Consider the following 72089-nt stretch of genomic DNA (forward strand, 5'->3'; position numbering starts at 1 on the left):
GCATACTCGTCCCAATTTTTCAGCAATCCATTGATACAGGAATTGTGCCTGACGCTTGGAAAATCGCAAGCATTATACCTATATTTAAATCTGGAGATTCTTCTGTCCTTTCAAATTACAGGCCCATCTCATTAACGAGTATACCTTGCAAAATTCTGGAACACATCATATCATCAGCAATAATGAAGTACCTCAGTCAGCAGAACTTTTTTTTTGGAAACCAGCACGGATTCTTGAGTGGCCGTTCCTGCGAGTCACAGTTATTTGAACTCGTGGCCGACCTGCACGACGCTATACACCTTTTAATGAGAATTGATGCCGTATTCATCGACTTTGCCAAAGCGTTCGACGAAGTTGCTCACAATCGTCTTATATTTAAACTTGGAAATCTAAACATAAACAACAACGTGTTGAACTGGATAGTTAACTTTTTAACTAACAGACAGCAGTTCATGTCTGCGAATGAATTTTGCTCCGCACTAACCCATGTAAAGTCTGGTGTGCCTCAAGGTTCGGTGCTCGGGCCGATCCTCTTCCTTATTTACATTAATGACATAAGCAGCAACCTCACTTCTACAATTAGACTATTTGCGGACGACTGTGTTATTTACAGAAAGATTACTGACCCTCATGATACTAATGCTTTGCAATCAGATCTTGACAAAATCGCTAAGTGGTGCGAACAATGGCATATGGAAATAAACGTTTCAAAAACTAAACTTGTAACATTTACGACGGCTAGAGTCACGGAACCCATCTTTTATTCTATCGGTAACGTGGCCATTGAAAAAGTTCCTGCAATCAAATACCTAGGTGTCCACATTACTTCTGATTTGACATGGCACAAACACATTGAATATATAACCACCAAAGCATCCAAAACCCTCGGTTTCATTAGGCGTAACTTGTACTTTGCAAATCAGGCAACCAAACTCTTAGCTTACACAACTTTAGTCAGATCTCAACTAGAATATGCCAGTTTCATCTGGAACCCGCATCAAGCTTATCTTGCCGATAAACTGGAATCGCTTCAGAATAAGGCTTCTAGGTTTATCACAAGGACATACGCTCGCTACTCCAGCATCACAGATATTAAGTCATCTCTAAATTTAAGCTCACTTGAAAAGCGAAGACTTGTCACCCTGCTATGTCACTTTCACAAGCTTTATCACAATCCTTCAACCTTCACAGAATCTCATATCAAAGCAGCACATCGCATTTTCCCCCGATTAGACTACTGCCTCAAAGTACAACCCAAGATAGCTTACACCAAACTTATGCGTCATTCACCATTGTTCCTTGCCATTTATCATTGGAATAAACTACCTGCAGAAATCGTTTCCGAAAATAATTACGACGCATTTGTAAACAAACTGAAGTGCTTATTCTGTGCTGGTCCTTAATAGATTATCAGAAGTGTATTTTTTTTTCATTGTCTTGAGCATTGTGGTCTACATGTGTGCAATTTCTCAAACACTTGCTTTTTTATGTTCCCTGTTTTCCTGAGCGCATGTTTGTTTATGCTTTTCTATTTGTTCATTGTCTTACGCAATATGATCACATTATTGTACTTTTTAACCCCCTATGTAATGCCTGTAAAGGGCCTTTAGGGTATGTGAATAAAAAAAATATCCATTGCCAGAATCGTGCGAATTCTTCGGGAGCGGCCTCCGATGAGAACCATAGAAGATAGGTACGCAAGGCCATCCTCTGCGCCTAGATGAGCACGGAACCCGATTTGGCCAGGATGATACCATGAGTACCGCTCGAGCCACCATGTAATACGTGTCGCGAGCATACGCTCTATCAGCTTGCCTAACGTTGAGGTTAGTGCTATTGGGCGCATATGAGCGATAGTATCTTGGGGTTTTCCGGGTTTGGAAAAAGCCCGCTAGGGGGCCAAGCAGTGCTGACGCACTTCGCATGGGCTCCTGCATTTTTAGGCAATTTTCCGGACACCTGCTTTTATTCATCGACACTGTGGCATCGACGGAAGCGGCACGGGAAGCGGTACCGGAGGATATCGAGTTTATGAGCGGTACGTGGAATTCTCGTCATTTTTTGCCGTTCGAAGGTTTCACGCCACGCCAACGGAGCTAACCCTACAAGGGCAAGCGGCCAGCCGAACGCGCGTGACCCGTGACCCGCGGAGCGTATCCCGTGGCTCGTGAGCACTCGTGAGCCGCCGCTCGCTCTCTTCGAGAGCGACTCGGCGCTGCTGCTGTGTACCAATGACTGACGCATCCGACGCAGCAAGTGCACGAGAACTGAGCCAGGAAAACAACAGCATTGAAATGCAGGTGGAGACGATAGAAGGGCAGCAACAACTGGAAGCGGGGTGGACGTATGACGTGAACAGCGGAAAGGCGATAAACATCCACGAAAAATGGCACACATGGGAGAGGAGAAGCAAGAAGACGCAGGTGCATACGAAACCCACAGCCGAGGAAGCAGACCAACTACGAACGCAGCAAGCCGGAGCAACAACACCTATTGCGGGAAACATGCCACATAATAGAAAACCGAGACTTCCGCCTGTGCCAGTGGACGACACGAAGATAATCTACAGACCTAAGGCGGGATTACAACTCTCCAAATGGACATTGGTGGCAGTGACACATGCCATCGGCCGAGCTAGCAAGTTGTCCCAGAAAGACTTCTACGACAACATCCGGATTCAAGTGCAACATGCCGAGAATATAATCATCGCAAGTACACCAAACAAAGACATAGCGTACGACATGCTCCTCAAGATCACCAGCATCCAGCTTGGAGGGTCCATTTACGAAGTCAAAGCACATGTCAGGACCCCAGAGGGCATCAGCAAAGGCGTAATCTACAACATCCCGCCAGGCACGAGCGAACTACTACAAGGGCTACGAGTATCCGCAAGATACACGGTTCTCGCAGCACGCATGCTGGGAAGATCGTCAACAGCACTCATCTACTTCGACGGACCGCACGTCCCATACAACATCATATATAAATGCTGTGACTACCGCTGCAAACCATACAGGAAATCTGTGCAGTACTGCAGAACCTGCGGAGAACTAGGGCACCGGCAGGATATCTGCCCGAAACCACTTATAAACTTCTGCTACATGTGCGGGATGGAAAATCAACCGGAAGAACATAACTGCCCACCCAGCTGTAAAATCTGTCAACAACCCCATGAGACAGCAGGGAAGGGGTGCCGACATAAATTGAAGCCAAATCCACCACCGTACAAGATCAGACTGCAATGGGAAAACAAGATCCAAGAGCAGCAACGCAGATGGAACTCAAATTCAGACTCAGACTTTCCGGCACTATCCGAATCGAGCAGTACCTCACTACGGAGTCCACGCAGATCCAGAAGTGACTCCAAATCATCAAGTGGTCAAGCAAACGATGGACCCCGGTCAAGATCACGATCTGGATCCCGTACACGCAACCCACAAAAGCGAGTCACGTATGCAGACGCTGCAGGAGGAAACACACGAGCACAAGAACCCACGGAAACCGAACGAGACCTGCGAGCACAACTCCAAAATCAGCAAGTCCTCATTGACAAGCTCATACAAAGGTGCAAAGAACAAAACACCGCCAATCAAGCCTCGAAACCTCAAGGAATGCCAAACATCCCACCGCCCTTTACGGAAGAAAGAATCAAGGAAATCGTAACAATGGAGGTAAGGAAGCAGATACAGGAGGCCATGGTCACTTTTGCCAAGGAGATAACACAACAGCTCCTGGAACACATCACCACTCAGCTGGCCCCTATCCATGCTACCCTCCAAGACCTCAGCAACTTCATGTCCTATGCCAAGCAGAACCACGTAACGAAAGCCACAGTAGAAAAGCTACTCAACAACACCGACACGGCTCGCAAGAAAGCACGTAAAGACCTCCACAATGCAGCCAGACCGGAATCCATGGCCCGGGGCGAAGAGAACGATATCGAACAAGATGGCGAGTAATACTAAGAAGAGATTACCACAAATCCCAATGAAGCTGTGGCAATGGAACTGTCGCTCTATTCGAACCAAAAGAACAAACCTCCAAGAACTGACCAAAGTGGAACAACCATATATCATCGCTATCCAAGAAACTTATTACACCAATCTGCGCATACAGGGATATGATACACACACCGGATCTCAGAGAACAGCCATCCTGACGAAGAAAAATCTCACCACGCAGGATCACGCAATTCAGGGAACAACCGTGGAACACACCCTAGTGGAAATGCTACCTGAGAAGAAGACACACCAAAGACTAATCGTACTATGCTTATATAGCCCACCCAGGGATCCGTTATCCGACTTTGTAAACATCATTACGCAAGCCAGAAAAATTTGGAGGACGCTTAAGCTTCGCCTTCAAGAGTGGGACGCGACAGCGTTCCCGTCGACCCGCCAAGGGGTATAAGACAATGCGCTACGGCACAGCGATCACTTACGATGCGCCCCGCATCGGACTTAGCGCCCACCTATCACGCGGTGAGCGTCGAGCAACGCAGCGTTCGGCGCGGCAACGAAACGTGCGCCTGAGCGAACGGAACGAGCCAAAGAACTCGGTGTCTCGGAGGGGAAATGATCTACGCCAGCCAAACGTCGTGATCGGCACGGGCAGAGAGATAGATAGTAAGCTAAACCGGGAGCACGGCGAAGCGTCGTCACGGGAGAGGGAGTCCCGCGACGCGCCTGGCAGCGGTCCCAATGCGCGCGCGGCGCGCCTCCTGTCGGGGCAGCGCCGTACATTGAGAGGAGGGGGTCTTCTGTGTTTGCCGCAAGATGGCTCTGCGTGTGCGGAAAGCGCAGAAGAAATGCAGCGGAAACGCACTTCGCAACTCGTGTAATTGTGACTTCTGTACGTTACATGTTCATAATTACCGATATACACCGCAGTATAACTTTCCACGGCTCGTTTCGAAGGCAACACCGCATTCACTAGAGGCGCGTTTGCACCGCTTGGAAGCATCGAACTCGTGGCTGAGTGGTAGCGTCTCCGCCTCACACTCCGGAGACCCTGGTTCGATTCCCACCGGGCCAATCTTGGAAGTTGCTTTTTATTTATGAAGCGCCTGCCGTGATTTATCGCTCACGGTCAACGCCGCAAACGCCGACACCCGACGCCGACGACACCGGCTTTTCTGCGACACGAGCTCCTTAACGCTATCGCGTTAAAACTATCTAAAGGACATAAACTCGTAATAATGGGGGATTTTAATGCCCCCCACACAGCATGGGGTTACCAGCACACAACCAAGAAAGGAGCGCGAGTGCACGATTCGGCGAAACAAAATCACCTCACCCTCTGGAATGATCCTAAACTACCGACTCGAATAGGCAACAGTGTGTCCAGGGATACAAATCCCGACCTCACCTTTACAGTAGGAATATCCAAGGCGGAATGGACCCGACTGGAAGAAAATCTCGGCAGCGACCACCACATCCTTCAGCTTGAAATCCTGCACCATAAGAAGCCGAGTAGAACAGGAACGGCAAAGCTGACGGATTGGAAGGCCTTCCGAGAACATGACATAGAAGAAAACATCGAAAACATTGAAGAGTGGCTCACCGAAGTGGTCAAGACGGCGGAGAAGCACACTAAAGTCATCCAACTCACGATGGACACGCCGGCCGTAGACTTTCACCTCCTACATCTTTGGGATGCCAGGAGAGGACTACTGAGGCGGTGGAAAAAGCGGAAACTTAACCGCAAACTGTAGAGACGGATCGCTCACATAACAAAGCAAGCGGAAGAATACGGAGATCAACTCAACAGGCAGAATTGGCATAAACTGTGCGACCAACTTCAAGGCACACTAAGCACGAAGAAGACCTGGCATATACTGCGAGCCCTTCTAGCTACCACCAGAACCAAGACCCAGCAAAGACATGACCTCAAGAAAATCATTAACTCCCATCCAGGAACAGACAAACAAATCCTGGAAGAAATCAAGCGTAAACTTGTCGGAGACAATGCCCCCAAGGTTACCGATCCCCGACCGTACAAAGGCGAACCAAATCTCACCCTCGACAGCCCTTTCACGCTTCCTGAACTCCATGCCGCCCTCGCCAAATTGACCCGTAACACATCGCCAGGAAATGACAAGGTGACCAACAAGATCCTACGAAACCTCCCAGACAAGGCCCTAAATGGACTCCTCGACTACATGAATAACTGCTGGGAAAAAGGTGCGCTCCCAGCAGAATGGAAGCACGCAAATGTAATTATGATCCCAAAACACAACAAGCCACTACAAATCAGCAACCTAAGGCCCATCTCCCTTACTTCCTGCGCTGGAAAGCTGCTCGAACACATGGTTCACGATCGCCTCACCACATACCTCGAAGACTCAGGACTCATGCCCGACACAATGTTTTGCTTCCGACAGCTCCTCTCAGCACAAGATATACTACTACAGCTCAAGGAAGACCTCTTGGACCACCTAGAACGCCACAAAAAGTTCTCTATTTTGACAATAGACGTAAAAGGAGCCTTCGATAATGTGAAGCATGAAGCAATCCTCCAAAATCTCCAAGATACAAACTGCGGAATCCGGACCTACCAATACGTACACGACTTTCTCAAAGATCGCACGGCTACGGTGGGTATAGGCAACATCCGAAGCGACAAGTTCTAAATGCCCAACAAAGGAACTCCACAAGGGTCAGTCATTTCACCTTTGCTGTTCAATCTCGCATTGATTAAGCTCCCACAACAACTCGATGGCATCGAAGATTTAAGCCATGCAATATATGCCGACGATATAACGTTATGGACAAAAGCGTCCACAACCGGCCAACAGCAAACTACCCTCCAAGAGGCAATCGATCAGATAGAACAGTACCTCTCAAAATGCGGTCTCCAGTGCGCCCCCGAAAAATCGGAGCTACTTATACTCAAGGCAAGGACCCGGGGAAGACCACCAGGCTACGTCCCTCTAGATCCCAACGTCAGTCTCAATGGAATCGATATCCCTCAAGTTGGCTCCCTCCGCGTCCTTGGCCTCACAATACATAAAGACGGTTCTGGGGCAGCTACACTTCCGAAGCTTCAAAAGACCCTAACACAAGTAACCCATCTCATTCGGCGTATAACCACCCAAAGAAGAGGACTTAAAGAGCAAGAAACCGTCCAATTAATCCAAGCACTCCTTATAAGCCGGATCACATATGGCACCCCGTATCTACTCCTCAAGAAAGCTGAAATTGAAACACTCAACATCATCATCAGAAAAGCAATCAAGAGCGCACTAGGACTCCCCAGTACGACCTCAACCATGACACTCCTCAAACTTGGCCTCCATAACACCTGGGAAGAAATGAGCGAAGCGCACAGAGCCAGCCAGCTGGAACGCCTTAAGCTGACTCAAACAGGCAGAGCAGTACTTCGCAAGCTCGCATACAGCGAAAACTTCATAGCAGACTCAGACGCGAAAGCCCGATTGCCGCCACTTCTTCGTGACTCTATCTCAGTCGCTCCAATACCTCGCAACATGCATGCAACATACCACAAAGACAGAAGACAAGCAAGAGTGAGAGCGCTGAGCAAGAAATACTCAAAGAACCCGAACACGAGATATACAGATGCGGCAAAATACCCAGGTAGAAGAGCATACGCAATTACCGTGACCAACAATCAAGGGAAGGAGCTAATCGCTGCCACCATACCGGCCAGAAATCCAGAAACGGCGGAGGAAGTGGCCATCGTCCTCGGCATCGCCACATGCAAAGATACAGCAATCATCTTGAGCGACTCGCAAACGGCATGTAGAAACCTACGAAAAGGCCGAATTTCTGCCGCAGCAGTGAAGATTCTAAAAGAAATAACAAGACGGCAAGAACTACCCGACACCTACGTCGCATGGACCCCAGGCCACGAACACCTGGCAGGAAACGAAGCAGCACATGCTGCTGCCCGAGAGCATACCAGCCGGGATTTCCTGCCGCACGGTCTCCGGAAAGCGACGAGGGTGGAGGACATTCCCATCAACTACGCCGTAATATTGCAACATTACCGACTGGAAAGAAGACAATATCCTCCACCTCACCCAAAATTAAGCAAGGAAGAAGCCACCGCCCTCCGCAGACTACAAACAAATACGTATGTACATGGAATTATCATGCACCGAATGCACCCCACCAAATTCTCATACCTATGCCGGTATTGTGACGTTCCAGACACGGTCCCACACATGGTGTTGGTGTGCCCGCACCGCGAGAAAAACAGTGAAGATGATGCCTCAGAACCGCTACAAGCGATCGAAGAAACGTGGGAGGCAATGTTAAAGGCACAGAGCCTGGAAGATCAGCGAAGTCTGGTGGACCGGGCCCGGGCTGCAGCATTAGCCAACGGCTTTCTGGACTGAGAGAGCCGCCCACCTAGGGCGAAAAAAGGACACTTTCTCGCTGTTTCTTACAATAAACGTTCATTCCTCCTCCTCCTTCCGGGTTTGGGAATAGGGACGATTTCTGCATGCCGCCAAGAATTGGGAATGACTCCTGTAGCCCAAGCTTCGTTTATGGCCCCCAACAGCACTTCGAACCTTGCCTTCCGTGTTTTTATAAAGTTCATACGGTATGCCATCCGGTCCTGGTGCCTTGCATGGCTTCGACAGGTCGATTGCCGCTAAAAATTCCGCCATAGTGAAAGGAGCTTGTATACCCTCGATGTCAGAGAGCGTAGGTGGCGTGCCTGCGTCCGCGGGAAGGCAGTTTTGAACAACGAAGGGAGGCGGTGCTGTGTCCAAAGCCGGAAAAAGGTGTGGGCGACAGTTTCTGCGAATACTGCTGGTGTCTGGCCCGATGCTAACAGGGCGCAGGCTGCGGGCTCTGGAGGGCGCCGACCATGTTCCATTACTCGGAAGGTGCGCCAAATGGAGGCATTGGACGACGAAGGTCCGAGAGAAGAGCACCAGTCCATCTAGCGGCCACGTTCTAAGCGGTGTTCATGGCGCCGAGCTACTGCAGTAAGGCGTTGGGCCTCTAAGCGAAGGCTATTTGACGCAGGGTCACGTTCTGATGCAAGTTCTGCTTGGCGGCGTGACGCCCAGAGACGCAGAAGTTGCAAATCAGGAGCGGTTCGCGATTCATCAACCCACGACGTACATGTCGCCTCAACCAATGCCGCCTTAAGACAATAGACGAGCGCACGCCATGTTTCGCCCGAGACGCCAGCGCTCGTTTCTCCCCTGGCGGCACGGTTTCCAATCCCCCGGGGGTTTGCTTCCGCCGGTTCCCTTCGCTCGCGCTGAGCCAGAGGAGGCCAGGCTGAGCGCGCGCTGCACGCGAGAAGGCTTTCTCGCGCGAGAAGGTGTAGGTTTCGGTCGCCGCTTCCCTTCGCGGTCGCGCCCGCGTTCAGTTCGCGCTGCGCGCGTAACGTCTCTTGTTTGCGACGGCGCCTCTTCGGATGACCGGAAATTATTATTGTGTTGTTAACTGTCACGACAGCAATGTAAACATGAAAAGGTTGATGCCACCAGTGAAATTCTGCCGATTCACAAGAAAATGGTACGAAAGAAGCAGACGACAGACATGGATTACTGCGGTGCGCCGAGCGAAGTAAACATCTGGCAAACGAAGCGAGATCGTTTATTGATCACTCCTGAGTGTATGACGGTTTCTATATCTAACCCACGTGAAATTAATAATTACTCGGTACATAATCCTTTTATTCATACAAAAACTTTAAGTTCAGCGAGTGCTTGTCCTGTCTTCTTTCTCGTGTTTCGTTTGTGCAAAAATGACTTTAGCTCGTAGGTGCCGTATGTATGTGCCGCATCGTATGTGCTGACGATTTTTCCGGCGGCACATACGATGTCGTTTCCAATTACCTGCTCAGCGTCCCTTACATGGTTAAGCAGACGCTGCCCTTTCGCCGCATTGTAGCCATATAAAAATAATCGTCAAGCGTACCGATCTTCTTAAAGGCAAATATAGCGTGTGCAGTTTGTTTCACACTAAGGGGAAAACTCGGAATGTATTGCATCGCGATGCGGCAAGCAATGGAGTCGTGCTGCGGCAGCAGCTCGAGCAGGCGCACACGCTTGAGGGGCGGTGTCGTGATCTGCGTCGTCTGCTACGGCGGCGCGCGCTGGCCGCATTTTCGGGAAGCGTGGTACTGTCAGGGGCAGTGCACCGATTTCATCGGTACTGCGGGAACTGAGCTGATATTCTTTACTAAACGTTGTGCGTCGCCACACTCTGATCCTTCATTGGCGCTAATGGAGTTCCACAAACTTCTTTTGACAACATGGTTCATTTGTTCTTTCGAAGGGCCGGAGTACTGAGCGTGTGCACGTATATTTCTTGACTGTGTGTGCTACCGTAATGAGCAGCGACAAAACGCACCAAGATGTGCGCGCAACGTGCTCAGTCTTTGTTTGACTCGAAAGGAAAACAAAGCACTCAACAATGGGAGTCGAACACGGTGAAACAAACGGACACGATTAAATGAACGTTTTAGGTTCAGACAATGAGCTGGAAGTGATTTTTCTCGATAATCATTCGCTACACCAGACAGACCCTGCCCGCCGGTGGGGAATTGGACACGTCACGCTCGGAACTTCAGTTAGTATCTCGTCATGTCCACAGCGGCAGCGATGACAGCGCTCATCCTGGAAGGCAGTGAAGTGTAGAATGACTTGATCAGAGATGTGTTCATTCGCTGCACGTCTCAGTCACTGACGATGGTGGATCGAAGCCTATCCTCGGGCGACTGATAGAGGGGATGTTGCGCCAGCGATACTTTCAACGAGCCCCAGACATTTGAAATGATGTTGGCGCCCGGGGATTGAGGCGGCCGCTCCAAGAGAGTGACTGCGCGCTCTTCTAGCAGTTCTTGCACAGCACGAGCAGTGTGGATCGGCGTCCTATCGCGTTAGAATATATAGTCGCCTTCCAGAAACGGGCCGTCAAGAATGTATGGAATCAGTACGTCGTCTATGACTGCCATGCAGCGATGAACTTACATTCGAGGCGTATCAGTGGGCGTCGCGCAACGCTTAGCAAAGAATACCGGCTCCTTTCACGCAGTAACGATGTGATCAGCGCCCTGCACCTGACAGTAGAACGTTTCTCGACAATGCGGCCAGCGTGCGCCGCCGTAGCAGACGACGCCGTTCAAGATCCCGCCCCTCGAGCATCTGCGCGAGCTGCTGCGCTTCGAGTTTTCCCCTAAATGTGAGAGAGACTGTACACCGCCCTTCGAAGGAAATGTCCACGCGCACACACCGCGCGCGGCGCGAAACGTGCCCAAACACGCGCAGTGCAGGAGGCAATCAAGGCGGCGCGAACGAGAGATGGGAGAGGGGTACCACCGGCTAATAGAATTTTGCTCCGCATGCGGCGCTCTCAACGCCGGCGCAGCAGCGCCGCTCTCGGTGCCGTTCTTGTCTATGGGACGGGTCCACCATGAAGTTGGATACATTGCTTTCTGATACCACCCTGTATCGATCCCAGTCCACCACTCGACATAGTCGGCGGAGGCGGCTTGTTCCGCCCGAAGATAAGCCAAGGTGAATCGGATGATGGTCGCTACCCCAGCAGTCGGGTTCACATGACCACGAGACGGTCGTCCTTCCTAGCCACCAAGATAAGTCCGGTGAGTGTGGCGGCGCGCAAGGGTGGTCTCGCCGACGAGTAGGCACTGACACATTATTAAGGAGAGTGAATTGGGCGTCCATAAATGTGTCCAGCACACATGTACCACGCGCACTGGAAATAGCGTATCCCCATGTGGTGTGGGGCGCGTTAAAATCTCCTGCGACCATAATGGGGCAACCAGGATGTTTCTGTCGTAGGTGCGCCAGCCAGCCGAGACACAACCGAGCCGCACGACCGCTCTAAGGGCGGGCATAGTATGAAACGATGATAACGTCCGTGCGTTGGAGACGAACCAATACGGCCACGACTTCTTGCCATAGAGTACACCACCATGAAAGATCAACACGAGTCTGATGAAGAGTGCATCTTACATACGCTGCAACCTTTCCTGGAGGGACATCGGGCGTAGCACTCCTACGATCCAACATTGAAGGCGATGAGTATGCCATAAATCCTGGAATGGGTGGCAGGCCGTTGGATTCTTGAAGCAGTAGAGCCCAAGCACGCAGCTTCCCATATCTGAGACGCTGACGCAGCTCTCCGACCTTCCCCGCGATGCCGCGACAGTTCCACTGTAAGATGCCTTCTGGCACTCTTGAAGACGTAGCAGCCATCATAGATTAAGATTGGCCAGTAGAACCGAGGTGAGATGCTGGAGCTGTTGCGCAACGAAGCGCAGGAGTTCTTGGGGTGAAAGAGGCTTCGACACAGATGCCGGGTTAGCCATATGAGCAGGAATAGACGACGACACGCGACGGCCGCGCTCCGTCATGACGACGCCGGAGCACTGTACGGTGTTCCTTGAGACGTTGGATCTCCCTTTCAAGGTTGGCGAGGCGAGCGTCGATCTCGAACTCTTCGTCTGCCAAAGGAAGCGGCGTGTCTTCTATCCATTGAGATGCCCGTTGCGGTCCTGAAGTGGACGACCTAACAGCTGCGCTATAGGTACGAGTGGCAGCATCACTTGTCTCTGTACTTGCTTTTGTCACCTGGCTAGCGTCCTCTTCCAGTGAGGCCAGAACGGCGTAACGGTTGTACACAGGGACTTGTTTCATTGATGAATCTCGAGGGGTCCTTGCTGGCTGTCGAGAATGGCGTTGTCGAGCCTTCTTAGTGGCCTTCAACTTCGTAGGACACGTCGTGGAAGTGATGTCATGATCGTTTGTTTGGCATAGGCCGCATCTAAACGATGCCGACGGTTCAGGCTCCATGGTGTCGTCCTTAGGTGGGTAGGGGCAGGATGATTTCATGTGTCCCTGTCTAAAGCAAGAGTAGCAGTACACAACGGAAGGCTTGAACGGGCGCGGGCGCAGTACGCAGCCGTAATACAGGATACGTTCAGGTGGGGAATTAGGACCTTGAAGCGTGATTAGGCACGTACGACCGCTGCCTAGGTAGCGAGCAGCCACGACCTTGTGTGTGGGCACGATAGTTCCTGCAGGAGCCTCTCGGGTTCTTCGTCAAGGTCAACGCCATTCACCACGTAGCGTCTTAAATCTGTACCACTGGCAAGGTACGCCTGGACTGGAAGGACACACTCTTCTGATACTTGTATTTGTTGCAGTTCTTCGAGTTTATAAACTAGTGCCATAGCAGACACCCATACAAAAAATTTCCTGCCTACTACTCAATTTAATGTACTCTTTCAGGATTTTACGTCTATACCAACTGTACGATCCCCTTCTTCCATGTACACTTGCCCGCGCCCGCTTCTGCACGCGTCACCCTCCTGTTTGCTATACCGATCTCGCCCCCCCCTTCCCCCTGCCCCCCCTTTTTTAGTCTTTTTTTTGAAACCCCCTCGACAACACATTCCGAAGTCAATATGCCTTTTTCGGCGCCTCAACCCAGAGTATCGCCTTCTGGATGCCGCCGTAACGACACCTACGTTAAGCGCGTGGGGCAGTGCCCCTTGAAAGACCATGCCGCTGCCTTTCAGTCACCCCACACATTGCACCGCAGACTCCTCGTCGCTACCTTAACTATTTCAAAATTACTCGACCTATTGCTTGACCGGCCGTTCTAATGCCTCAAAAACATGCCGCCAACGTCTCCCCCTGAACACCTCCTAACCTTTCGCATCCCCAACACGCTCCCAAGCCCCCGTATTTCTTAAAGATTTCATTTTAACTTTCTTTTTCTTTCACCCCCCCCCCCCCTTTGTTGTGTCTTGGTACGGCCCTGGCTCCCCCTCCTTTTTTTCCCTTTTTTCCCTTTTGTCTGCTTCTATTTCTTTTCTTTCCTCCCCGCGTGCCCACTCTCACGCTCTTGTCCCTTCGTCTTGAGAATGAGGCTCACAGACGTCGAACGACAGCGCCTGTTCCCTCTTGTAATCTCTCTCTTGAAAACCAGCCGCCAGCGACAACACCCGCACGTGACGTCACTGCACTAACCCTTTAAAACTAACACGCCGAGGATGACGAGGCCGCCTTTGACGAAGATAGGTCCACCTATCGAAACGTTGGCCAGCCTGTCTGAGGTACTTCAACCCTGTTTAAAAAATTTTATACCACAGAGACCGCATTAGTGTGTTTGTGTAGAGCAAAACCTTGAAATGGGGAAGTCTCGAGGCAGGCGTCCAGGGCCGCTTGAATGATACGGTTGTGCAGAGTGGACATGTCATATCTAGCACGAGGCTTGATAACCACTTTGTACCACGACGTCGTTGGCGACTCCGGAGACGTGCCTGTCGGTCGTGCAGGCAGGCCTTGTGATGAGCGAGGTCTTTTCGGGGCTGCTGGAGCTACATTTTCATCCGATGGAAGGCCAGTAGCTTCCTTCGTCCTCTTGGCTGAGGTGTGCGCCACGACAGCAGGGCTGTTCTGCTCCATGTTGGTGGTATCCATGCTCAGGGTGCCGCCTTCACCCGTTACACTTGTCCCCACGGAGGAGACGTCCCTGGCTTGGATGGCAGTTGCATCGGTAATGTTCCGCTCCCTCGACGCAGCAGACAGCAGCTTGGATGCTCCGCGCCGGCGCGGCGAGTGCCGCGGGGGCACTCGCACTCGCGAAGCCGCACAAGAACTCGAGCTCGACGGTGCAGCAGGAGGGTGTAGATGACGACGTAAGAGGGCAAAATGCATGTCTAGAACGACCGAACTGCGTGCTCCGGGCCGCTCGGAGCTACGTGCGCGACATCTAGCGATAACGCCTGGTTCGAGACGGGCGGAGTGTCGGCATGCGCGGCCAAGCTGATAGCACTGCCTGTCTTTTCGGGGCTCGCAGGCTGCTGCGGCTTTACCTTCTGCTTCTGTCGTCAGAAGCGCTGATGTGCGCTGCCAGTCTGCGAAAGCGCATACGCGGCGGAGCGCACGCCACTGGCTTCTCTTTCTTTTTTTACTTTCTTTTTGTGCACTATCAAAGCTCTGGCAGGGAGCATTTCACCACAGCATTCACGCGCCGGTGTACTGCATCGTCACCGTAGCCGCGAGCCTTATATCAGTGATCGAGGTTTGGCCGTTTTCGTTCTTCGGCAATTGCAGGAAGGCAAATTAGTATTAAAGGTGCCGCGAAGTAAGTGTAAGCGGCGGGTTTGTCTTTATTTCACTGTTCTTCTTTGGTCATTAAAGAAAACAGATTGCTGGCTTCTCATTTCACGTTCTTTTATTTTTTCCACAAGCTTACTGTTTATTAGGGGATGGAGAGGACAAACTAATACCGAATAGGGGCTCCCCCAGATTTTTTTAGGATCTCAATCCTCTTCGGCAGTGACGCGTAGAGGGAGTCGACGAGAGCGCGGTCATTGCGGAGGTGTCCCCACTCATTTTCAATGGCTTCCCATAGCCCGTCCGGATTGCAATTGGAGAGTCCCGATTTCTTGGATAGGCTTTTCATCAGTCCCCACACGTTTTCTATAATGTTAAGGTCAGGGCTTCTTGCAGGCCATGGAAGGGTCATAACGCCAAGCCTTTCAAAAAGGTCTCGGACAGTCTTGGCTGAGTGCACAGAAGCTCCATCTTGTTGAAAGTGATAGAGCCCATCCGGAAACGGCCCATCAAGCACATAAGGCAAGAGGACCGTTTAGGCCAAGATATAGTCCGGCGTTCTCGGCGCGCCAGGCCGCGGCAGGCGAAGTCGGATACGCTGCGCTAGCGACGCCAGTGGTGCAAGAAATTTGCTTCCTCTAGAGTTCGGCGTGCGCGCGCAGCTCGAGGCTGGCGCCATCTGTGCGTCCGGGAGCGCAACTTCGCCGCGGCGAACAGCTGTTTACATGGCGCATGCGCCTCGTACGGGTAGCGCGCGCGCTTCTCGTTCCGCGCGGTTTGTGCGCTAAAATGAAAACTTTCGCGGGATGGCGTTAACTTGTCCTGACAGCCAGAAAAAAAAAGACAAAAGGTTTTACGTGCGAAAACCACTTTCTTTCTGACCTGGGCTTCTTTAACGTGTACCTATATCTAAGCACACGGGTGTTTTTCGCATTTCGCCCCCATCGAAATGCGGCCGCAGTGCCTGACAGCCAGGACATCGCACTCATATTGCTAGTACTTCGGCTACGTCAAAAACGGAAGCGGACCATGTATGTACATGCGAAAGCTATTCGACAAGCGCCCTCAACTCGGCGACTACCACCAGCTAGTACAGGAGCTGCGAAATGCAGCTTACCTGTGGCGAGACCACACTGCTTTCGCATAGCTTCCCACGCGTTGTTCTTGCGCTCTGTGTCGCGGTGGTCCATGCGTTTCACATCGTATACACATGGAAGGTTGCAAATCGCTTCAAGCAGGCGTCCTCACTCGCGCTGTCATCCCACAGGGATGTTCAAAAAACCACAGCCGCACTGTCAGTACGCGCACCGCAGGCCGCCATTCTGCCTTCTGCTTGCTGCCGCTGCAGCGCGCAGTGCATTCTGGTCTAGCGGCATCCGCGTGAAATAGAACACGCTCTATGTCCGTGCCGGCGGCGTTGTGCTCGCCAAGCGCGCCTAAGCACGCCGGCTACGCCGGGACGCCGGACTGTAGAGCGCGCGCTTTTCACCGACGTCGCTTAACCGCGCCGCGCGTGGCCGCGCGCGCGCGTTACGCCGGACTATATCTTGCCCTTTTCTGCCACCTCCGCGTAGACTTCTGCCGTCATACGCCCAGGAATGCGGTACAGGGGTCCTAGTCCATCGTAGCTGATGGCTCCCCACACGCTGACTGAAACACGGCCGCTGCTGCGCACATTCCAAATGTATTTTTCTTCGTCCCTGCATGGTGGTAGGGAAATCCGGTTTTATTAGAGGAATCAAATTGCCATCAGAGCTAATGATACCTGATGTGGTAGCAGTGAAGGACTGGAAACGACGAGAGTGCAACGCATTAAAGAGATTGAAGCCCATTATGGTTCAAAATATGGAGCGTCAAAATGTCCGTTCGCGAGCTCATTAAGCTGGCTTTCCAGCATTGTAGATTTTTAATATGACGTCGCAGCGCACAGTATAATACCCGAAATCAATCACACATCTTTTATATGATAAAATACACACGCTGTTTTAAAATTCGCCACATCTTAGCTTAAGGATACAATTTTGTGGGTTTGCCATGCAGAAAAGGTAACCTAACGAACATTTAAAAGTGTGATTTTGATTTTCTATACTTCAAAAAACGTAAACGTAAGAACTGAGCTCGCATTATGCATTCACGACCTTTAATTTTGCGATTTATTGTTTCGCCCTGAAGCCGAAAATAAAATATACTAATTTAAGTTCTTTATGCGTCTTTCATCTCTATTGCCTACATAATGCCCACCGTGCTGTACAGTTTAACAACTCACACTGCACTCACCTACCTTTCACTGGTTTTAAAATATAAATTTGACAGCCTAAAAAAAAACTCCGGGTATATTCTCAGACGTGCGAGCACATTGAAACAGACTACAGTCCTACCGTGCTTTCTCCGGCCGCCACACCCGCTTCTGCTGGTCCCAGCGCGTGCAAAAAGTGGCTTCGTCGCTGAAGACGACTGCTCTCCAATTGTCTGGGGTCCAGTCTTCCACCACAGACGCGAATTCCAGGCGCGTGTCCCGATCCGCTTGTCTCAGTTGTGTTTTCTGCGGAGCTATTCTACTTTTCACACCTGCTGCATGAAGCCTGCTCCTCATTGTCTGATTGGATGCGTTCAAAGCGAACATGTCACGAAGCTCCCTGGCGCTGAGGAATGGATCATCTGCTGCTCCTGCGACAACAAGCCTGTCTACTTCTTCCGTCGTCGCTCTTGGTGGCCGGCCGCGCGCAGCATCCTTAAGTCGGCCTTCTTTGTGGAATGTCTGCAGTACTCTGTTGACTGTGGCTAAAGGGCGCCCAGTAGCTTGAGCTATAGCTCTTTGGCTCATTGTCCGGCCCATCTCTGTGATGGCTTTCCTTTGGTCTACTGTGAGTCGCGGCGCCATCGTCGATGCCTTTACGCATCTCGTCTGTTCACTTGTAGGGATGAAAACTTTATTCAGGTTATCGCATATCTGATCTTGTGTATACGCCACACTTAAGGTCGAAGTATGCTTTCAGTAATGGCATGCCGATTTTGGCATTTGCCGGCAAATGCAGCCTGCCAAACCTCGATCACTGATATAAGGCTCGCGGCTAGGGTGACGATGCAGTACACCGGCGCGTGAATGCTGTGGTGAAATGCTCCCTGCCAGAGCTTTGATAGTGCACAAAAAGAAAGTAAAAAAAGAAAGAGAAGCCAGTGGCGTGCGCTCCGCCGCGTATGCGCTTTCGCAGACTGGCAGCGCACATCAGCGCTTCTGACGACAGAAGCAGAAGGTAAAGCCGCAGCAGCCTGCGAGCCCCGAAAAGACAGGCAGTGCTATCAGCTTGGCCGCGCATGCCGACACTCCGCCCGTCTCGAACCAGGCGTTATCGCTAGATGTCGCGCACGTAGCTCCGAGCGGCCCGGAGCACGCAGTTCGGTCGTTCTAGACATGCATTTTGCCCTCTGTACCTTGTAGATAGGCGCCAGTAGTAATTACGAACCGCCAAAGCGGTCCATAAACAACAAAGTTCCAGTAGCGGGGAAAAGAAACCAGCAAACGGGGCGAAAATCCGGAGCTACGGAAAAACACGTCCGTGCTGAACGAGCCGGGGGCCCTTTTTAAACCACAAGCACTATGTTTCAGCTAATATTGAAAACAACTGTATTCTTTTTTATAGGGGGGTGGGGGCGCGGCTTTTGTAGCGTCTAACCACAGTTCTAAAGTTATCAGTTAGCTCAAGATGCACCTGCATGTGTTTCTAAATTTCCAGTATGTTGTCACAGATTCAATAGCGAAAGAGCGTTATCATATCAGATTGCGCGCGTGAAGCGAATACTGGCGTACATTCTCCATCACATTTGACGACCCGAAATTGCGCTGCAATGTACGAGCATTCCAATCTGACGAACCGACGCCTTGATCCGTAGATCGGAATCAGAGGAAGCACTTTGCGCGCATCCATCGTTATGTTTCAGTGTTATTCTCTTTTCCAGCGCCCCCGCAGGGGCGTCTGCGTCAGCAGGCGTTTGGTGTGTTGCGACACCACGGACCCGAGCACACGAGGGTTGGACCCTCCCGCGCGTAGTCGTGCGCGGCTTAGCCGTGTCCGGGGAAAGGGGGATCCTGGAGGTTGAGCCGATGCCGGGTGATCGGACCTTTAAGGCCCCCCGGCGGAGGCAACACACCTCTTTGGCCTCTGCTTCACGTAGACGGCACCCCCGGACTGACCCACCCGGGGGAAATCGGCAGTCGCCTTTTCCTGTCCCCCTCTTCAATCTTTTTCTTTCCTATCGTCTTTCTTTTACTGTCCTATCATCTCTTCTCTTCCGTCACTTCCTAATTTTTCTAGGCGGCTAGGGTTAACCTTGTGTATGTGCCCTCCCTTGGGTATGTTATATTAGGTTATAGCAGCAATGCACGGCTGGCGTCTGCAGCCTTACACAAGTGCTACAACGTCCCCCTGTTGGGCTCCATGGTGGGTGGCCACCATTGCCGCCGAAAATGTCCGAAATATTATGGGAACACCTGCTTTTCCACGTCTGCTTGATCGTCACCCTCAAAAGAGGGGACGCACCAATGAAATTCTAAGCCTATTCAAACCAAAAGAAATTTTCCCCCGATTCCAAGTCGTTCACAGCGAAAAAACAGAAAAACCAGCTAGAACCGTATCTCCTTTCCTTGTTGCTAAAGGCTTGACTGATGCACTTGGCCCAGGCTATAAGGTCACCAAAATGTCGAGCGGGGATCTCCTCCTTGAAATCCATGATAAAGAACAGCACAGCAAACTAAATAAACTTGTGGCATTTGGAGATATACCTGTTACCGTTTCACCCCATCGGTCTATGAACACAGCACCCGGTGTAGTATCTGATGCAGATCTCATTGACTTGTCCGAAACAGAGCTGTTAGAAGGCTGGAAAGAGCAAAATGTAATTAACGTACAAAGAATCATTATCCGAAGAGAAAATAAAGAAATTCCTACAAAGCACCTGATCCTCACCTTTGTCACTTGCGATCTGCCACAAACAATAGAAACTGGATACACGAAGATAGCTGTCAGACCATACATCCCTAATCCAAGAAGATGCTTCCAATGTCAAAGATTTGGCCACGGGTCGCAGAGCTGCCGTGGTAAACTTACATGTGCGAAATGTGGAGCCCAAGGCCATGCCTCAGATAAATGTGAAGCAACACCTCACTGTGTAAACTGTGAAGGTGAACATCCAGCATACTCCAGATCTTGTCCCAACTGGAAAAAAGAAATAATCACCTTAAAGGTACATGAAAATATCTCCTTCAAGGAAGCACGAAAAAGGTGCTCCCCATTCCACACCAAAACATACGCCGATGCGACGCGTCAGGGGGCAGCGCCGCACCGGCCTGCGCCACCTGCCCGGCCCGCGCACAGCGAGTCGTTGGCTGTGGCATCCCCCGCCCCCGAGGTGGAAGCAGTTAAACCTGCGCCACCTACCAAGACACAGAGGCCGGCTACCCCGGGTACGTCGGGCCTCAAGACCACGCCTCGCCAGGCGAGGTCTGACAAACAAGCGAGAAGCCCGCACGCGCGGGCGTCCAGTGCTTCCCAGGAGGCAATGGACACAACACCGGCACGTTTGGTGCCGAAACACCGGCATGGCTCTCTCGAGCTCGCCAAAACAAACAAAAACCCATAACAGGGCCAGACGACGGTCCTGTTACCTAAAGTACACCACTACACACCTGAACACAGAACATTTCTCATCCTCATAAAATGGATGTACAAATTATTGATTGGAATGCCCGTGGCATTCTAAACAACTTAGATGATATCAAAGAAATAATACAAGAATTTAATCCTAGGCTGTTCTGCGTTCAGGAAACACACTTGAAAACATCAAATACAAATTTCTTAACACAACACACATTATTCCGGAAAGATCGCGATGATGGCCATGCCGCGTCTGGTGGCGTGGCTATTATAGCCCAGAGGTCAGTTGCTTGCCAACACCTCCACCTTCAAACTAATTTTGAGGCAGTAGCGGTTAGGGCGATTCTTTTCGACAGGTTGGTTACGGTCTGTTCCCTCTACATACCACCCGAACATCGCTTGCAACTAAGGGATCTTGAAACACTAGTCAATCAGCTTCCGGAACCATTCATTTTAACAGGTGATGTGAACGCACATAATACGCTATGGGGCGACTCACGCTGTGATGCAAGAGGGCGTACTATAGAAGACTTTCTTTTATGTACCGGTGCAGTTCTTCTCAATAAAAAAGAACCCACCTTTTATAGCACCACACATAGGTCATACTCATCAATAGACCTAACCATAACCTCTCCATCTATAATGACGTACCTTGATTGGAAGGTCCTAAAAAACCCTTACGGAAGTGACCACTTCCCTATTCTCTTAACTTTAACAAAACGAGCTGATCCCGCTCCACAGATTCCCAGATGGAAAATCGACTCGTCGGATTGGAAAATGTTTCAAGAAATCACATATTTACAATACGATGATTTGAGTTCTTTAAACATAGACGATGATGTGGCATATTTAACTGGTTTTATTTTTGACGCCGCTGAAAAATGCGTAAAACAAACTAACGGACTTGCCAATAAGCGTCGTTTGCCTTGGTGGAATGACGCATGCAAAGGGGCACGGAAAAAACAAAATAAAGCTTGGAGCCTGCTTCGTGACTCTCCAACTACGGAGAACCTCATTAATTTCAAGAAGGCGAAATCACAGGGCAGAAGAACACGACGAGGTGCTAAGCGAGAAAGCTGGGAAAGATACATATGTAGTATCAACTCTTACAAAGATGAGGGTAAGGTATGGAACAGGGTGAACAGATTAAAGGGCAGGGAAGCACAACCGCTTCCTTTAGTAAACGCTCAAGGCAACACCATGACAGATCAGGCAGACTTCCTGGGCACACATTTTGAAAATATTTCTAGTGCATCACACTATTCGCCAACTTTCCTAAAGTTCAAGGAACGCATAGAGCGAGAGCGCCTTGAACGAAAATGCGCAGCAGATGAACCTTACAACCGCCCGTTTAGTCTCGCTGAACTGAAGGCTGCTCTAAATTCCTGCGGCAACTCAGCACCAGGTGCTGACCGCATAATGTATGCAATGATCAGGAATATGCATCCAGAAACATTGAACACACTTCTGTCCCTTTACAACTCCATGTGGGTATCGGGGCATATTCCATCCTCATGGAAAGAAGCGATTGTCATCCCAATTCATAAGCAAGGCAAAGACCCCGCATTAGCCAGTAGTTATAGGCAAATAGCACTAACAAGCTGCATGTGTATATTATATGAAAAAATGGTAAATCGGCGTCTAATCTATTTCCTCGAAAGCAACCGTCTACTTGATCCCCTTCAATGTGGTTTCAGGGAGGGTAGGTCAACAATAGACCAGCTTGTTCGCATTGAGGCCAATATTAGAGAGGCTTATATACACAAACAATTTTTTCTCTCTGTATTTCTGGACTTGGAGAAAGCCTATGACACAACATGGCGATTCGGAATCCTTCGAGACCTATCTGCGATGGGCGTACGCGGCAACATGCTAAATACGATAGAAAACTACTTGACTAACCGCACGTTCCGTGTTAGAGTGGGCAATGCCCTGTCCAGGTTATTCACTCAAGAGACTGGTGTGCCACAAGGAGGCGTGCTTAGCTGCACCCTCTTCATTGTGAAAATGAATTCCCTCCACAAAGTCATTCCATCCTCAATGTTCTATTCAATATATGTAGACGATGTACAATTAGGATTTAAGTCTTGTAATCTTGCTGTCTGCGAGCGCCAAGTACAACTCGGGCTGAACAAGGTCTCACAATGGGCAAATGAAAATGGCTTCAAGCTAAACCCCCTCAAAAGCTCCTGTGTACTTTTTTCTAGAAAGAGAGGTTTGATACAAGAACCTGATATTATGCTACATGGACAACACATACCACTCAACACTGAACATAAATTTTTAGGCATAATACTCGACTCAAAACTAACCTTCATTCCTCATATCAAGTATTTGAAAGCTAAATGCCTTAAAACAATGAACATCCTGAAAATACTTTCACATACAACATGGGGAAGCGACAGGAAATGCCTCATGAACCTCTACAGGAGCCTTGTACGATCACGGTTAGACTACGGTGCCGTTGTGTATCACTCAGCTACACCCAGTGCTCTGAAGATGCTGGACCCTGTGCATCATCTAGGTATCCGCCTCGCCACCGGCGCCTTTAGGACGAGTCCGATTCAAAGCCTCTACGTCGAATCGAATGAATGGTCGCACGATCTGCAGCGGTCATATTCTACATTTAATTATTTTCTGAAAGTACATTCTAACAAAAACCATCCTTGTTATCCCACCATAAACGATATGACCTCTGCAACACTCTTTCGTAACAAACCTACAGCCAGAGAGCCATTCTCGATCCGTGTGACAAAGCTGAGTGAGGAGATGGATGTTCGTATCCGCGAAAATAGTCTAATGGCTTCTGCCAAGCCGTTTCCACCGTGGTTGTGGCGAATCATTGACTGTGACACGTCATTTGTGGAGGTAACGAAGCAGGCTCCAGAGGCGCACATTCATATGCATTTTCTGGAGTTACAATTTAAATACCCTTGTCCAGAGTATTACACAGATGCGTCTAAATCACATGCTGGCGTGTCATACGCAGCCGTCGGCCCATCCTTTTCCGAGTCTGATGTTCTGCACCCTCAAACAAGCATCTTTACAGCAGAGGCGTATGCACTGTGGTCGGCTGCGAAACACATTAAAGTTAAAATTACATAAGGCGGTCATATACACAGACTCATTAAGCGTTGTGAAAACATTGATGTCATGCTTCAACCACACAAATCCAGTAATTGCAGATCTTTTCTCTCTCCTCTGTACCATTTATGCCTCTGGCCAACATGTAACGATATGCTGGGTGCCTGGACACAGAGGTATTGAAGGTAACGTACTGGCAGACCGAATTGCTACCTCCTTAGACACAAAAGCTTCCAACATGTCCGCAGCCATTCCGGTCTCAGACCTAAAGCCATACTTACGGAAAAAACTCAGAACCTACTGGCAGCATAAATGGGACTCTGAAACCTATAATAAACTCCACACAGTTAAGCCACATTTAGGATACTGGCCATCACTGACCAAGTCCAGACGAAGTGATGTCCTATTCTGTCGTCTCAGAATAGGGCACACTTACGGTACACATAACTTTCTGTTGAGTGGCGGTGAACGTCCAATATGTAGTAGATGCGGGGAGACACTCAGTGTTCAGCATGTCTTCCTAGAATGCCGCGAAACACTAGTCGAGAGGAAAAAACACTTCCCTTTAGCATACACTCAGTGTATACCACTTCACCTGGCACTGTTTCTAGGCAGAGAACCACTATTTCACATGCAATCTACCATAGCCTATTTAAACGACGTTGACACACTGCACGTTTTCTGTGCAAGAAATTCGTAACACGGCCTCTTGCGAGAAGCCACTGTTGCGATGTGAACCTTTGCTCTAGCACATGCCTCCAGGCCCTTGTACTCAAGGGATCAGCGGAGGCTGTTGTGCTATTCGTCAACAACAATCACCTTTCCATTTTTATTCATGTAACACTATTACACCATTCTTGTACATCCTATACTTATAGCATACCCTACTTCAGCCATTCTCATACTTTTATTCCTTGTGTATTTTATGCAACTTATAGCTCTTAGTTTTAGGCCTCTCTACAGCCACATCACATCAGCCATTAGTTCATTCAGTACTCGTCATCACTGCCTTGGCGCTCTTTGGCCACACTTGGCCCTTGCGCCAATAAACACTACATATCATCATCATCTTTTCCAGCGCAAGCTCACCTTATAATGAGTAAAATTCGTGAGTGACTCTTTTGGAAATGTTTTGTTCTTGACGTTACTACAACGTGAGGGTATAGAGGTGCTCCATCTTAACTGAGGGAATATTGGGAAACAGACTGGGCCTTTTCTTGCGTCTGCGTTTACACATTTACCTCACCAATTTATTTTTCATAACTTACTCTTTAATTTCGGGGGCTGTGAAGCACAGCAACCTTTTATTAGCAGGACGTTGTAATCACACAAAACATTTAAATGCTTATTAGTCGGCTTTCAGCTCACGGTAAGGAATTTCAATAATGATAACCTTATGATAAAAGCCTATCCGTTTGACAACGTTTTATCTGAGTTCCCCTTTGCAAGGTGATACAGACTTGCAGGTGGTTCGTATCGGGGACCCCCGACTTATGTCCAACCGCCAAACAAAGGGTTATTCCGAATGTTTCACTTCAGGAAGGCTTGTTACCCTCCTGTCTTTCATTCCCGTTCGCAAACACGCGTAAGATGAAAGTGCTGCGTGAAAAGCGTCGTTAGTTCAAGCCAACGAGCTACCGTAACTTACCTCGCCTATATCGCTGTCATTTAGGCTTAGATAAGAAATACGTATATTTTAAATCGACGCATCACGAATCCAAAAAGAGCTGCCCGCGACCAGCCCAGCTAGGTTTCTTTCATCTCGTACTTCGTCGTAGCGGCTAATAGTAGCTCCCGAAGCAGAGCACTGAGTGTGGATATGGCAGAGGAGGTGTTCTATATACTGTCTCGTCACCCACCGAAACTTGCCAGCCGTGCTACTGGCCATTCCTAGAAAAGTGTATATGTGACGCCCAGCCATTTGCAACACAGCAACTTTGTTTGCGATGGGAGAGTTCGGGTGAGAGACAGAGTGGTTATGGAGATAAAGACATGCTATTTTCTGCAGTAACTTAGGAATGCATGAATGAATGCCTTCATTTATTGAGAAAAAGGTGGAGCAAGCATCAGTGGAAGCACGTCTCAGCAGATTGGGAAAGAAGCGGGGGACAAAGAGGAAAAGCTGGGGCCCTTGTAGCAGGCGAAGTCACAGCTTAAGGGCGAGAGAATATAAGCAAGAGTTGGCGAAACCAGTTGAATTCCAGTGTAGATGCGTGATGTGCCGAGTAAATGATTGGGGTCACCGCCGAGCATTCGTCCTTTGTGGCAGTATAAGCTCCCGCCGTTCTTGGTAACAAACCTTTACTGGAAACAAATCTTCGCAAATACTTATTCATCAGCCATGCCTAGCCACGTATTCCTTAGTGGCAGGGTCTGTGGATTACAATTACGCTGTCCCGACAAGTTGCGACCATAACGTGACGCTTGCGGTTACGTATGCCACACTCGTGACTCTTACTGTACTACTACCATACTGCGCGAATTCTATAAACATGGGTTTACTGCACAAGCTAGTGAACAGACATTTTAGAACCGCGTTTTTCGCCTTACATACGCTCAACGCAAGCACCATTGCAGCATGTTACGGTGCCCGTCCCTTGAAGACAGAGACGCGAACGCAAACATAAGAACGTGTTAGAAGACAGGGTCTTGGGCCTCGTGCCAAACATATCCAAGCCAACAATATGTTAACAATCATGCCGTCGTTTCTATGCAAATAGGTTATGGAGTGACAGTCCAATCCGCCACCTACGGGAGCTCGTGAAGCCGCCGGGGGCCACACTGTCAGAGGAAACGGAGCGCGGCCATAGCACGTGGCTGCGGTATACGCAGGACGCAACCTGTGCTTGCGGCTCTGCGATGAACAAATAACATGACACCCTTTAGGAAGTATATCAGTCCGCCATTGTGTGTCGCTGTTGTCAAAATTAGGGTGTCATGGTGGTGGGTGCCTTGTGTTCTGTGTACAATATGCTGCGAGAACAGAAAAACAGTCGTTTCCTGTGTTCTTCATTCGGTAACCTGCCACGTGCATCGGCACTGTGGTGCCGGCCCATATTGACACAACATGACCTCGGAATATAGTATCCTTATGCCATTTCTTTAAAAAAATCATTATTTGTGTAAATGAGTGTTTTTGGTTTAAACCTAGAAAACAAGAAAAAAATATTTAACGGTAGGTCTCATTTTTGTCCGGCATTTCATTTTTAGCTGAAAAGAGTCGGTGAAAGCAAATTTACAATAAAGCTAAGGCGACCCACAATGTGCACGCAGCCGCAAGCCTACATGCGCTCCAATGAGAATAACCTGCCACAGTTAAGGTCATGTGTAAGCTGGCGGCTCAAGCAATCTTTACTTTTCTGTTCGTTTCTGCATCCGTTCTGCCTGCGTCTGCGGCAAAAACTTGAAGTGGGAAGGCAGATAAACAGACATTTGTGGAGACAGGTGGTGGCGTAATGGTTAGCGTGCCCATCTCCCAAATGCAAGATGGTGCATTTGGCAGATGGGCTCGAATCCCGGTGGTTTGTTTGTGAAGACAGCTTTCTGTGCTCTCTGGTGACTGCGAAGCTCAGAATGAGGCGGCAGCCTGACTACAACGGTCGCCGTCAACGTTACAGGATAAGCGGGCGTGCAAGGTCACACCTAAAGCCGAAAGCACATTCAGAGGAAATACGTTATGCTCTTGTCGACAAAAAAACGAAAAAAAAAACGTGATGAGTAACGAGCGATGTTGTTGAGCGAGGATACATGTAGACGGATAATGTCACCATAGACAGGATCACGCTCCAATCCCGGTGCTCAGCGGAAATATACATCGACAGCATGTCAACTAGCGTGTAATTGATACTTCATTAAGGTCGTTGCGTGTTTGTGTTGTGTCTAGCAGGAGCGAGTAGTGTAAGGGATGACACTGGGAGAGAAGGCGGTGAGGAAATTCTGCGAAAAGTAATTGAGGACAGCCATATTGAACATCGACGCCATGTTGAATAAAGCCTGTGACTTAAGTTGCTCAGCCGCCAGAAAGGCTTGAGTGGTAGCATACCGCTGAGCGTATTTGGTAACCACAGCGATAAACACACACTTTGCGGAAGTAAACAGAAGAAAGGGACGTAGTGAGTTGGCCGCCCTTTTCGAGCTCTGGCATAGTTTGAAAAATGAATGTGGCGAAGTATGACGCACAAAATAGTATATGTCAACCCAAATGAATCAGCGTGGGCATACTTGCGCGACACGCCATGGTGGCCTGACACCGGGACATCATGAAGTTGCAGCGGTGAGTTTTCATTGGGTACTTGAGAATAAAAATGACACATTAGAGACGTCCGAGGGACATTTCTAGGGTACAAGAGCACATCCCCTCCCTAAGAGAAATAAAAAGTAAATCACGAATATAAGCTTACGAATAGGGACATCATAAGATCGAGCGCTACGGTGCTTGTTGATGTTGTTTAGGATGACGTCAGCATTTCATTCAGCGGTTATTTCTGAGAAAATGAGTTGAAGTTCCGTTTATTTGCATCACAATGGCAGGCGTAATCGGGCAAACATTGACAGCATTTCATTAGAGAGTGCCTGTCTACTCTGTGGAGATTATGTATGATAATGACAACAAACACAGAAAGCTTTGCGCACATCGATTCGCACATACATGGAATCCGCATAATTTTTTGACTGTCAATTTAAATGCTTAAGAATGGCGCTGATTAACACAATATTTCCATTCACAGTGAGCAAAAGCGGCTGTCGTATCTACAGTAGAATTGATTTAAATGGCTTTAATCCCGTGGACATTATATCGTTGCCAACTTCCGTGGAATTGGAGTCGTCAAAATGGGATACAGTTGACAGGGAAATCAGGATGTTGATGAACGGCAAGAAGGCAGAAGCTTGCACAAGACCTCAGGGATATAAAATGACTTTTTGAGCAGCTTGGTCAGGGGGCCACGGAATGGTTTCCACGTCTATTAAACATCCTCCAAAATGTGAACAGAGGCCGACAAAAATTCCGGCACTTTGGGAACGGTGAAAGCGCTGGAAATTTCACTACAGCATTAGCCTAAATATAAAAGATTACTTAAACATAAGAAACCATAACGTTGAGAGGGTGGCCAAATTTTCGCACAAATCAATTGGCTGTTGAAGCAGTTCAGCTGAAGGGCAATGGTGCGAAATAAGGCGAGAATGTCGGCAAGTGTTGAACAAAGGTCAAGTAGGTCCTGTGGCCGATTCCAGCGCTCGGCAGCTGTCAAGCGACTGCACGTATTAACGAGATGCCTGGTCGTCAGTAGCTACAGTATCATTCGGGTCTGAAATATTGGACGCGGACTCCATCACATTGAATACACCCAGTCAAGAAATCCAACAGGCTGTCAGCCTGTCAGCTTGTCGGCTATACGTTATTTTGGCTTGTAAGTCTGTCAGCCTGTAAGTCTGTCAGCCTGTAAGTCTGTCAGCCTGTAAGTATGTCAGCCTGTAAGCCTGTCAGCCTGTAAGTCTGTCAGTTTGTAAGTCTGTCAGTTTGTAAGCCTGGCGGCCTGTAAGTCTGCTGGTACCTACTATTGGCTGCCTCCGCCAGAGGCAACATTCTCCGACGATCGCATTGAGCGATAGCTTCACTTTCGCGAGATTTCACGATTCAGCCGTCACGATTCTTGCATTTACCCGATACTTGTGTGCAGCTGTCCATTGTTGATCCTCGCAAAAGTGAAACTACCTCTGGAAGTGATCTTCTGAGAATACATCCCTATAGTGGTCTGTGTACCAAGCATGCTTGACTACGCTGATAGTTGCTGTATAGAAAATACACCTTTGATTGATCATTTCAAAGTTTTATTACAGAGTAATACACCCGGCCTTAATAGTACTAGCATATTCATATATATCTAATACAGTTGAATCCCGCCACAATGAATACCACTACAACAAAATTTCCAGGACAACGAATAATTCTTAATTCCCCGTCAGTATCCCATAGAAATTATAGCCCCAAGTTTCTCTGCACGAGCCATTTTTGGTGAGCGTTTCCGCTTCAAAGAAATTTTCGCAGTCAAAATCAAAACCAGAACAAGTGTTATAGGCAAAAGTTTAGGTTAAATCCAAAGCCGTAGTAAACACGAAATCATGCGATTGCACTTTCGCCATTTTGGGTTTTTTTTTACGTGGTCGCGTCACTCGCAGCGTGTCTCTTCGACGACGAGCTTTCATCCATGCGTGGGACGAGATGTCAACGCAAAACCCTTTTCCTCAAGCAGAAAGCTGAAATCATCACCCAAGCTGTGAGCGGAAGGAAGGAAGTGGCAATCGCTGAAGACTATGGGATTCCGGCCAGTTCGCTGTGTACGATTCTAGGAAATAAGGACAGCGTAAAAAAAAGGCACTTGCTTCAGGCACATCTTCCAAGCACAAAAAGGTGACGCGGCCCCTCCATGAAGAGCTGGACAAGGCGGTGCATGCGTGGTTTGTTGAAGTACGAGGCAAGAACGTCCTCCTCAATAGAAGCATCGTCCAGCAAAAAGCCTTGAACCACGCCTGCCTACTCGGCATTGACGATTTTAAAGCCAGCGTTGGCTGGCTGAACTGTTTCAAGGTCCTCCATAACATCATCGGAAAAGTAATGTGCAGCAAATCGATGTCCGCAGACGTTGACGGAGCTTGGAAGGTGAGCAATGTGGCCGGCATTTTAAGCAACTTCATGCCGGCAAACATCTACAATGCCAATGAGACCGGGCTATTCTTCGAGATGTTGCCGGCCAGGATGCTCGACATTAAGGGGCAGCGCTGTCACGGCGGCAAACAGCAAAAACTGTGTGACGGTGCTGCTTTGCACAAACATGGATGGCTCTGACAAGCGTCCTCCATTAGTCATTGGAAAAGTGCCAAGCCGCACTGTTTCAAGGGATCCCGTAGCCTACCTGTGCAGTACAGGGCGAACAACAAGTCACGGACGACCCGCGCTATTTTCACAGAGTGGGTGGTGGCATTCGACCGCAACATGAAGCGGCAGGACCATAAAGTTTGCTTGCTTCTGGACAATTGTTCAGCCCATCACTCCGAAGAAGTCAAGCTCACTAACACGGAGCTGATGTTTTCCCCGACAAATTGCACATCTGTCCTACACCCTCTCGACCAGGGTGTGATTCTGAGCCTGAAGCGCGCTTACCGCGGGAGGTTAATTCAGCGGCTGCTCTTCAACAGTAAAACCGGCCAAGACACGAAGGTGGACATGTACAGTCGCGGACAGAATAAAATGGACCACGGCGAAGGCGGCCGGAGCGGCTGCGGGGGCGGCGCTGCTATCGCGCTTCGTGCGCTCCCGACGAGAGTACCCAGAGTGACGTGAAACTTTTCCTCCGCACCCTCGCTCTCGCGCTGGCGCTTGTCGCGCTTGATAAATTTCTAGTGCCACGTTCGGCTCCTCTGCTGCTGACGGTCGGGACGAAGGGGCGCGTGAATCGCCGGTAGTTCAGCACTTAGCGCTGTCGCGCAGTAGCGGATGGCCGCAGCCCATCAAAGCGCCGCGCTGTGAAGGAACCAAATTTGCAGTTGCGGACGCAATGAAATGAGCCATGGCTTCGGGCGAAAAATGCGAACCAGTGCCAACAAGTGAAGGCGCCTGATACGTGTTGAGACGTCTGCGCTTGCATGCGCGTCCCTTTTAGTTCGTCGCATTATCTCCTGCGAATAAACCCTAACAGTGCGAGATAGCATGGGCAAATATAAAGAGTGGGTCGCGCACCGTCATTCCAACAGCCTATCACGCACGGATAATTTGGAGTCTAGTGGACGAGACGCCGCAGTTATCATTTGACTACGCGGTATCGTGGTCCCGCGACAGAAAAAAGAAATGTATAGGGACTGTGGCTTTATGGTGGCACACGTCAGCAACAGCGCGAGCTGGGCGCAGAGAGCAGTGCACCCCCGACAACCCGTTCCGGCAGCGCAACAGACGTTGCGGCGCTGTAGCGGTGTCACCTCGCGCTGCGCCCTAGGATTAAATAGCGCTAAGCCGATGTTAGAGGTCTGGAGAGGCTGCGAACTAAAAGGGACGCGCATGCAAGAGCAGACGTCTCAACACGTATCAGGCGCCTTCACTTGTTGGCACTGCATGGTTCGCGTTTTTCGCTCCAAGCCATGGCTCATTTCATTGCGTCCGCGACTGTAAATCGCCGACAAAAGAAAAACATCGAGTTTGGTTCCTTCACAGCGCGGCGCTTCGATGGGCTGCGGCCGTCCGCTACTGCGCGACAGCGCTAAGTGCTGAACTACTGGCGATTCATGCGCCCCTTCGTCCCGACCGTCAGCAGCAGAGGAGCCGAACGTGGCACTAGAAATTTATCAAGCGCGACAAGCGCCAGCGCGAGAGCGAGGGTGCGGAGGAGAAGTTTGACGTCACTCTGGGTACTCTCGTCGGGAGCGCACGAAGCGCGATAGCAGCGCCTCCCCCGCAGCCGCTCCGGCCGCCTTCGCCGTGGTCCATTTTATTCTGTCCGCGACTGTACGTGGCACTGCAAATCATGTCTGCTGCCTGGAACACACTGGGTCACTCAATAATTGCAAACTGTTTTAGGCACCCGGATTTGCCGAAGATCTATCCTTAGACTCTGACGTAGTAGTTCTGCGGAAACCCGCAAGGTGGAGAGAAGTAATGAATAAAGGGAAAATGAGACATCCACCTGTTCGTAGCAATTGCTACAAAGGAAACCCAAACGGGTTCCTAGAAAGAAAAGCCTCATAGTTGAAGAAAAAGTCCCTGACCAGGACGAATTTTTCTTCAACTATGAGGCTTTTCTTTTGAGGAACCCGTATGGGTTTCCTTTGCAGCAATTGCTACGAACAGGTGGGTGTCTCATTTTCCCTTTATTCATTATCCTTAGACTCTGCTAGCGCAACACCGACGAAGAGGCGTCAGCGGCACTGGGGATCACGGCCGCCTGGAAAACACTGGAAAAGATGGGAAACGTGTTGCCTGATCTCGAGCTTGATGAATACATCGGTGTTGACGATTGTGCTATAGTTCATGAAGAGGTGAATGATGAGAGATTATCAGAGGCGCCTGCAATGATGAAGACTCTTCTGATGTCGAAGATGACGTACAGGATGTGCCTGCTGAGGCAACTGCCTCACAGGTGATAGACGCTTTCGATGTAATCAAGAATTTTGTTGATGTCCGTGAAGACGATGTCGCGATGGGTCTGCAGACTGAATGTGAAAATCACGTGACAGCACTACTCACCGTGAAGCGCAAGCAAGCCAAGCTTACAGATTTTTGGCATTAGAAGTTTTTGCTGCTGCTTGGGCAATTATTTCTGCGTTTCGTATCAAATTTCTGTGATAACGAAGAACGAATTTTTTTTTCGGGCACCGTAAATTTCGTTGTAGCGGGATTCAAGTGCATATATAAGTCCCCCTTTTCTTTTTGAAGCGGTCGCAAGCACGGGCTCCCACGTACCAAGATGTGAAATCAGCTTTACTTCGCTGGATGCAGAAAGCAAACGCAGCCCACCTTCCCGTCAATGGGACGATACTGCGGGAGATGGCCAGCGACTTGGCTCTACAACTTCGGCACGATGAGTTCAAGTGTAGCAACGGATGGTTCAGCAGTTTTTAAGAGCGCAATAATTTGACCTTCGCAGCAGTCTGTGGCGAGAGCGGCAGCGCAAACAAGAGGGTCATCGACGCCTGGAAGGAACACACGTTAGCTCCATTGCTTAGCGAGTATGGTACAGACGATGTGTACAACCTTGACAAGGCAGTCCTTTTTTACAAGATGCTGCAAACGTTTGCAGTGAAGGACACCGCGGTCAAGGGTCAAAAGCAGGGCAAGGAACGAATCATTGTTCTGTTCGGTGCGAACATGTGTGGCAAACACAAGCTGCCGCTACTTGTAGTTGGAAAGAGTGGGAAGCCTCGCTGCTTTGAAAATGCACGGCTGCCGCCAAGAGATGAGCTTATCATACCGGCACAGCAAGAAAGCTTGGGTCACAGGCGCAATATCTGAAGATTATGTTCGGCAGGTTGGCCGCAAGTTCGCGGCCACAGGCAGGAATGTACTCTTCTTTGTTGATAATTGCCCAGCGCATGGCGTCATGCCACACCTGAAAGTTGTCCGGATGGTATTTCTTCCTCCGAACACCACGTCGATCGCGTAGCCAATGGACCAAGGCGTCATTTAACACACAAGGAAGATTTACCGCCACCACCTGCTCGAGCGCATGCTCCTTTGCTTCGACAACGGCAAGGAGTACTCTATCGACCTCCTCGGGGCCACTTGTGTTATTGTGTATGCATGGAGGCAAGTGGAACCCACTTTGGTCATGCGGTGTTTTGAACACGATGGCTTCTCGAAGGAAAGCACCGTCGATGCTGATGCTGACTATTCACGTGCACTTGATGAAGAAGGAGCTGAGTATTGTGACCACATCAATGCACTCTGCGCAGAGATAGCGAATCCTTTGCTTCGACAACGGCAAGGAGTACTCTATCGACCTCCTCGGGGCCACTTGTGTTATTGTGTATGCATGGAGGCAAGTGGAACCCACTTTGGTCATGCGGTGTTTTGAACACGATGGCTTCTCGAAGGAAAGCACCGTCGATGCTGATGCTGACTATTCACGTGCACTTGATGAAGAAGGAGCTGAGTATTGTGACCACATCAATGCACTCTGCGCAGAGATAGCGAATCCAGTGCAGTTGGCTTCGCCGCGTATCTGAACTTTGAAAAAGATCGACAAACATGCTACTCAGATTTGGAGTGTGAAGCTACCGCTGATGCGGCCAATGTGCGATCACAGCGACAACGGCGGCGCTAACGAGCCCTTCCGAGCACCCGCTCTCGGGGAAGTTATCGGATCGCTGAACGTTATCCGCAGTTTTGTTGAGTGCTACTGTGGAAATTCTCAAATGCTGCATGTAGTTGGCCAACTGGAAGTAACATGACCCTTGGAGCCTAGAACTACAGGACGCGGCAAACCGAATTCGAACATTTTTTTGCAGTCCCAATGACTTCAAATTAACGAGGCGTACCATTATCATTGAAAAGGAAGGTATACAATCAGTGCATTTTATCGGTGATGACATTTGGGGCAGACTTGGAAACTGACAAAGAAGCTTGAAAACAAGTTAAGGACTGCGCAAAGAGCGATGGAACGAAGAATGCTAGGCATAACTTTGAGACAGAAAGAGAGTGGTTTGGATCAGAGAGCTAACGGGTATAGACGACATTCTAATTGACATGAAGAGAAAAAAATAGCACTGGGCAGGTCATGTAATGAATAGAGTAGATAACTGTTGGACCATTAGGGTGACAGAATGGGTACCTAGAAAAGGGAAGTGCAGTAGAGGATGACAGAAGACTAGGTGGTGCGACAAAATGAGGAAATTTGCGGGTGCCAGTTGGAATCAGCTGGTGCTGGACAGGGATAATTGGAGATCGCGGAGAGAGGCCTTCGTCCTGCAGTTGACATAAAATAGGCTGATGATGACTGTACAAGGTCTGCCCCAAAAGTTTGTGCAGTTCATGCCACCATACTCTCTGCTGCATTTTCGCTGACTCACTTGTGCAGTGAGTTAGCAAAAATGCAGCAGAGGGTGTGGTGGCATGAACTGCACAAACTTTTGAGGCGGGCTTTGTAGCTGCATCAGCGGCACTACTTCCTTTGTGCATCAGCAAGTTTTTGCGCCAGGTGCCTGCGCACACTGTTCATTCTTTTTTTCTCATCTTTTGGCGTCACATCGCTGCCCATGAATATCCGGAGGAGGCCTGCACAAGAAAATCAATCACGGCTATAAAAGTAATGAAAGCAGCTAAACAAATATTTCCAGCATAACACTGCAAGTTCCCAACAGTATACCCAAGGTTCAAGGAAATATTTTATCATAGCTACGTTTTCAAGATAGCAACAAAATTACAGGCTACTTCATGCCTGTTCATTTGCATGCCTCAAATTCTTTTTAGAGCTTCAACATGAAATATTTCAGTAGCAGGTTAGCGCAACACAGTGCTTTAGCACAACAGCTTCGCTGTTACTGTGGCCTTTCGTGTTTGCCATCTATAGATGAGCAGAACAATTAGCTAATGCACACAGCTGGCAGCCGTCAGAGCCAGTAAGGATAAGGGGTAATGATAGGCTAAAGTATTCTGATCAGCGTAGCGGCTCTCAATTGTGAACACTTAGGCTTGTTGGTTTATCGTCTTCCAGAAAGTAGCGAAATTACACAAAAGTAGCACTCCTATAGATATGCAATCTCCTTTGCTGATGTAATTTCACTGCGCTTATAAAACTGTCAATACTCAAGCACACTGGATAGTGATGCTATGTTTGTGCACAAAGCACTACATCCATAGACCAAAAAATTTTAATTTATTCAGAATGAAGCAGACAATTACCACAACTGAATGGGAAATAATAGCAGACATGTTTTTTAATGTTTCTGTTACGTGAAATTTCAATGGAAATGAGTCACTAGTGAATGTTTTCTGTATAAATACCATTTTCAATAGCAAGACGCCCACTACTATGAGGAGTTATTAAGGATTTCAGTTTCAGTTTGTTTGTTATAGGATGGCACATCAATGCAGATTAAGCACACTGTTTTGCGAAGCAGAGCACCACCTTCAGTGATTGTATCAAAAAATACTGCTGCTACATTTTTTTCATTGGACAGTATGTTCAATTGTGCATACTTTTTAGGGATGACAGCTTCTGTGGTGTTCCAGCTTGTCTGGCCTCCGTCCTCCCCATGGACTGCGACTTGTTCGACAGGGTTCCTGCAACGCTTCTGTTCCGGAGTTCATACGGCGTCCAGTAAATTGTAGAAGCCATGCGGCAAAACATAGAGTCAGACGACGCCCGGAACAGTGTCCCCCATGCTGCCTTGTCGATCCATTTGCCGGATCCAGCATACATCTGCAATATATAATCATACATACATAGCTCGTAGCTGAGGGGTTTTATACTGGAATATATACACTGTATTTTCTCAACTCTGCAGTTTCCTGGCATTTTGGCACATTTATTTGTGTCATTTGGACCAATACCTGCAAGAGCGAAACTAAGTTATCCAGTAAAATTTTTATAAATCTTTTAGACCCTCCTACATAAAGATCTCCTAGGCATCAGTAGCAATCACTAAACTTGGAAAACTGACAATGATCTGCTAGAATATTCACTGCTACAGCTTGACGAAATCACTGAAATCTACCTAGACATTGGGTAGCCCAATTTCAAATATGTTCCATGTGATATCTGCACAACCACTCTTTTCCACAGGTTACTCTGTGCGGTCACTAGATGCAAAATAGAAATCTGCACCAGCAGTGCGATCCAAGGACTGCATGATTACATAATTATGTTAATGTACACAAACAACAAAGAACTTCATGTGCACTGTGATGTTCATGTAAAAAGAGGATTAGGTTTTCGAGCCCTATTCTCGAGACGCTCTACGGAGCACAATGCACCATCTGACTTATAGTAGAAGTAGTTTCAATTTGTATGCTTATTTCTTCGGTGTGGCAGCGATATTTTAATTAGCTTGGAAGACACAGGAGTTTGAAAGTGAAAATGGCTATCTCCACAAGCATCGGGCACACTTTATGATGGCCTAGTTAAAGAAGCCATCAGGCTAATCACACAAGCAGCTGTTTGTTTCCTTCTGCTCACTATTCCATTGCTGTCATTTGTGCACTCTCTTAATTTCACAAGCACCAGCAAATCCAGATGATCTGCAAACACTTCACCTACATTGGTACACATTGAGAGCAACCATTGTTGTGCTTCCATGGGACACTGTTCGACACAAGAAATTGTGAGAATAGTGCTAAGCAACAACAAACCCAACAACAAAAATAAAGCATTTATGTGAGACAAAAGTGCAGAGGGAAGCACATACCAAGATCAGATATTCTACTTCGGCACCCAAGCCAACCAAAAGTGGTTACAGTAGTGTGCTGTAAGCTGACCCCTTTTCATTTATTTTAATATGCCTGTGGTGTGGCAAGCTGATGAGGATGGCGCCGAGGGTGTGACTATGTGCTTGGCCGGTTGCGAATTGTGACCATGATGCTGTGCAGCATAGCTGATTGACATAAGCCGCCTATATACAAATTTATAAGAGGAAGACACTGCCTGCTAAGGAAGCCTTCCCCAGAGATGCTGACACACAGATGTTGAGCTAGTGAATAAGAATCATGTGGCAACAGCATTCAAGAACTGTCTCCTTGTCCTTGAACCATACTTGAACGTACATCGCTATCATTCAAAGTGGCATGACATGCCAGCCTGAGCCACTTGACGTCTGCATCAACAAGCGTTTTGAGGACTGCCTGCGGAAATACTTTGCGATGTGGTTGACTGATGAAGCGTGTAAGCTAACAGCAAAGGTTGTATCAAATACACACCACTAGAGCAAGTGGCGAGCTGGGTCACTGCAGCATGGGCCAACATGCCACGAAGCTTGATTGCATGTTTTCAAGGAGCGCAGCATCTAAAGTGCTCTAGATGGCACCAAATATAGTGTGCTCTATGTGCTGACAGAGATAAGGTAAGCAACAAAGCTAGCAGCAATGACGACATCACATGAGCTGGGGCAGGTTCGCGGTTAATAAATGCTGTTTGCATTTTGTGTCTGTCGTTCTTTCTTTTGTCCGGCTTCCATTCAAGAAAAGCGCTTGGGCTTTAGACCTTCAGGTGTTAACTTAGAAGCGAGTCTGGTTTAGATGAATAAATGTGGTACCCGGCCATAGATCTAGTTCATAGATCATACACAGTTACATACACCCGAAAAGAAAAAACAAAAGGTGCAAGAATCAGTAAATTTCTTACACATTCTGAAATGTATGAGCACCTTTAGCACCCAAATGTAACACGGAGCCTTAAAGAACAGTTCTGTGACGTAAAAATTACCTTTCCATCATCTCTTGAGGATCCGATTACTATATCGAGGGCCTCTTCTTCAGGGAAGAGGTCGATGTCAGCTGCAAAGAAAAATGTACAACTTTTCCTTGAATTGCCAGGTTTGATACTTCAAAAGCAATATAGACGAGTTCCATGCTAATGAAAGAGCACGAGGTAACCATTACACAATACCAAGGAATAGAAACCAAAAATATCAGTTGCCAAGAACATTGTGTGGGACAGGCTGCACACTGGTACCTTGCAAACATGACCAGTGCAATGGCACTGCAATCTTTAGTGCATAGGTAACTATTTCTGCCTAAACTCAAGGGAATCAGGTATGAATATATGAAAAGTGTGAATATTCACGCACCCCTAACTACAATTAATGTGAAACAAAATAGTTTCCTACCGAAGTCATTTGGCACCATGCCTGGCATCTCGTTGCATAAGCCATCTTCAGGCACTGAAAAATTAATGTTGAAATCAGTTTTACAATATCGTAAAATCTAGAATTGCTCGAACTTTATATGGCATCTTTCTCTTAAAACACCATACCATGCAACCCATTTCCTTTATATTATATACAGTACATAATAATAATAATAATATATAACCACAGTTGCTTGTCATGTTCTGGTTCTGTTACTTCACATACACCTTCAAATTTGAGAAAAATACACTCCACTTTTACCGGGTGGTCTGTGGTAGTGTTTTTCAGGTGAACTGCTACGTTCTGTCAAAAACAGAATTCAGTTTCGTGTGCCCACCGTATCTAAATTATTTAGTCAAGAAAAAAAAGGAAAATAACCCGCTTCTATTCCGTTAAATTTTGGACATGACCGGGCATAATGCTAGCATGAGTAGGCATCAGTGACATCATAAGCGCAAATGTGAAATACTGCAAATGCATCATGAGCACCTGTAGGCACAAGTGAATCTGTAAGGTAGTAGCAGTGAGTAAGCACGGAACTAGAAAAAAATTTGTGCTTGGAAGTGAACAGTGCTGTATAAAGAAATACAGTCTTACTATGCTATTGTGCAAAGCTGCAGTTATAATTTTTTAATTTCACAATAAAATGAGAGCAGACATGAAAGTGCAACTTGAAGACGGAGCCACACGAGAATGCCTCATTACCTGGCTCTGGTGTCCAAGCCCTTGAAGTGCTCTGCACTTGTGTGCAACTTGTAGCTGCAGCAAGAAATTTGTTAGGTGACTGAACTGCCACGACTGCTGACAATATGTCCTGAAAGATGTAATGAACTGCCACAGAGAAAAATGATCCTTACTAGGCTCTGACAAGCAGTCCACTGCACTTGGCTGGCCTGGAGCTGGGGCAAGAGTGGTTCCTGATGACAAAAGTGCAATTACCGCTCACATTATCTTCTGAAAGATTCACTGAACTGCCACAGAGAAAAATTATTCTTACTGGGCTCTGACAAGTAGCCAACTGATGGTGGCTGCACAATCGTAGCCGGGGCAGCAGTGGTTCCTGAAGGTAAAACTTAATGACCACTCACATATGTGATATTCTCAAAGGTTCAACAACAAGACCACAAGGAAAATGTATCCTTACTGGGCTCTGCAGGAAAAATGGTACGGCGCGGCTGAACCAGCGGTGTGGCATCTGTGGTTCCAAGAGATAAAACAAAAATATCCAAATTTAGGTGACAGATATGATTGAACGAGTCACGCACCAGACTGTAAAAATATATAAAAATGCCAATGGCTAAAAACAAAGTGGCACTTTGTGCTAGTTGCATCAAATAAAAATGTGAAGTCAAACTTGTGGCCAAACAAGCAGTTCGTGCCATCTGCCAGTTGCCATCAAAGACAGGAGCGCATATCATGGTGATAAAGCATGAATCAGAATAATCATTATCTGTTATGCTCTTCTTCCCCTTCGCCCCCAGTACACCCATGCCTTCTACGTGCCATTTGCATGAATAGCACACAGAACAGGGAAGGTATAGAGGGTGCTTTTATGAAGACTTCTAGCATTATTTAAAAATCGCCATTATGAATAAAGGGAGAGCTCTTATGAGGTTGTAATTTTTTGAGAAAGCCCAGGTGACACAAGCCCATAAAGATAAGTTGTCATCCTTCAAATGGCTGTGGTCATTGAAAATAGCTTCTTAATGTATTCCACTTCTCATCAGTCACACTGCATTTTACAGACCCTAGAAAGTCGCATTATGGAGTGTTTCCCAAGAGCGAGCAGCTGTAAGGAAAATTTTTAGGCAGCTAACCGGCTGAAAATTTGAATTTTTATTATCTTACATATTGAAACAGAGCATGCTCATAATTTCAATTACAATTTTTTCCTAAACTATATAAACAAAAGCCAAGTCAAGACTTTTGTACTATGACAGAAATATTAAGCTAACAAAAATGACACATTTCCACACTATACAACTTACCGGTGGCTCCTTGTCCTTCTCTTGGTCCTGGAGGACCTGCCACCACCGAAACACCCAATGAGGTAGCATAGATAATCTTGCTCTCTGAAAATTTGGCAATACATCATGCTACAGATGATTGGATTGCTTCCACAGAATAGAATGTCATTTGGTACAGTTGGCAGTGACCTACAGTAGACAAGAACATGTAGCTACCAATTTGCTAATACAGCTTCAGAAGCATTTTAATGAGTATGCAAGAACAAAATTTTATTTAGGAATGGAACGTACACATGCAGACACACTAGAAAGCAAACAAACTTGCTCGTTGACTGAGGTTTCTCCACTATCCACATTAGCTTACAATAGTCTGAAATATTTCAAGTATTGCAATATTAGAAAAGACAAAGAGGTTCAAAAAGTACCTCACCTTCACGAAGTTTTTGTTATTCTTCTCTTGTTTTTTTGCATACGCACTCAATCATACTTCATGTGATACAAATTCACTGTTACGTTTGGCTAATACTGCACAATACAGCTCCATCTCCTTTCATTAATCAATCGGAAACACTTCAAAGATCTGCTGAAACAAGCCCACAAATTTTACTTTATTTACTGTGATGCCCTAGCAGTTATTTCAAGACTGAAAAATTACGAACTAATGGCAAGAGGAATAGGTAAATGTGGGTGTTGCCAAGGCCTTTTAAAGATATGACTAATTCCCATCAGTAGATGAGTGAAAATTACAGGCCTAGATTAACTAACAACCAGACATACTTAAGATGGTTAGGATACTAAAACTAAAGGGCTAGTGATGCGAGCAGTATGAGCCAACTCTTACGGGCTCACTTGGGACGAACTTCTGCTTGGTCGAAACAAAACCAGCACAATCATCAAAATATCGATTAATGCAATGGCACCACATTATACATATAATGAACATTCTTGGACCCAGATTGTTTACAGCAAACATGTGTCCACAAGGGGGCCATGTAAGACATTGCCATGATGCAACGTGGCAACCGGAGTCAAGATAACGCTGGCCTTGCCAAGTATATAAATGTGTGGGCTTTTCCAGAGCATTGCTTCAGTTCAGTTGCAGCTTTCCATGTACATTTTAGACGAGCTACCCTATTCCAGCTAATGGCAGCTGCTGCCAGGGAGTATCCATGGCAGAGACTGGTTGAGGACTATTACTTGGCAACACATTGTGTGATATAATTTAGTTGCAGTGCTTTAGCGAGAGTGCTTCGTTATGCTGCATTAAGGTATATGCAGAGCACGATTTCCATGCAGAAGTGTGCGATCACACCAACAGATTGCTAATTGAGTACTGCTGCTGAATGCATCAATTCTCTGTCATCTTCTACTTTCACTCAAGTATATTTAATTCCACCTTCAGCAAACATGAGCGCTTACTCACCACTTGCGAAGACTTTTGATGCCAAAGCGTCTTGCAAGCTTACCACCTTTTCTTTCAAACTTCTCCGCTCCTCACCGGCGTCTTTTTTTGCATCCTGGAGCTGCTTTCTCAATTCTGCAATTTCTTTCTTGCACTTGGCAAGTTCTTCAAGAACAGCACAGCCTTGGTCGCACCATGTGCACTGCACATCCTGTTGCAGGCATGCACCTTCGATTTCTGCTAGCAGTTCTTTTTCCGCACTTCGCTGAACCTCAGCTCTCATATTTTTGGTTGCCTGTGTGGTCTGCTGTTGTAAACAAAATCAGCTTTAAGAACATGGCAAGAACACAACAGAACTCATTTTAAGATCGCTTCAGTGCAATCTCGCAAATGTAAAACACACAGTACATGCACAAAACATGCTTATATGATAATTTAAGACAAAACTTTGCAGTTGAACAAAAATTTGTCCAGCTCCCAGATTTGAATCCCAAACCAAGATAAATCTTTAGGGCACAGCTCTTAGGCGCCTGTTCCTGCAGCAAGCGTCAGCATTGTCACTTGTAACTAAGCTAACGAGCACAATGAAAGAAGGAATGCGGAACGCCGCAGGGCATGAAAGAAGTGAGGAGCAAAGCGGAGAGGAGGGTGCAGCAGAACCATGAGGCAGAAAGTGGAGGAGGGTATGGTGAAAGCATGAGAAGCAGTTTGGCAACGATAACTACAAAATGGTGTCAGAGTAGCATGCGTCATCTGGGAGATCTGGCGGTGGTGGCGGCGGCTGTGAATCGCACCCACGCGCTGGCTCTCATGATCTGAAGATTGGCGAAGTCGTGCCACACTTGGCCCCATTTGCAACAGGCCACACGAGACAGATTGTCTGTCAGCCAATATATTCCAAAATGAAAACACACACAGAGTTGCACTCAAATTTCGAATTAGGGAGCATCGCAATTGAATTTTTTTCAGCTGCAAATTTTCATTTTAACCTATAATTCAAGAACAATGAAGCCTTCTGTCTGTGTTCCTGTTGGCGGTTTCTGCACAGAGGGGTGCTTTAAGATCATTCACACATGTGCAAAGCATGGCTTCCTCCAAGCTGTCATTGAATTTGCTCTTGAGCTTCTACATGCTAGCCACGTGGTTAGCTCGGTTGAGCAATCACCCCGGAAAAGCGGTGGTTGTGTGTTTAACCCTGGACAAGGACTAATTTTCTTCTCCTGTGAAGCCTTATTTGAATCTACAGAATGCATGACAGCACAGAAATTCACTTTCATACATCACAAATAAAAAGATGTACTGAAACTTAAGCATGCTTCAATCTTATTAGAAGGAATTTAGCGCATGCCAAGCTTCCCTGAAAACGCAATGCAGTGAAGTACAGTGGTACCTCAGTTTATAAGTCTAATTCCGTAACTCGGGTAGCATCTGAATTGATCACGGATTGAACCACAGTTTCCCATAGGAAACAATGTAAATGTGGTTATTCTATTCACACTCAAGGGATCTTTAAAAAATTGCAGACTTCTAACGCCATGCAGCATAGTCAAGAATTGTACTATTAAATTTCCTGAGCATTTATCATTTTCTTTAAGTTTATTGCCATGTGGTGGCAATATTAAGCACACAGAGGTATACGCACCATATACAGTACTGAACAGAAAGGTATATTTTGCATTTGGGTTCTGTGATGTAAACTGCTCAGAATGTTGGTGCTGTGTTATGCCGGACCGCTAGCATACAACAACGGTCTCTTGAACATGTACTGCCATTGTACTTTACTCACACAGCCCAGCCAGCCCACCATGTCAATAATTTGTGTATTCCAATAATGTACTGCAAGAAAACAATACCACACAGTAGTCAAGATATGTGTGCACTGGTGAGAGAAACATTATTGATAGGCGAGAGGTTAGCCACACAAAAGGCTTAGTATGCTACTACACGTTTAATATATAATGAGATCAAAAAATGCGAGAAAAGAAAAATGCACACGCATTAACTTACACAAACTCTGAAGGGAGCGGCAGTGAGCCCCTTGATGTCAACTAAGTGGAAAGTGGAGCTTGTAACACCACCAATAACCAAAATGTTATCCATTTTTGTGGTGCAGCCAAATGGACAGATATCAATAACATTTCGTTTATTTTGGGTGCCATAAAGCTCCCCTTTTCTCCATGTTCATTTTATGATGCTCATTGCTACCCATTTCAGAGTTCCTACAAGAGTAGATGCATGTGCATATTTTTCTTTCTTGTTATATTCATCCAAGATAGGCTGGCTCCTGCACCTGCCGGTCAAAAAGAAATATTATGGGGTTTTACGCGGCAAAACAACTTTCTGATTATGAGGCATGCCGTAGTGAAGGACTCCGGAAATTTCAACCATCTGTGGTTCTTCAACATGCAGCTAAATAAATCTAAGTACACGGGTGTTTTCGCATCTTGCTCCCATCGAAATGCGGCTGCCGTGGCCGGGATTTGTGCTCAGCAGCCCAACGCCATAGCCACTGAGCAACCACGGCGGGTGCACCTGCTGGTCACTTTGAATAAGAACAACAAAGTCCGTAGTCGTATGCGTGCTCTCAGAGTATAAACGATTATTAAAAGAATGTTTTGCCAAAGTCTCACTTGTTAACTTTGTCAATGTATTGAACCTGTAGTATCATTCCACACCTTTTGTTCGCCTAATCTTTCCACCCATCATTGAAATTTCTCTCGCCAGCACACACATATTTTAACTACCGGTTGATATTACGATTTCCTTGTGATAAATTCTTGGACTACACAAATTACGTACACAGCCATGTGGTGTGAATAAAGCATGACAGAAGTGTGTGTTCAAGAGACCTATTGCCGTAGGTTAACAGTGTGGCATAATGCAGCCCCAACATTCTGAGCAGTTTAGCTCACTGGACACAAATGCGAAATATATATTTTTGTTTACGGCTGTACCCTGAGCAGAGCAGACCCTGTGATCACGAAGATGGCAGGCATTTCGCAGCTGTGACCACATGTGAGCGACGTCAGTTTCAGTTATGATTTATCAGATTATTGTATGTACACCTGAGCATAATGTCTAATCATGATTTCAATTTGGAGGATAAAAACTTGCAAGAAAGCGCAGACCATTGTTAGCTGCTCAATGGCCGATGACATGAGTTCATACAATATAAAACATGTCAACCGTATATCCCCAAGTGCAGTCAGTGAGCCTGATCAACGACCATAGTAGCAATGTGGGCTTGTTGGTATGGCATCTTGGCGGGAGTGTTCTAGCGTGGATAAGACTGGACAGTGGACACAAGAACACACGCAGTACACACACAGCGCTACACAAAGTGCTGCATGTGCCTTTTGTGTGTCATCTTGTACCCAGTCTTATTCGAATAAGCGCTAGAACACTCGCACGATGATGATGATTTATTGCCATCCCACCTGAAACAAGGCGGTGACAGCCCAGCTGGCTTGAGTTAATCAGGTATGCTATATTTTTTCTCCTTCCTCAAAACTTCTCCATCTACCCTGCACCGCTATCCATGTCTGTAATGGATCCATTCATATCAACCTCTTCCCTGCCTTTTTTCCACCAATAATCTAAACGTCTTTCGCTTATCTCAACTGCTAACAAGCTGATGCTCCCTTCCACTCTAAGTACCAGCGCTTCTGGAAGGTGGACCTTACCTACGACTCTCATTGGGTGAATCCCTTCGGATAACCATGTCAAGAGCCTGATCAACACTTTCTTGTGCTGAAGCTGGCAAACTAAGCTGTACCAATGCTGCATGCATAAATACAAGTACGTGTACTGTAAAAAGAACAAAGAGGTGGTAGACAGTGGACTAGCTTCATTTCCAGAGACAATACTTTCGTACAGTCCCGTTTGTCACTTGAGGCAAGTTTCATCAACAAAGGTAAGCTTTTCGAAATGGTGCTGGTAGTGAACAAGGGCATTCATGAATTGAGGTAACACTGTACAATGTTTAAATGACAGCATATTGAGGATTTTTTATGAAAATGAACAAAGCACAAGGAAACAGGTGTTGGGTATTTAGTTATCTATGCTGAAAATCACAAGAAACAGTGTGTGTGAGGATGTAATATATGCTCTACATGATGTCCTCTGCAGAGCTCATTTCCCTAGAACAAAGGCGCAATGTTCTTGTAAGGCCTTCAACAAGCCTAACTTGTTTAGAAAACGCTAGCAAGTAGCAACATTCTTTCGCTCATAAAACATAGCCACATGACCCAAATCAGTAGCAACATATCAAACTAAAATCCTGTTAACTATAAGTTGTCATACCTTTCTTTTGGCCCTCTTCTTTCCCTTCTCCAATGAAACTACAGGCTTTCTTAGCCTTTTGGTCATGTGCACTCTCATGTCTTCTTCGGTCTCTGCATTGCATTTAACAAAGTATTACAAAGCTGACAGTGCTGACAGACAGCAGTGCTAGGCGAGAAACATGAAAGGGTCGTAATGACAAATTTGGCCAGCATACTAGTTCCTCTGCCATTACTCTCGCTTCATCTTCTCATAATTCCAAAGCATTTGCAAGCGTGGCTCCCACGTCCACTGCATGACAGTTATCTGTTCAAGCAGTGGACAGGTGTCATCACATCCCACTAAATATCGAATCAATGAACACTACTTAGGCCCAAAATTAAGTGTCGACACAAAAATTATGTTGGTAACTGACAAAAGCACACATTTGCGCTGATGGCTCCTGCGAAGCGGTATCCGCATTGGCGCCTGAGGCAGGGCGTGCTGCACCCACTCCCCATTTCTTAACGCTGACCCTTTCAGGCATGTTGCAGACAGCCCGAGACTGTCATCAAAGCCATACCCGAGAGATACGTCTCGGGCGGACCTGTGTGCAGTCGCATCGAAACCCGTAAACCTCGTTACGAGATTCCGTCGGCCGTTTGCTAAACTACTGCACAGTGAGCGGGACAAAGCACAAGCTGCTTAAGATTAAATCGTTCGAAAGGCGCGTCGTATAAGCTTAAGGTATGCTTAATAAGGAATGTGTGGTACTTACTAGCCATGTGCAGCACTCTGGCCTTATAATAGCCTCCCGACGTGGTGCCGTCTCCATTCCACCACACGTCGTGGCGGACAGTGGGATCAAAATCCGCGATATTTTGAGGTTGAAAATTTTGCACTGCGGTGTGCTCGAGAACCGCAGTGGTCATATCTACTTCGTACTCTACTAAGACGAACATCTCGACTAAGGATATACAGAATTTGCTCAACAAACACAAAGCAACACAGTCGTATCCGCATGCGTATCCGTCAAGATGACACTGTGTACTCTATGGATATGGATTGGCATGCGACTTCGACAGGACCATAGCACAAACAAAATAAGAATAATGCTGTAAAACAGCAGCGGGCTCAAAGTTGTACAGAAGCTTAATGATAACAATTTTCATAACTTCATTAGGCGTAAGCATTCATAAAATGACCTCGTAACTCATATGAAAGTAACTGTAACTGCGTTTCAAAAACATGGGTTATATTTAAGCAAGAAATCCACAACGTCACATGAATTACCCTAAAATGGTCTGTTATATCTAGAGCATTGGGAGCGATATTCTGCGAAAAATAAGACATATATAGGGTCAACAGCACACGGTCAGTGCTGATTTCAAAAAAAAATCATTTCCTTCTAATGTTACAATAACGCAGCACAGGTATCGCGAACACAAGAGCTGCATGCATGTGCGTCCACAGAAAGGCTGCATTCGAAACGATATGTAGCAATTTCTGCCGCAAACCATTAAAGGAATACTGATCGCCATGACGCTACAAATATGATGATCCAAGCTTGTCCATATATTTATCAGATCATGCAAAATGACACCGCCGAAACAAGGAAATCTGAAACAGCTTGATTCTTTTCAGAAACAGGTAATCATGCATGCAATTTAATTAACGACGCATCAGCATTTCTGCTCAAGGAAAACTGAATACAGCTTGCATGCACCAAATCTTAGAAAAAACGGGCACTGAAATAAAGATCATAAATGCCATAGATTTCTCAAGAACCACAATCATACAAATATAATTTGTTTGGCAAGGTTCTGGTTGAGGTTGCAGAAGTCGCTGGGTGTGATGGCGCATAACCAGCGCCTAAAGGGAACTCAGCGTCACAAGTCGGTGGCTGATACACACACACACATATATATATACATACATATATATATATATATATATATGTGTGTGTGTGTGTGTGTGTGTGTGTGTGTAATGTTTCATTATTCCGTATGGCAGCGCCTCTAGGACACCAAAGTGGCAACGGGGGCACCGAAGCCAGAACCCGCACATGGTCCATGGGTTGGGGCTCGCCAGGGCCCACGAGCCGCCCTGCTTCGAGCATTGATCCTCCCGCTTTACGTAATCGCAGGTGCTCTATAAGGCTTCCGTTTGCCGGTTACATGTGCCCTCCTGTTACTTGTAAAAAAATGAAATATATCGTTGAGAGAATATAGCCGCACGCAGCTTCTACAATACGGATCAGAGTTTTGATGGCTAATTGGCTGTGGTTTACTGAACGTGTAGGCTGTGCACGCTGCTTTTACAAATGTGCTGCAACACCAATATGTGGTAGCACTGCGCGCAAAATATGCAGGGACGTCGATTATGCTTGTATCAGTTGACAAAGCACAAAATAAAGTTAATCTAGCCACTTGCTTGTCTGACATACGTGCATGTGCTTGATAATTCACGAGCAAGCACGAGTAAAATTAAGATATAGAATCTTCTCGGCTGCGATATTCAGAATCTCTCTTCCGGATCCTTTGTCGTTTTGCACTAGCTTGGTCAGAGCGAATCTTGTGCTAGCATAACCAACCTTATAAGAAACAGAAGGACAAATGGGCGTTTACCCTTTCGCTATCCCATCAGTAAAACATTCAATCAGTCATTCATTCGTATAAGCATGCGTGCGTTCCATGTTTTTTACGTGTATGTGTATGCCGCAACCCTTCAAGGCGGTTTTCCGAACCCTTTATTTATAAGGTGATTCACAATAAACAGGCAACTAATCAGTTCGTCATTTTTCTTGAACAATGCTTGCACTAGGTCACTCTAGCCATGTCTAGTGTTTCTAGCTTTAACCAAAGTTACGGGTATGGTTAAGCAGTTACAAATTTTCATAGCGGCCGATGTGCAGGCTCCGAGTCGCATTTCAAGCAGTAACATTTTTGCTTACGAATTGTTTGGCTGTAATTACGGCCAGCAAACAAATGGACTTTTTTTGCATTTTTAGTGGCATAATGTACTTTACAATCTAATCGTTAACATTTGACGTTGGCTTGGCATCATGTGATTTCGCCAGCAGAACGTGATTCTGACCACTCACACGAAGCCAAGCTATAGCCAAGCTAACAGTTGAGATCGTGCGTCGTGTGTGAATTCAGTGTTGCGCCATTGCTTACGCTTACATTGTCACATTGGACTGCCTCGCGGTGTTCGCGACAGCGAAAAGTTTGGGCTTTCGAACTTTTAGCAATGTACCAAAATCAGCGGAAACGCTACAGGCAGTACCTGCAATCGGACTCGAACGTTGAAGTGCCACGGCAAACTCGAGAGTACGTGCTGAAAAGAGCCAAGTCATCCACTGCTGCAAGTCAGGTACGTGTCGTTGTAACTTTCAGTATTCCAATCTGCGATTAACAAAAAGCAGTAATGAGTTTTACTGCAAGAGGGGCAAACTGTAACGCGTCATAGACGTCGGTCTGCTTTCCGAGCCATTTGTCCAAAAAACGCTGTCTTGAGTGCTGCCCCACATATCGATCGGTCTCGACGCGAGGAAAGCGAGAATTGTTTCGTGCTGGTACTCCATCGGGATGCGCACGTTTCGTCTGAGTGCGGTTACAGCCAAGGAGGTTTCGTTACAACGTGCCCCGATCGAGTCACGGTTGCCGCCGCACATAACTTTAGCGATCAGTTTTCTCTCAGAACGAAGTTCAAGAGGTATCCTAATCGTGTAGCTACTGTATTGTTTACAAATTTCAGTATCAGTTATTACTGACATTGAATTATGCAATTTTACTGACTTGTTAATTCAGTGGCTTGGAGGGAGACATACTTTAATGCGCTGTGCTGCATGTGATGAATGTTTTCTGCAACTGCTGGCAGGATAACTTCTTTCCTTTTTTTTCTATGCAGTATTAGGCATCTATACTAATTGAAATTGATTTTTGTGAGATTGAGCATGTAGACACATTGCAACGCTTCTATTTCAATAACCCAGTGAAATATTAGTTCTTTAAGGAGCATTGTTGTGGTAGGCATTACTGTGAGTACGACAAACTATGTGCAGAGTTGAATACTTGGACACATGGATATTGCATCTGCATGGTTTAACTTTTAAACATGGTACAATAGCTCGCTACATGTAGCAAGCCATGTTTAGCGGATTTCCTCTTGACGTCCACATTGGTTGCTATAAAGTGCAGGAAGGGTGTGATGATGCTCATGAAACAATGTGACTTAGACAGCAACGGGAGATGCTACAAAAACACAATACTTGGTTACATTGGCATCACTTCTCGGCACATAATTGGCTGTCATAATTACTTCTGACCCTTGTGCTTAGACCTAAGCTGACCTGCTATGCCGTGCCAACACTATTTGTAAATACAAGGCACGGTGCTTGCAAAAAGGACTTGGCCAGAGGTGGCTGATGACAGAATAGGCGAATTCCTAGGGAGCACATTTTCACAGGGTTTCGTTAACTGAGGTAGGGTTGGTAAACTGAGGTAAAATTCTGCAAACATTGCTATTTGTAAAGAGAAACATTCTCGAATGGAGAGACCCTTACACCTTGCTACTCCTTGGGACGTACACTGTCGCACCTATAATTCAATTAAATATGTATGTAAAACAACACGGTTCTTGTTTGCACTGAATTTTAATCAATGAACTGGCTTTGCACAGGAGAGGTAATCTTACTCTTACCACTATGCCCTATGTATGTGTCTTGTGAATGCGACACTTGTTTTGTCAGTGTTATCCCTAGAAGATAAAATTTATTTGTTTGCTCTTTCAGGTGAATCTGGCAAACCTGAGCAGCCCTTCCGCGGATGTCACTAACATTGATCCCAACGTGAATGAAGCAGATGATCTTGGGCAGAGTGATCTTGCTTCTGACATTTATGCTCGTGAAAGCACAAGTGCCTGCGTCAGCAACGTAGAAGGCACTAACGAATCTGCAAGTGAAATAGGCAGTAGGGATGAATGCAGTTCTGCCTTCGAGTTGAACAATGATGATGATGCAGAAAGTGAACCAGAGAATGCTGCTGAAGGACGCGAACATGAAGCCCTTGAAGATGATGAGTTTGACATGTACTTCACAAAGCTTTCAGAGGAGTACCTTCGAAACCAGACAACAACAAAAGCACAGGCTCTTCTCCTTGTGCTAGCATATGTTTTTACTTCTGGCCTCACATGGACACAACTACAAGGGCTTCTTACTTTAATAAATGCTCTGTTTGGGGTGCAAGTTGTGCCATGCTCCACATATTCTGTGAGGAGGCTGTGGAAGAACAGAAAAGAAGCATTAAGGATCCACCTATACTGCCAGAACTGTCATCAATATCTGGGAAAGTACAGTGATGTCAAAGGTGAAGACACCATCACTTGTGCTTCTTGCAGCAGTGAGAAGAAGCTGCAACATTTAATGAATTCTGCAAGTTTTTTCCTAATGTTTAACATTAAGCAGCAGCTTCTGGTGCTATTGAAACAGGTTGTCAGTACCTTGCTTTCCAATTTGCAGAAGATTGCATCTGTTGCTCATGTGTCGGGTGTCTACTGTGACATCACGGATGGCATTCTTTACCGCAGTGTTAGAAAGCAGAACACGACATGGAGCGACATCACTTTGACCATGAACACTAATGGGGTGCCTGTGTTCGATGCAAGTAAAAAGTCTATATGGCCAATCCAAGTGATGGTTAATGAACTGCCAGTTTTAACTCGGTGGCAAAATGTGCTAATTTCAGGTGTGTGGTATTCACATGTTCACCCACCTATGCACCTCTTCATGAAACAGTTTGTTGAAGTCAACTGCATCGGAAAGCTGGTGTGGTGAAACGCTGGAAGAACTATTGAGTCAGCAGTGCATGTTATTGTGTGTTGTGTGGACTCCCCAGCAAGAGCCGCTATCCTGAACAGGAAGCAGTACAACGGGTATTTTGGGTGCAGCTGGTGCTTGGAGCAAGGCATCACTATAGATGGTAAGTGAACTCAGTTAAACAGCAAACAGCTATTGTCAAGTCTATGAGAAAAACGGTGTGTGCTCTTTGCTTATGCATACTAGTATGCTTCGAATGTATTGGGCACAAATGAAAACACGCTGTCAAGAAAGCTTTGTGGGTTGCATGTTTCTCTGATCTTTGTTTTAGTGCATGCGCTGCACATTTGAAGAATACCAAATAGCTCTTGTCAAATCTCCTTACTGTATTTAACATACACAGCAAGGTTTGTAGTAATTAACAAAGCTATCCCCGTACCATACTGCTTTTTGTTTTCTTTGGTGCATGAGCAGCCTTGGCTGACTATGCCTGATGTATCTTATATTGACTGCATACTTTTTATACTATTTTATAATGCAATTATGCGGTCACTAACCTTCGGTCATTTTCCCACTAATTATTTTAACCTTTGTTGCAAATCTGACAATTTTAATACCTTAATGATGTCGCATTTGTCATTGGCAAACAGCAGCTAAGGGGTGTGCCTGCATGTGATGACAAGTTTGTGCAGAAGGTGTGCTTAGCAGGATACTGCAGAAGAAGTACAGAAAGCTTTTCGAAGTTGGCTGACTGCTGTACTTATAGATCTAGAAAACAGCAATACAAACATGAAAAACAGCGAAACTATTTGAAGCTTGGACTAAATTATGGCAGTTCAGCTCACATGCATCACCTTTCAGTGCAATTTTTTTTCTCTCTTTTAAAAACTGGCAAAAAATTCTGCTGTCGAATGGAAAGAAAAAAAAAAGTAAGGAGACACTGATTTTAGTGTTGCCATAGGGCGAGTGTTTTTTCTCATTCAAGGTCAGTAGCATAAAAGGCAAGCACAAATTCATGATGCATTACACACAGCAGCGGCGTGTAGTGCCGTTTTTCTTGGCCTTTTACAGCTTTTGCATTTTTTTGCCATTCAGACATGCGTTTTTCTAAATAGTATTTGACACTCCTTGCACTGTGGCATGGGTAGTAACATGATTTGCTGCCATCTGCTTCTTTGAAATATGTGCGCAGGCTTCTTTTTTGTGCCTGACAGCTATGCTTCTGTTCACAGCTGTGGTCCAAGCGACAGAAGCTTACCTCTAAGTTTCTCGTTATAGACCTTACACAAAATTGGCACACCCTATTGTAGGAATGTACCCATCACAAAGCTGAAAGAACACGCCTAGGACCATCCAAGACTTGCAGTAATTGTGAGCCATGCCAAGTAGCCCTAACAAGACCACTTGCACTGGAGTGATTGTGTATTCTCAAAATCTAAATTTTAATCGGCAATGCTCATGGGCCACTCCAAACATTACAGTGCACTGCCGTTCACAGTGTTAATTCATGCCTTCATTATGTGTAGTTCCGGACGTTGTGCAACTGTAAGTTGTTTCAAGGAAACTTGTCACGATCATAAATGGCAAAAAATGGTAAGCGTTTGTTTCTGTGCAGAAAAATGAATAATGTAGCTAGATCAATCATATCTTACTTTAACAGTAACTGCATACTGATGGAAAATCTCGCAGAATAGGTTGTGGATAAAGTGCTGCTCATGCTGGTTGCTTTTGTTTCGCGATATATATGTGCAAGAAAGAATACTTGAATCCTTTGTTTCTAGCTGGTACCCGAAAATTCTATTTCGTTACCTCTTTAAAGAGTCAAAGTCAAAGATGAACCCGGGAAATGTTAGAGCTATCTTGCATGACTCATGCAAACCACAAGTCTTGTACTGTCCTAGGCAGGACCCTCCACTTAGTGGTGGGTGCAGTATTGCAACATCGCAACTTTTCGCCACTTCTTCTGCGCTGCTAAGAGATGCCATCAATTTTGCATAAGGGCTATCTGTGAAATGTTTTACTCGGAAGTGTTTTAAAATCTTTCATATGTTCACTGCAGTGTCCAACTGAACATTCTAAATGCAGATATCATTCTGATGCTTAGTGCAAATTATGCTTTGCCTGCAGGCACAATGAAGTACCCTTTCAACAGCCAGAACGCCCCTGACAGGATTCACAGTGGTGTGCTCAAAGGAATGGTTGAAGCAGCACAGCGTAAGGAACCTGTCTGTGGTATCAAGGGACCATCAACTCTGGTCAAGTTGCAAGGCCTTGATCTTGTTTGGGGGCTTCCACCTGACTATATTGTCACGTGGTAGTGACGGTGAAGAAAGAAGCAGTACGGTGGAATACAAAACTAGCTTTTATTGGGCGAACCTGTGCCCACAAAACAGGCTACACTTATAGCACAACGAAAGCGGCGAACACGCTCGGCGATCGTCGAAAATCTCATCAGTGGGTCAAGTGCGTCGGCTTTTATACAGCAGTCATCGAATGTTCCAGACTAATCGTTCGGACCCGCATGCCTTCCACAAAGTTCTACAACATTCGAGTCACGCGATGAAATCAGATAACACAAGGTTCGGCGACAACACAGCGGATAGAAGCATCGATAACTTTCCAGAAATTTCGGATACATGCAGACGCGTCCCGCGCTGTGCGATAACATTTGTTAGGCGGGGAAACTTGGTCGTCTGTTAAATATAAGTACACGTGTCAATATCCCCCTCTTAAAAAGCATCGACCCGATGCTGCAAACAAACGAAGTTAATAAACAAAAGCACTCGTAGCAAAGAAAACAAAAATAACGAAGTTCGTCAGCGTCCGTAAAAGGGTTTAAGGCGCACCACGTGGACCACTTCAGATCGTGCGCGGCGCCGCTGTGAATGCGAAATGCCGTCTGGCACGACCTCATAGTCCAGTGCGCCAATACGTCGGATGACCTTGTAGGGTCCGAAATAGCAACGGAGTAGTTTCTCACTGAGTCCTCGTCGGCGTATCGGGGTCCAGACCCAAACACGGTCGCCAGGCTGGTACTCGACGAAGCGTCGTCGGAGGTTGTAGTGTCGGCTGTCGGTACGCTGCTGGGTCTTGATCCGTAGGCGGGCGAGCTGTCGGGCTTCTTCGGCGCGCTGGAGATAGCTAGCGACGTCAACATTCTCTTCGTCAGTGATGTGGGGCAGCATGGCGTCGAGCGTCGTCGTCGGGTTCCTGCCGTAAACCAGCTTAAAGGGCGTGATCTGTGTTGTTTCTTGCACCGCCGTGTTGTAAGCGAATGTTACGTACGGCAGGACGGCATCCCAGGTCTTGTGTTCGACGTCGACGTACATCGCTAGCATGTCGGCGAGGGTCTTATTTAGCCGCTCCGTAAGGCCATTCGTCTGCGGGTGGTAGGCCGTGGTCCTCCTGTGCCTTGTATGACTGTATTTCAGAATGGCTTGGGTAAGCTCCGCTGTAAAGGCCGTTCCTCTGTCGGTGATGAGGACTTCTGGGGCGCCATGTCGAATCAGGATGTTTTCGACAAAGAATTTCGCCACTTCGGCTGCGCTACCTTTCGGCAGTGCTTTAGTTTCAGCGAAGCGGGTGAGGTAGTCTGTCGCCACGACGATCCACTTATTTCCGGTTGTTGACGTCGGAAAGGGTCCCAGCAAGTCCATCCCGATCTGCTGGAAAGGTCGGCAAGGAGGCTCGATTGGCTGTAGTAATCCGGCTGGCCTTGTCGGCGGTGTCTTGCGTCGCTGACAGTCTCGGCATGTTCTGACATAACGGGCGACGTCGGCGGTCAGGCGCGGCCAATAATACTTTTCTTGAATCCTCGATAGTGTCCGGGAAAAACCGAGGTGTCCAGCGGTCGGATCGTCATGTAGGGCGTGCAATACTTCTGGACGAAGTCCTGACGGGACAACAAGAAGGTAATTGGCGCGGACTGGTGAGAAGTTCTTCTTCACGAGTAGACTGTCGTGAAGCGTGAAGGAAGATAATCCGCGCTTAAATGCCCTGGGGACAACGTCGGTGTGCCCTTCCAAATAATCGACGAGGCCTTTAAGTTCCGGGTCCGCTCGTTGTTGTTCGGCGAAGTCTTCCGCGCTTATTATACCAAGGAAGGCGTCGTCATCCTCGTCATCTTGCGGCGGCGGGTCAATGGGGGCGCGTGATAGGCAATCGGCGTCCGAGTGTTTTCGTCCGGACTTGTATGTTACAGTGATGTCGTGTTCTTGTAGTCTGAGGCTCCACCGTGCCAGCCGTCCTGAGGGATCCTTTAAATTCGCTAGCCAACACAAGGCGTGATGGTCGCTGACGACTTTGAATGGCCTGCCATATAAGTAAGGGCGAAATTTCGCTGTAGCCCAAACGATGGCGAGGCATTCCTTTTCGGTTGTAGAATAATTGCCTTCCGCTTTTGACAACGACCGGCTGGCGTAAGCTATCACGTGTTCATGTCCATCTTTTCTCTGGACCAGGACGGCGCCGAGGCCTAGGCTACTGGCGTCAGTGTGGATTTCGGTATCGGCGTGATCGTCGAAGTGCGCAAGTACGGGCGGCGACTGCATGCGTCGTTTGAGTTCTTGAAATGCCTCAGCCTGCGGCGTTTCCCACTTGAACTCGACGTCGCATTTAGTTAGCTGCGTCAGCGGCTCAGCGATGCGTGAAAAGTTCTTGACAAATCGCCTGTAGTAGGCGCACATGCCAAGAAATCTACGCACTGCCTTCTTGTCGATGGGCTGTGGGAACTTTGCTCTGGCAGCTGTCTTCTGCGGGTCGGGGCGGACTCCAGATTTGCTGATGACGTGGCCTAAAAATAGAAGCTCCTCGTAAGCGAAGCGGCACTTTTCCGGCTTCAGAGTAAGTCCTGATGTCCTGATGGCCTCTAGTACTGTTGCCAGCCGCCTAAGGTGAACGTCGAAATTTTCGGCGAAGACGACGACGTCATCCAAGTATACGAGACAGGTCTGCCACTTCAATCCTGCTAAAACCGTGTCCATCACGCGCTGGAACGTTGCAGGCGCCGAGCACAGTCCGAATGGCATAACCTTGAACTCGTAGAGGCCGTCTGGGGTGATGAAGGCGGTCTTTTCGCGATCTCTTTCGTCGACTTCTATTTGCCAATAGCCAGACTTGAGATCCATGCACGAGAAGTATTTAGCGTTGCAGAGCCGATCTAATGCATCGTCTATCCGTGGGAGGGGGTATACGTCCTTCTTCGTGATCTTGTTCAGACGCCGATAATCGACGCAGAAACGTAGGGTTCCGTCCTTTTTCTTTACCAGAACAACAGGGGATGCCCACGGGCTTTTCGATGGCTGGACGATGTCGTCGCGCAGCATTTCGTCGACTTGTTCTCTTATAGCTTCACGTTCTCGCGCCGAAACTCGGTAAGGGCTCTGACGGAGTGGTCGAGCGCATTCCTCGGTGATTATGCGATGCTTGGCGACTGGTGTTTGTCGAATCCTCGATGACGTCGAAAAGCAGCCTTTGTATCGTCGGAGCAGACTTCTCAGCTGCTGTTGCTTAATCATAGGGAGATTTGGATTAATGTCGTAGTCTGGTTCGGGAACCATGGTTGTCGGGGTAGATGCGGCGGAATCCGATAGGACAAACGCATTACTTGTTTCTAGAATTTCCTCGATGTACGCGATCGTCGTGCCCTTGTTGATGTGCTTGAACTCCTGGCTGAAGTTTGTCAGCAACACTTCAGTTTTCCCTCCATGCAGTCGAGCGATCCCTCTTGCGACGCAAATTTCACGGTCTAGCAGTAGACGTTGGTCGCCTTCGATGACGCCTTCTACGTCAGCGGGTGTTTCGGTGCTGACCGAAATAACAATGCTGCAGCGAGGCGGGATGCTCACTTGATTTTCAAGCACACTCAAGGCGTGGTGACTACGAGGGCCCTCCGGCGGCATTGCTTTATCTTCCGACAGCGTTACTGACTTCGACTTGAGGTTGATGATTGCGCCGTGTTGGTCCAGGAAGTCCATACCGAGAATGACGTCTCGTGAACACTGTTGGAGGATAACGAAGGTGGCAGGGTAAGTCCGGTCATGAATGGTTATTCTTGCCGTGCAGATCCCAGTCGGCGTGATGAGGTGTCCTCCAGCGGTGCGAATCTGAGGACCTTCCCATGCGGTCTTCACTTTCTTCAACTGGGCGGCGATGTGTCCACTCATTACGGAGTAGTCGGCCCCTGTGTCGACTAAGGCAGTGACTGCGTGGCCGTCGAGAAGCACGTCGAGGTCGGTTGTTCTTTGTCTCGCATTGCAGTTAGGTCTTGGCGTTGGATCACGGCTGCGTCGTGTTGAAATGAAGTTGGAACGTCGCGTCGTCAAGTCGTCTTTCGTCGGTGTAGTTTTGGCTTCCAGACTTCGTCGGGACGGCGGCGTGTCGTCATTAGGTCGTCGAGATGGTTTCTTCGTCGTCTTCGTCGGCGGCGGAGGATCTTCGTCAGTTCGACGAACAGCAACCGCACCTCCATCGGTTGCTGCTTTTAGTTTTCCGGGTATGGGCTCGCTGACCGGCCCCGGGCTGGGCCAGTGTATGGTCGGCGCTGTGGCGACAGGTAGCGGCCTGGTGATGGCGAACGGGACGGCCGTCGAGGGCTCCACTGAGTAGCGGCGAGGTAATCGGCGATGTCACGTGGGCGCTCGCCAAGCTGTGGACGCGGCGCGTTGACGGCGAAACCTCGCAGTCCCATCTCCCGGTACGAACATCGTCGGTAGACGTGACCCGCTTCTCCGCAGTGGTAGCAGAGCGGGCGGTGGTCAGGAGCACGCCAGATGTCCGTCTTCCTCGCGTAGGTGCGCTGGGCGACGGGTGGTCGTGCTGGCGGCGGCGGCGGCGGACGACGAAACTGTGGCGTGACAGGGCCCTGGCGCGGTCGCGGAGGGGGTCCTTGACGGCGTGCGACGGCGGCGTAGGTCATCGCTTGCGGCTCACGCTGCGGCGATTCAGGGGCTACTCCAAGTTGTTGTTGGAGCTCCTCACGCACGGCGTCGGCAATCGAAGCCACTTGAGGCTGTGATGATGGGAACAGCTTTTGTAGCTCCTCCCGCACGACAGCTCAGATAGTCTCGCGTAGGTCGTCGGCGGCGAGTGACTGAACTCCGGCGTAGTGGGTAGAGCTTGTACGGCGGTTGAATTGCCGGTTCCGCATTTCGAGTGTCTTCTCCATGCTGGTGGCCTCGCGAAGGAACTCTTCTACGGTCTTCGGTGGGCTTCGTATCATTGCATCGAAAAGTTCTTCCTTCACACCACGCATGAGAAGGCGGACTTTCTTCTCCTCAGGCATATCCGGGTCGGCATGGCGGAACAGACGTTTCATTTCTTCCGTGAAGATGGCGACGTTCTCGTTAGGTAGCTGCACTCGGGCGTCCAGCATGGCTTCGGCCCTTTCCTTGCGCACAATGCTCGTAAAGGTGCGCAGGAAGACGGTACGGAAGAGGTCCCATGTCGTCAAGGTCGACTCCCGGTTCTCAAACCACGTTCTGGCGGCATCTTCTAAGGCAAAGTATACATGCCGCAGCTTGTCGTTGGAGTCCCAGTTGTTAAATATCGCGATTCGTTCGTAGGTCTCCAACCAGGATTCTGGGTCTTCAGTCGCTGCTCCATGGAAGGTCGGTGGGTCCCGAGGTTGTTGTAGGATAACGGGGGACGCTGGGGCAGCCATTGGGGTTGTTTTGACCACGATCTTCTTTGTCGACTCAGGTAGAAGTCCGTGCTCTGGGGGCAGTCCTTGCAGTCTGCGGCTAGCACGCTGGTCTTCGGCGATGTTAGTTTTGTCCTCGGGCTTTGGGCTTGGATCGCGGCTTTACGGGGGCGTTCGGTACATGAACGCACAAGCACCTCCACCAGATGTCACGTGGTAGTGACGGTGAAGAAAGAAGCAGTACGGTGGAATACAAAACTAGCTTTTATTGGGCGAACCTGTGCCCACAAAACAGGCTACACTTATAGCACAACGAAAGCGGCGAACACGCTCGGCGATCGTCGAAAATCTCATCAGTGGGTCAAGTGCGTCGGCTTTTATACAGCAGTCATCGAATGTTCCAGACTAATCGTTCGGACCCGCATGCCTTCCACAAAGTTCTACAACATTCGAGTCACGCGATGAAATCAGATAACACAAGGTTCGGCGACAACACAGCGGATAGAAGCATCGATAACTTTCCAGAAACTTCGGATACATGCAGACGCGTCCCGCGCTGTGCGATAACATTTGTTAGGCGGCGAAACTTGGTCGTCTGTTAAATATAAGTACACGTGTCAATATGCATTGTGTTTTGGAAGGCGTTACCAAGCAGATCACTGAATTGTGGCTGTCGTGTACTGGTTCCTCGTGGTATATAGGTAGGCACTTGAAGCTTGTGGATGCAAGACTACGTTCACTAAGGCCACCTATAATTTTCTCAAGGTCAGGACGGCCCTTATCAGACCGGGCATATTGGAAAGCGGCTGAATGGCGCTCTTGGCTTTTGTTTTATTGTTTGCCATGTGTGTCCAGCATACTTCCACGAGCCTATCTGACACATTTTGCACTTCTTACACAAGGAGTCTTTCTTTTGTTGAAAGACATTGTCATAGAAGCTGAAATCTGTACTGCTGAAAAGTTACTGTTAGCATTTGTTCAGCAGACTGCAAAGCTATACGGAGAAAGTGCAATGACATTTAACATGCATAAGTTGTTGCATCTTTCAAAGTCGGCACGGATGTTTGGGCCTTTTTGGGGTACCTCCACATTTCCATTTGAAGATGGCATTGGTAAGGCACTCCAGCTTGTAACAGCTACTAAGCATGTGCCTGTTCAAATTGCTGAACGGTGCGTCATGCACCAGGCCTACCGGACTGCTTCAGCACTAGTAGAACTTTCGTCTTATCTTTTGTTTGCAAAGAAGGAGCTGGAGCACACATATAATAGGTGCTTTCAGACATGTGCTCTTGGGCAGGCACGACCAATTCATGATGTTCCAGAAAATCTGAAAAGGCTTTTCATTTCACGATTTGGTACCCTCCCACAACTGCGCAAGTATTTAAGGTGCCAGGTTGGCCCGATTGTCATTCACAGTTCCGAGTAATCTGTGCCAAGAAAAACCTGCTCTTCCTATGTAAAAATGTCCGATGGCATGTACTGTTATATATTGGCCATTTATGTTGTTTCAGGCACTATGTACTTTCACTGCCAGCAACTGCTCACTACACCCAGTGCATTTGATGTGCCACACATTTTGCAGTGCCGTCATCCACCTCCAACTGAGAACCACTTCTTGTATTGTGTTGAAGACATAACATTGCAGTGTGTTTTCTTAAGTGCTGGTAACATCTCATATTTATCTGAGTTACCTAATAAGGTAGAAAAGAACTAAATCGAAATTTGAAGGTTCATTCCATAATTCAAGATTGCAGGTACGGGTGTCTTTGAATAATTTAAACTCTGGGAAGTGAGTTGTAGAGTCATTGTTAAGGTCGAGTAGTTGTATTTATCAATTCCAAATTGTGTCGTCTGTCGAACGACTAGAATTACTAGAATTACTATAACTACTAGGCTACTACAATTTAACGGTGTGTACTTTCTCCAATATATAGGCTTGTGGGAGCAGCATGCTGATTGCGGTTAGTGTACAGCTGTTATCCTGTATTGACGAACCTTCTGTGCTGTATCTCAAAACACTGGGCTTTATGTGATCCCATTGTCGTCGTACTAAACCATTAAGGCCTTTACGTGCCCTGAATGGTGCCTTAGCTTTTCCAAAACCGCTCCCTCCGTCCAGATCGGGTTCCCTCCGAAGTTTCTAAAGAAAAATGCTTGTCGTGCAACGAGTGCTATCGAAACAGTGTTGCATATGCAGTGGGTATGGGTTTTGTTCGCTTTTGCTTGGGGCTGAATGCATGGGTGCTGTATACAGCTCGTGCCCGAGCATAACCGCAGCGGTTGTTTGCCCATTGATGTGGAGACAGCGGTGTGTTGCTTTAGCAAGAACTGGGCCAGCCTACACAGGAATGTTCTGTCCTTGTTTTTGGCTAATGCTCGTTTTGTTTCAAAAGCCATACTTTCTGCTTGACCATTCATTAGAGGATGACACGGTGCGCTTGTTGCATATGTCACCCCATTCTTCTTTAGGAAACTCTCAACTTCTACTGAAATGAAGGAAGGTCTATTATCCTCGCAAGCTTTTTGGGAGCCCAAATATTGCGAAACGGTTCAGGATTTCTTCAATCAATGTGGCAGACTGTATGTTGTGCATAGAGCACATTTCGAACGATTTGCTGTATGCTTCGACAATCAACAGCATTCGGCCTTTTACGCGGCCAGCAAAGTTTGTGTGAACTGTGTCCCAAGACGTTAATGCATATTCCCATTCGGAGACCGGTGCCCTAGTTGGTGCCCTGAAGTGTTGACAAGTTGCACAGCTTTTAGCAAGCCTTTAGATGTCTGTGTCAAAGCCTTGCCACCAAAATTGACTGCATGTGCATGCCTTTAGGGCCACAATTCCACAGTGGTTTTCATGCGCGAGTTCAAGAAGGTCATTTCTCGCCTTTGTTGAAATTGCCACCCTGGAGCCTCTAACAAGGCATCCCCTTTTGCACTGAAAGCTCTGTCTCAAGTTTCCTGTATGATGAACACATTTCCTTTGCCAGTTTATTCACTCGGCCATTTGAGTGGCCTCCAGCACCCAGGACAAACCAAGTCCTCTTGGGTCAGTTGCACGAGTTCATGTGGTGAAAGCTCCAAGCTGGGCATGGTATTTAACATGAGCACTCCTCCCGGGCAACAAAGCTCGTCAGCTTGTGCCAGTATTGGAAGTCTGCTGAGAGCGTCGGTGTTTTGGTGCTGTCAGCTAGGCCTGTACACCAACTTGTAATGGTATGTTGCTAGTTTCAGGCACCATCGCATAATCCTTGCAGAAAGGACCCAGGGTACTTGCTTTGTTTCACCTATGATTTCAGTCAGTGCCTGGTGACCTGTTATTATGGTCATGTGCTAGCTAGCGATGTACTTATGAAAATGACATGCCATAGGTTGCTGCCAGACCTTTGTCGAGCTGGGAGTACTTTTCAATGCGTCACCGTGTTCACAGTGGAATACAATGGATGCCTCTCAGCCAAGAGAACCTTCCTGAGCGAGGACAGCGCCGACACCATATGGCGATGCATCCACGAAAAAAAGGGGGGGGCTTCATCTTGTAGTGAACGAGTACTGTAGATGTGTGGATCGCCTCTTTAAGCGCCTCGAAAGCGGCTTGATGCTTGCTGTCTCACTTCCAGGGTGTGTTATTTTATAGAAGCCTATACAATTCAGCAGCTGTTGCTCTGTCCTCTAAAGTGTGGTCATTCGTAAAATGAAATAAAATCCAGAAAAGTTCTTAGCAATGTCTTCTCAGATGGTTTGGGTGCTTGAAGCATATCCTCAAGCTTTTTCTCGGTGGTATGAACACCAGTGGCATCAATTTGATGTCGCAGATACTCAACTGACGCGATTCCAAAGTTGCACTTTTCTTTCTTGAGGCAAAGGCCTCTCTCACTTCGCCTCAACAGAACCTGATTCAGACGCTGTGCATGCCCATTTGCACCCTTCCCATAAACAATGATGTCATCAAGCTAAACACTCGCCCCTGGAATTCCAGCCAACATTGTTTCTATCAGGTGCTGAAAGGTAGCTGGTGTGGTGGAAATTCCGAATCGGAGGCATTTCACTTTGAACAGTCCTTTTATTGTGTTGACTGTGAGCAGTGCTGCTGTTCGACTTTCAGTTGTTGATATGCTTGACATATATCCAGTGTTGAGAAGGGGGTTTCGCCATGTAGGTTTGTGGACACTTCATCCGCAGTTGCTGGCGGGTATGATGCCTTCTTCACTGCTGCGTTAACAATACTCCTGAAGTCACCGCAGACACATAGTGTCCCGTCGTCGTTCTGAATGAGAACCAGTGTGGTTGCCAATTTGGTACGCTGCGTTAGTTTTAGGATGCCGTGTTGCTGTAGATGATCAAGCTCCTTTTCCATTGGCCCTTGCAGTGCCAGCAGACCTGGACACTTGCAAAGGTTCACAGTCACGCCATTTTTGGTTCCCAGGTGAACCAAGGGAGCTGTGTAGCTCCATATGTCTTTCTGGAATACATCTGGGGGCCGTCCGAGAACTTTTGTAATCTCCGACATGGCTCTCCTATGTAACTGATCCCTTTCACCTGATTATGAAGTGCCGAAAACCAGGCTTTTCCTAGAAGGTTGCACTTGGTGCCCTCCATAACCAGCAACAGCAGCACATAGTTCTTTTATTTGAACTTGATCTGAATTTGCGCAGAGCCCAGGATGCATATCTTTTCACCTGACCATGTGTGAAAGTCCAGCAGCTTGCTTGAAAGCCGGAGAGCCTTTGTATTCTGCGTTTCGTGGTATTTGTCGTCGGTTATGAGGGAGCAAGCTGCACCTGCGTTTACCTCAAACTGGAGCAGCTTCGCCTCCATCCTCAAGTCCGTGAGGAACTTGGAGGAGTGTATTCATCCACTCGCTGATTGTAGCTCATAGCAGGACTCGCTGCCAGGTAGGGTGTTGGCACTTGTTTTTCTTTTCTTTTGAAATGAAGGCATTCTCGATGTGACCTTTCTTGTCGCAGAAGGGGCACTCGGCTGTCTTGAATTTGCATGTTTCAGGGCAGTGTGAATCATCGCATCGATGGCAATTTAGGTCTGATGAATTCTCGCTTCCTTGCTTGGTTTGCGCCATGCTGATAATTTCCCCTGAGTTCGCCACTTTCTCAAATCCTCACCGATGCCTTGACACACTTTCCGCTGATGAGGCTAAGTCTAGAGTGCATTGGAATGTCAGCTCTTTTTCCACGAACAGTCTCTGCTGAAGATGTTTGTCCCGGATGCTGCAAACAAATCTGTCACAGAGCATCACATGTTGTGGTAGCAGGTTGGGTTTGCTGCTGAAGTGCAAGTTTGGCTGTCAGGTGACGTCAATGTTGCAGCCATTGGCAGCACTCCAATGTTGCAGTTGGCTGTCAAGTATATGAGGGCTGCAATGTAGCTGCGGATCGACTCATGCGGCCTTTGGTCACATCTTTGAAACACATACCGGCTGTAAAGCTCGGAGGGCCTGAGGTCCATGTGCAGCCGAAGAAGTGTCGCTAAATCATTGGTTCACTTCTTCCGGGGTCTTCGCTGTTACCGGTGTGTACACAGTCTCGAAAGTGTCGGCCCCACAAAGCCAGAGGAGAAGTGCCCATTTCTTTGCTTCGCTTCATTGCTGATGTCATTTGCCACGAAGGAAAAGTCGAGATGCTGGATCTATGATGCCCATGATATTGCCAGAGAAAAGCTTGATGGCATAGTGAATTCCTCCTATAGCCATGGCTTTAACTTCAAAAACTTATCCGCTTCGCAACTCCTGCCTTGTCAGCAGTTTTTCATGTGGGGTCGAGCCCCATCTGTGATAGGAATGCTCATCGGTGGATGGCAGAAGACAGGGTTTATTATCTACAAAAGACGCAGGCAAGCACCATATGTGTTCGAGGGGGCAAACCCTCGACCCTTGTTCGGTCCCTGTCCGGTGGCCGAAATGCTGGGGCAGCGGAAGATTCTTGGAACTTGACTCGTGGTGGGACTGCTTCCGGTTTCTGCTGCACTGGTGCTTCCCCCAGCTGAAGAGCGGTGGTGTGTCACTTGTACACAACCCTTTTCTTCTGGCATCTGCACTACTGTAACCTAGTTTGGGGAACTTCTCCGTACACCACGGCTTTAAGAATTGCCGTCAACCAACCTTATGATCACCCTTCCGCAGACCTCTTCAAAGACAGCAATATACTGTGAATATTCAGTCTTTTCGATATATGTCTGTGCTTATACTACAAACAGGAAATTCTGGGCAACGTTTCAACTCTGTCAGAATCGGCTAATCTAGAACTGTTTCGGCGGCATACCCGTTACGCCATGAATCCAAGGCACTACACTCTTAACACACCACGGACTAACTATGCACAACAGACGCCTAAATATTATCTTCCAGCATTATTGAACTGCCTCTATGGGCAGGTTGCAAGTGCTAGGCGGCGCCCCGTCTTTCCGACCCCTAGCGCCATCTGACGAATAGTTGCGCGAATGTGGTAGGATTACTCACAGCGTCAGCAGCCCGCACTGCGTGTTTGGCGTCCTGTCAAACGGTAGCGATGGCGCTAAACAGCGTGCCGATATTAATTTTAACCGGGTTTCGGGAATTCCAAGATATTCACAGCTTTTTTCGTGAAAAGAATTCAGAGAATGGAAGTCGTCTATTTGAAGTGGGGCACGTCTACGACGCGAGGGAAGTGTTGAACTCGCACTGATCGGAAGTGACTGCTAGGTTTATTCCGCAAACGAAAAATAATGCACCAGCGAGATGCGTGAAGCTCAGCGTAATTTACTTCGGTATCTACGGTGTGGACGCATGAAATTGTAGGCGAAATTGATTCTTGAAGATCGGCGACAGCAGACAAATCCTAGCGGGGAGCTGCAATTGCCTTGCTGGCATCGCAGGGAAGTGCAAGGACGCCGCGGTAGTTTCCCTGTACATACATGACGGCAAATACGAATCCAAAACATCTCATCCAAGAACGTGGGGCGTATGAACGACTCGTAAGACCTACCAGAGGTATTCTAACGTTGCTCTCCCCAAACACAAAAAAAAGGGATGAACCTACCAGTTGTGTTAGACTACGCTGGGAAAATATTTTCGCCCAAGTTACTGGAAGTGCGATACTTTTATGTTGCGATTTTTCAGTGCGTGCAAAGGAGGTTCCAATAAACCACGTTGTCAAAAATTTTGGTGATCTCATCTGCACCTTCGTTGATGTGCTGCCATGGGCGCAGAAGAGTGTATGCCAGCTGAGCCGGCTGCAACCCCTCCTCAAATCTCTCAGCAAGCCCTAGCGCTGTTCGAATGGGAAAGGATTGGGAAAGAGTTCCATGGCTTTACTGCGGTACAGTGTAGGAACAAACTACTTTGTTTGATGCATATCCTGGTACGCACTGCAGGCAGTGGCGTAGCAAGGGGGGGGGGGGGGTGCGTGGGCTCTGGGTGCAAGGGGCCAGTGGGAGGGGGGGGGGGTCATATACGTCTGGAGACACACAGAAATTGTTGATATCCTCGCCTTCCTCCAATAAACCCGGGGTAGGGGGGGGGGGGGACAGAAGACCTATGGGCCCCGGGTGCCAGACGACCTAGCTACGCTACTGACTGTAGGTGTCCCGTTGCTGCCATCATTGCTGTAAAAGCAAAGAATTCAGCGTTATAACGCACTTGGCATAACGCCGGAACATAAAACAGCTTATGCCGTCGGACGAGTGCTATCCAGTGTTGACGCCGTTCTGCTTCATACGGTCGGCTTGGAAACCTGTAAAACTTTGTTCCTCGTGAGTTGGTGTACGTGCTGTTGCAGTCCACTACTCAACAGCTCGGGTTGCACTTCGGCATTGCTCAAGAAAGGCAACAGCTACGCGCGAAACAGTGCACATACAGGCTTTCCGAACGCAAGCGGGCCGGTCGTATCCTGCCGGTTCTGCGCTCGCCGCCGCGAGGGGCGCCCTAGTAGGCGCGGGAACTACGTTCGCAACCTGCCTATGATGCGTCCCTTGATATTAACAGGTGCAGCAATGGCGACCTCCGAGCATTCTTTCAATAAGTGTTTTTCTCATTTTTTGTATGGTTTGACTCATCCTTGCGATATTAATGGTTAAAAGTGAAATATGTAGCTTGCGGAAATAGGTAGTGAAACCGTCTTGTAAGTAAACATCCTATCTTGATCATGTGTGCTTACAACTCGGGCTGAGTTGGGAGCATCTCGTTATGCTTTTGTATATTGTCTCCGTTTTTTACACTTGTGTATATAAAACCTTGTCATCGCTTTCTTTCTTTTTACCTAACCTTACAGCCAGTATTTGCTACAATGAAATTGGTGTTGTTATCCCTGTATATATTCTTCTAAAGTTGCGTTCTTAAAACCCTTAATTTTGTATTTTATTTGTTGTTTTGTGTGTTTATCTTATACTGCTGTCTTTCTTGGTGTTTTTTGTTTAGTAATACAAAAGTGCTCTGTTTTTTACTGGAGTCAATTTTCATGTTCCTGCATCCTGTCTTTGTACCACATGCTCGATGGTGTCATTGTCAACGAACCTTGTGGGTCTCGGGAGCTAGTCAAGCTATGGCTTTTTTCCCGAGGTCCACTGCTCTTTGAATGAAGCAGGAAATTAAATGAAATGTGAACTTACTATAGTGCACCATGTGATAGCCAGCAAATTCAAAGCGTGACAGCAAACACATGGTGCTGATGTGTATTTGTGTGTTCATATAATGAGAAATGCAGGTTTGACTTGAGCAAGCCACATATGTTATCTAATTTCAATAATTCGAAATGTTCTGATAATTCAGACTTCGATACACAGTTGTTGGAGTTGCATTGGTGCATGTTTATTGTACTTGGCACATACTGGCTGAATACTGGCAGGTCTCTGGATGGACTTGAAAACTATCTAGATGCCTGGAAGCTTGGAGACAAATCTGTAGCTGACACAGTAACATGAATAACTGTATAATGGCAGTGAACTGTGCAATAGCCCCAGCATCAGATGTTACCAAAACATTTACAGTGTATTAAAATACATATGCTTTTGTTTGGTACTGTATGGCTAGAAATAAGACAAATGTACGTTGTTAAGAAATCGGGTGACTTCCCGCTCAAAATGGCAGGTTTTATGAATTATTAATACATTCAAACCTGCCTTAATATTGACTGTATAAAAAAAGATATATGAATGGCTGTTGCAATGTTGAAATCACTTTGAAATTTATTTTCTTTTTTGTTTGTCAATTTTTGTACTAGGAGGTTTATAAGATTACTGCAACCATGTGTACTGTGTGTTCATGCTTAATCAGTCCTTATTTTTTTATGCAGTAAACATTTTCTATGAAGGAATTTCTGAAGTAGATTTATTTCATCACAATTAATGTACGCAACATATCTTGACTGCGCTCAAGAAGAATCTGTTCACAAAATGCACGATAGCTTTAGGGCTCAAACTGGCAGGTTGATTGAAGGTGACTTCCCTCGTCCAGTGACCATGGCCATTATGAATCGATGCTGCGAAAGGGTGTGAAAGGAGCAAAAGACAACACTTGATTGCAGGTGTGAGTGGCCTTAGCTATTGCTTTATGTCCACTGGGTGTTCTACTTTTTGGAGAAGGTTGCTAACCACATGTCACTTGTGCTCTCAACCTCGGCAAAGCCACCATATCTTTGCTGCATCAGCAGACAAAAGCAGCTGCTTGAAACCAAATTCAAAATGCCCTTTGTCAGCTTTGCAGCTGTTGTGGTATACAATGCCACTTGTATGAAAGTTTTAATAGGCAATGGCTGCATGCTGTCTTAATACCTTTGTCACAGTGGTCATTTTAATGTCACTAGATTCGAATGTCATTCAGTGCAACAAATGCCATTCAACCCATGGTGGTGCTACACAAGAAAGAGTAAGTGTCATTCAGTCATGATATCGGTGGCACTCATTTCAAAAATAATTTGCAAGAATAGAACAAGGTGTACGTGAGCGCTGAAAAGTCTATTTATTTTGAAATAAATATGGAGCATCGCTTCACTGAAATGACACGAACATAAAACTTCTATTTCAGAATCTCGCCACAGCCAAGACAAGGCTTAGCCAGCTTAGCAGTGAGCCGATAAATTGAACAAAAACGATATGAGTGACATGGCACCGCTGAACGATGACTTGCATTTGTGTACCAGTTGGTCCTTTCAAGTAACGCCTAATCAATCCACATGACATCATCAAAAAGCAAAGAGCAAAAAAAATATGCAGATCCCATGCACTGTGGGAATCGACATAAGTGGAGCTTTCTCGGCTGGTTGCTTTGATTTACGATAACTACTGGTGATGTTGGCTGCGAAAGCTTAATTTCTTCAAAGTTTAGTCTAACACGAGAGTTGTGAGTTGATGTTAAACATTACCTTGTGTTCATCACTGCTGTTTGTCTGCATATGTATGTAGTACACAGAACACACAGGGAGAGGTGTTTGCTTGAGGCATTGTTGTGCACCATATTTCATAACCTCTGAGAGGGTTGAGCATTGTCATTGCCTCACATCGCACATTGTATCATGACAGAAGTATTAAACTTGAATTGGATTATGTGCCTATACGTGCCAAAGCCACAATGGGATTATGAGACACGCCTTAGTGACGGACCCCGGATTAATTTTGATGTTCTTTAATGTGTCCCAAACTCTAAGTGCATGCGCGTTTTCTATTTCACCACCATCAAAATGCGGCTGCCGCGGTCGAAATCAAATCCACGACCTCTAGCAATGCCATAACCGCAAAGCTGCCGCGGTGGGCACAGAAGTGCTGATTTCACGGTCAACTACTTCTGCAGTGTTGCTTGGACCCTGTGGTGCAGTTTAATTATAGCAGCTCTGCTTCTGGCGCGCCCTGTGTAATTTGTCCACTTGAGATATTTGCACGGTGTTTATTTTTTAGAAATAGCAGAAACGTGTACCATAGCTTGAACTTAGGCCTATTCAGTTTCCCTGCAACCACTGTCGTAAAGTAGTAGGGTTTCCTTGCCTTCTCACGTCACCTTCCCCCCCTCCCCTTGTATGGGAACTGCCTCTTCTTGCTCTCTACAGTTCTATGTCCCCTCTGGACTTGCAAGTTAGTTGCACTGCTTTTGAGGGGGACCACGGATAATTACAGCTGTCAAGGGACTGGTGTGGCAATGCCCAGAGAGCTCCAGAGGGCATTGTGCACATCCAACATTGGTGGGGTCCAAACGAGTTTCCTCTTTCCCTCTTCTCTCTGACTCGCCACTGTCATGTATACGCACGCTCTGAACCACGCCCTAACGCCATTGTGTGGCAGACAGCAGTAGCAATAGCAGCAGCAGTGGGAAAGCCGAAGGAAGAGGCAAAGAAAGCTTCGCTTCAATACAGCCGCCCACACCCCGACCTTGTAGGGGAACAGGCCAGAGACTGGCATCACATACAGACAAGCACATATCAACACCTCCAAATACGTCCATGTAACTTGGACATGTAAACTAAGGCCGCAAAATTCCAAATTTGCCCCTTATGGTGGAGATGCCAAGTAACAGGCACTGAGTTTCTCAAACTCATTCGATTGCGAAAGTACTTTGATTCTAATCGCATTAAGTGTTGCTGTGTAGCAGCCAAATAATCTCATTCGATGCTAATGCTGTTCACAGTAAAGCATCTAGTGTAACAGGGGTATAAATGACAATGAGGAAGCATGTTAAAATAAATATTAAAAAATAAAAGATAAGTATTGCTGCATTCTTGTAGCAGGCATTTGTGAGCCTCGACTTGCTAGGATACAGATGCTTGGCAGTAAACCAAGAGGGATGACTCCTATTGCAGCCATTTTTAGTGTAAAAAAGCGGATTGTTCGTAGCAGCGATCCAAATTCACTTTTATTTGTATACTTTTAAAGGGACACTCAAGAGAAAAATGA

General features: G+C 47.3%; 2 protein-coding genes across 2 annotated transcripts; one reads left to right on the forward strand and one right to left on the reverse strand.

Moving 5' to 3' along the window:
- The first annotated feature begins 3665 nt into the window (after positions 1 to 3665).
- On the forward strand, positions 3666 to 33811 carry LOC139052424 (uncharacterized). Its single transcript, XM_070529519.1, has 3 exons — positions 3666 to 3951; positions 6090 to 6182; positions 33447 to 33811. The coding sequence occupies exons 1-3, from the start codon at positions 3666 to 3668 to the stop codon at positions 33809 to 33811; spliced, it is 744 nt and encodes a 247-aa protein (XP_070385620.1).
- Positions 33812 to 39093: 5282 nt separating this feature from the next.
- LOC135915734 (uncharacterized) lies at positions 39094 to 42621 on the reverse strand. The gene is made up of 7 exons (XM_065448856.2): positions 42532 to 42621; positions 41130 to 41213; positions 40286 to 40336; positions 40139 to 40201; positions 39999 to 40058; positions 39847 to 39900; positions 39094 to 39174 (listed from the first exon to the last, which is right to left on the reverse strand). The coding sequence occupies exons 2-7, from the start codon at positions 41196 to 41198 to the stop codon at positions 39094 to 39096; spliced, it is 378 nt and encodes a 125-aa protein (XP_065304928.1). The 5' UTR covers positions 41199 to 41213; positions 42532 to 42621.
- Between the last annotated feature and the right edge of the window lie 29468 nt (positions 42622 to 72089).

This window comes from Dermacentor albipictus, unplaced genomic scaffold (assembly GCF_038994185.2).
Source record: "Dermacentor albipictus isolate Rhodes 1998 colony unplaced genomic scaffold, USDA_Dalb.pri_finalv2 scaffold_22, whole genome shotgun sequence".
NCBI classification, from domain to species: Eukaryota; Metazoa; Arthropoda; class Arachnida; order Ixodida; family Ixodidae; genus Dermacentor; species Dermacentor albipictus.

Coding starts and splice junctions, on each gene's coding strand:
- LOC135915734 (XM_065448856.2), bottom strand. CDS start 41,198: ATGCTACCTCATTGGGTGTTTCGGTGGTGGCAGGTCCTCCAGGACCAA. Junction 40,059..40,138: donor TGGCTACTTGTCAGAGCCCA/GTAAGAATAATT, acceptor TTTTGTCATCAG/GAACCACTCTTGCCCCAGCT. Junction 39,175..39,846: donor GGCTTGGACACCAGAGCCAG/GTAATGAGGCAT, acceptor TTAATTTTTCAG/TGCCTGAAGATGGCTTATGC.
- LOC139052424 (XM_070529519.1), top strand. CDS start 3,666: ATGGAGGTAAGGAAGCAGATACAGGAGGCCATGGTCACTTTTGCCAAG. Junction 3,952..6,089: donor GAACGATATCGAACAAGATG/GCGAGTAATACT, acceptor ACACATCGCCAG/GAAATGACAAGGTGACCAAC. Junction 6,183..33,446: donor GAATAACTGCTGGGAAAAAG/GTGCGCTCCCAG, acceptor TGACCTTCGCAG/CAGTCTGTGGCGAGAGCGGC.